A 72089-nucleotide genomic window follows, 5' to 3' on the forward strand; every position below is an offset into this window, starting at 1 on the left:
CACACACACACACACATATATATATATATATATATAACAATCTTCAGGGAAATTGTTTTTTTTTTTTTGTAAATACCCTAACCCTAATCTTAGTTTTCAAAACACTTCTGCTCTTTCTCTCTCCTCCTACCCTTTCTACCTCCTCCCCTCTCTGACAGTTTAATTAGAGGAATTATGGGTGATGGATATGTGAAAAAGTGTTCGTTAAAGAAGAAGATTTTATTATGGGCGGTGCACAGTGCGAAGAAAAACACATCAGTCTTAATTTGTTGTTCCTCTTATAGTGAATTCCAGATATTGGATCTAGATAGTGGCGAATTGTCAAAAATTCCTTTTACCCTTTCAGGGGATGCCGAAATCGGCACAATTGTATCGGTAAGTTTAGTAATTTACATCCTTAGCAAGCCCTGAAGTGGAAGTCTTAACCCAGATTACTCTTATTATTTTCCAATTTTAAAGGAGAAAACGACATAGTTGAAGTTCATGAGGGCATGTCTTATTTCGATTTGACCAACCCTCAGATGGGTTGGAAAAAAGGTCCTCTTTAAATGGAGAATAAGAATTTTCCAAATTGGATCGCTCTTTGCGGCAAGCTTTATGTTTTTAGAAGTTCAAATTGGTCTTGCTTCGGCGAGGTTTTTGATCCCAATAAGAATACATGGGATCCCTTGCCAAAACAAATTCCTTTTTCTGTTAGAAAATTTAATGTTTCTCTTACGCTGGTGTCTGATCCTTTGCACGCTCGTATCCTTGTTCACTTGGACCTGTTCCTCCCCTTTGTTTCTTCAATCTATGCCTACTACCCTACCGATGCTACCTGGGAATGCCTCGTTGAGAATTTCGACGGAGATTGGGTCAGTCCAATTTTTTTTGTTGACGGGGTTATCTACTTTTATGCACACAAATCCAGGCAATTGTTTCAGGCTTATGATTTAAACACCAAACAATGGTTAAATGTTGTCTTGTCCTCTAACTTTGAGGACTATTTAGAGTATGTTTTCGATGCCTTACACCATCTCGGCAATAATCTTCAAAATCTTGATTCTTCAATAGAAAAAGACCACATTGTTGTTATTTCTGTCCAATTCAAAATCCAGCGGCCAATAGATTCCCACAAGGTGCATCTCACTCCAGCCTCTACCATGTCCTCTACTTTTGAATCCTACTGCCAAATTTATGGTCATATTGCTATCTAAGTAAACAGATGTTTATTCTTTTCATTCAAATTCATCGTTACATATTTTCATATGAAATTTGTTAAATTTATTGATTATGTTGGATGTGATATCAAACTATCAATTTAACCTTTATGGGCTATGGCTCTATTTAGCAGAAATCACTGAAATAAAGCTGATAACATATTGACAAGGTACCACCTTTTAATTGCTGGGCTGCTGCAATTGACTTGTTCATTATTTAATTTTTGTTAAACTGGCTGCTAAGTGTTTAAAGGCTAAATAGTGGGATGATTACTATTAAAATGATGGTAATACTAAGACAATTATGATTAAACTGATTTGAGTAGGCCATAAAGCAATTTAAGTTGAGGTGATTGAAAATGACTTTCACTTAGGATAGCATGTGAATTTCAGGTCACTCTTGTTTAGGGTAAAATTACCCTAGCCCCGTGGCCCAATGGGCTGGCGACACGTGGCACCTCGCCATTGGTCAACAGGGCTCCAATCCCCTGTTGACACGTGTCCTTGGTACCCTCCATGGGGAACTTGTTCGCCCTACTATAAATAGTGGGGCAAACCCCATTAATGGGGCATTCATAAATACAAACACATTTACCGAGCAATATTAATTGCGAATTTCTCCCAATCAGCGAGAAGCATTTTACCTATTCCGTACTCTTTTCCTCCTGTACTATACTAACTTGATCGTCGGAGGCGAAGCTCCTACCAACCGGAGTCTTCGTGATCTTGCAGGTATAGGCATCCGACAGCTGAGTCTTGGAATCGTAACTCTCCCGCAGGACACATCAAAAAAACCCCGAAACATTGGCGCCGTCTGTGGGGAGGGTACTTCTAAGATGACTTCTGATACTGTACCAACGAATCTGGACAAAAGGCCCCTGGCCGAACCGGAGGTCCAGACGGACCACGAAAGTGGTGACGATTATGAAATCAACACCTACGTGGCCCCAGACGGGTCCTTTAGGACAAAACACACCCTTTCCAAAGAAGTGAAGGAACGAGGTGAGAGCCAAGCTGCTCCCAACAACCCAACCGTTACGCCGGTTGGGGAAGCCCAGGCAGCAGTAGGATCTGCTCCCGTCACGAGAAATGAACTCATGACTTTCATGAATAGTTTCAAAGGCAAAATAAAAAACCTCATCCAGTCATCTACCCCCCAAAAGGGTCAGCCGGCCAAGAAGCCTTCATCATCTGGGAAGAAGGCTCTGAAAGATCGCGTGCCCACTCCCCATCCTAAACCCAAGGCGGAGGAGGGGCCCTAGATCGACTTAAGTAGGCTCCGTTTTCCTCAAATAGAGCCCAGAAAAGCCATCCGGCACGTACAGCCGGATGGATCCAAGAAATCCTTCTCTGATGCCCGGACGTTTCTCCAAGAGAAGAGAAATCAGTTACTGTCTGCGTCGGCTTCAACGTCGACCTTTCCTGACAGCCTCTATAGTGTCTCCGTCAGACACTCGGAGACAGACCAAGCGGGTCAGACTCACGAACCTTCTGCGCGATCTGGCCCCAAAGTGATCCAGCCGGGACAATATGATCCTCCATATGTACCGGGTGGATCCCCCTTTTCCGCACCAGGCCTCTTCGGGGGTCATGTGCAGCAGCCGTTCTAACCCACGGATTGGCAGCTGCACCTGCTCAATTTGGGAGAGCAGCCAACGGCGTTCTCGCCAGAGATAACCCAGGCGGCACAGCCACCTAAGGTCAAGAATGTGTTGGTAGGTGCCTATGATGGCACTTCATACCCTGAGGACCACCTAATGGCATATTCCAACCTCATGTATCTGCAGGGGTTGGATGATGTCGCCTGGTGTCGATGCTTCCTGGCTACCTTGAAGGGCATTGCCCAACGGTGGTTCGGTAATCTACCAGCCGGATGCATAAACAACTTCAGAACTATGGCGTATTTATTCACGTCAAACTTCTCAATGAACATCCTTGCCAAAAAGACCAGCCTTGATCTGGGGGCAGTACAGCAGGGTGAGAAGGAAGGACTCCGGTCCTATGTCAGGCGGTTCAATCTGATGAGAATTCAAATTCAAGGGCTGTCTGACGAAGTCGCTTATACAGACATTTTCAAGGGTCTGAAGGATGGGTCGACCTTCAAGTTCGACCTCGTCCGGAAAAGGGTAGCCACCCTCCAAGAGGCATTAATGGAAGCAGAAGCCTATATATAGGCGACGAAGCTTTATGCTGTTTAGCAGCCGTCAGATTTCAAAAAATCTGACAAGGAAGATAACCGGCCACAGCAGCCGGCAAAAAAGAAAGACAAGAGAAAAGGAATCTGGGCGGCAGACCGGTCTGGTCAGATGGCCCAAAAGGCAAGAAGAAAATCTGAACCGTACGTCTTAAAGTATGAGTTCACAAAAGACTGCACCTCTATCCTCATGGAAATCAAAGACCGGTTATCCCTTCAAAAACCGGGTAATACCCAAGCGGCTTTTACCAAATACATTTTCATGCGCCATGTCTTGGGCACTACCCAAGCGGCACATCCGGTAACGCCCATACGGGTGAATTCGCTGAAGAGAGCATCTCCCTTCTGGGTGGTAAATTGTTCTAGCGGTCAAAACTCAGGCGGATTTAATATCCGGAGTTTTCATGATCTTGCAGGTATAGGCATCCGGCAGCTGAGTCTTGGAATCGTAACTCTCCCGCAGGACACATCAAAAAACCCCGAAACAACTCTAACCTCATTTAATCAATCATGAACAATTTTGAACACTTCTTTGACGTTTTTTCCTCCAAAATTTTGACTTATTCTTTAATGTGTCTAAAATGTTTCCCAAGCAATACTGATTTCCACCACATTGTGAGTACTGAGTAGTACTTAGGTAGAATTGTTTCAAAGTTTTATTTTCAAAATCTTTTTCAGTTTTAAGTTTGAAATGCTTGGCTTGACGTTGCTAGCTTGCTAGCCCCTCGCACACACTCACACAGCCACACGCATCAGCCTCGGCCATGCATTGTGCACTATGCACGCACATGCCTCGCCCAAGCACCACGCATGCGCCAGTGCCTAGCACTAGCTGTGCTTGGTGCGTGTGGTCCTGCGATGCGCCCAGCATTATGCTAGGGCTGCTACGACATCAGGCCATCCTAGGGCACGCATGGTGCGCCTAATGATGCTGCCTGGGCTGCGATGGTGCTCAGCCATCCTAGGCCACGCATGGTGCGCCTAGTGATGCGCATAGGCTTGCGATGGGCTGTTATGGCGCCCAGCCATCCTAGGCCACGCATGGTGCGCCTAGTGATGCTGCTGGCTTGCGATGGTGCCCAGGATCATGCTAGGGCTGCGATAGCGCCTAGGCATGATGTCAGGGCTGTGTTGGCGCGCCTTGTTCTAGCGATAGCCAGCCATGGTGCCTAGCCATCACGCTAGGGTTGTGACAGCGCCTAGGCATGATGCTAGGGCTGCTATGGCGCGCCTAGTGCCTATGATGAGCTAGCCTAGCCTAGCTGTGGCTACGCTCATACTTGTAGATTGTGATTTTGCGACGCTCGGTCTCGACGCCCTAGGCTCGATGTCCGACGTCTGTATTCGTAAAACTCTGTCGACTCATTAAATCCTTTCGGATTAATTCGTCGTCTCGGATCGGCGATTCGATTGGGTTCGATCCGAAGGGGTCAGTTAAGATTAAGCTGTAATATCAATTGTAATTTGATATTACTGATCGGAAGCGGCCTCCACCTAGGAATTCCGATCACTAGACCTTACTGAAGAATTAGCTCTGTAATAATTCTGAACCCTTTATCGGAAGAATACACTTGTTGGAAGGACACCATTCCTTTCAATCTCCCACTTATCCTTCCGGACAAGTGTGCATACAGTGTATAGCTTATTTCCTATGTCACTTAATGTTTCTTCGTGAACTATAAGGTAAGATTCTTTGTCATCCTTATTACGTTCAGAAGTGTTTCTCGATCTCCGAGTTCGGCTGTCAATAAGCAGATGATTTCTAAAATCCATCTGAGCACGGCCATGCATTTTCACAGTCTCGCTCTTTGAGCGGCCTTTTAAACAACAAAACATTTTCCCTATTGTTAGTAGGGGGACAATCCCAGTCTTGTATTGTAAGTTCTTCTTACTAGAGGACATAGTCTCCCGAGTGTTCCCGTTATGATCCCCAGTTACGGCAGACGTTTGGAAACATCAAAGAGTCTAGTACTCAAACAAGAAAACTTCACAGTACTCTCATAGGTCATAATGAGAAATGTACTTATGACAAAATTTAAATTTTCTTAAAGTACTCTCATAGGTCTTATCCAGTACCGTTCCAAACTGTACCTGTGCAAATGATTTATGACCGTCACGTCCTCGCAGCACAAGAAACGGTGCTGTAAATCATACTACACACTAATCTACGGCGGTCATCAATCGTCCATCTGTTAGATGACCTCGATTAGGGGACACATTTCGATTTAATATTCAATGTTCACTTAATAGGTGTTTCTTTATCCAAGACATGGTCTTGATACCCTGTTTTGAATATTTCCGTAAATCGAATGGACTCATTATTTAATTCTAAACCACAATTAAATAGTAATGGAGTGAATGATAATTTTGCACAAAAATTAATTACTCCATTAATGAATGGTTTTAATACAGTGTCTTACATTAAATCAACCCGTTTAATTAAAACACATGTACAGGGAATTTCAAAGCCAATCTCCAACATGCTTGATTCCCATTGCCTCAATGTGCTTGTTGTGTTTCACTTGAGGCAAAGGTTTAGTCAAAGGATCGGCTACATTATCATCCGTGCCGATCTTACAAATTCTGATTTCACCTTTGGATTTCAATTCCCTTATCATGTGAAATCTCCTTTGCACGTGTTTGACCTTTTGGTGTTCTCTCGGCTCCCTGGCCTGAGCGACAGCCCCATTATTATCACAATAGAGGTCTATCGGCCCCTTGATTGAGGGTACAACACCAAGTTCACTAATGAACTTGCGAATCCAAACAGCTTCCTTGGCTGCTTCTAGAGTGGCCAAGTACTCGGCTTCAGTTATAGAGTCTGCAGTGGTGCTCTTCTTGGCACTCTTCCAGCTGAACGCTCCTCCATTCAGACAGAATACAAAGCCAGACTGTGACTTGAAGTCGTCTCTGTCAGTCTGGAAGCTAGCGTCGGTGTAACCTTCAACAACCAGTTCTTTGTGGCCTCCATACACCAGGAATTTATCCTTGTTCCTTTTCAGGTACTTAAGGATGTTCTTGGCCGCAGTCCAATGCGCCTCTCCTGGGTTCAATTGGTATCGACTCGTTGCACTCAGGGCATACGGTACATCCGGCCTTGTACATATCATGGCATACATGATCGATCCGATTAGCGAAGCATATGGGATCTGATTCATTCTTTCTCGCTCAACAGGTGTCTGTGGACACTATTTCTTGCTGAGAGTTATGCCATGGGACATGGGTAAATGCCCTCTTTTGGCATTTTCCATGTTGAATTGAGCCAGTACCTTATCAATGTAAGTACTCTGGCTTAATCCAATCATCCTCTTAGATATATCCCTGTAGATCTAGATGCCCAATATGTACTGTGCCTCTCCTAAGTCCTTCATTAAAAAGCACTTTCCCAACCAGCCCTTTACGGACTCTAACAATTTTGTGTTGTTTCCAATGAGCAGTATGTCATCGACATACAGGACTAGGAATGCAATATCACTCCCACTGACCTTCTTGTATACACAAGACTCATCTGGATTTTTGATAAAACAAAACTTGCTAATGGCTTCATCAAATCGAAGATTCCAACTTATGATGGCTTGCTTTAGTCCATAAGTAGACTTCTTCAGCTTGCAAACCTTTCCAGCGTTGCCTGGATCGACAAAACCTTCTGGCTGTGTCATATACACAGTTTCTTCCGAAATCCCATTAAGGAAGGCGGTTTTGACATCCATTTTCCATATTTCATAATCGTAATATGCAACAATCGCTAGGATGATCCGGACGGATTTTAGCATTGCAACTAGTGAAAAAGTTTCGTCATAGTCAATCCCGTGGACTTGTCTATAACCTTTTTCCACCAGTCTAGCTTTGTATATCGACACATTTCCATCCTTGTTTGTCTTCACTTTGAAGATCCATTTGCAATCAATGGGTGTATAACCCTCGGGCAAATTCACCAAGTCCCAGACTTGATTTTCAGACATGGGGTTCATCTCGGATTTCATGGCCTCTTGACATTTTGCAGAGTCTGGGCTCGTCATAGCTTTCTTGTATGTCGTCGGCTCATCACCATCCATAACTAGGATGTCCTGATCATCGGTTAAGACGATACCGAGGTATCTGTCTAGTTGAGATCTTTGCTGTTGCGACCTACGTAGGGTAATCAGTTGAGCATTTACATTGTCTGTTTGATTCTGACCAATCTTCTTAGATGCTTCCAAAGTATCTAGATTGTCAGTTTTGTCAGGTTGACATTGTTGCTCGACCTCTCGAACTTCGTGAGTTCGATTTTCCTCCCACTTGTCATTTTGAAAAGGTGATCCTTCTCCAAAAAGACACCATCACGAGCAACAAATACTTTGTTCTCGGATTTATTGTAGAAGTAATACCCTTTGGTTTCTTTTGGATATCCCACAAAGAAACACTTATCCGATTTGGGGTGAAGTTTGTCCGAAATTAATCGTTTGACATATGCTTCGCATCCCCAAATTTTAAGAAAAGACAACCTAGGAGGTTTCTTAGTCCATAATTCATATGGAGTCTTTTCAACAGCTTTTGACGGAGCTCTATTCAGTGTTAGTGCTGCTGTTTGTAGCGCATGTCCCCAGAAAGAGATAGGGAGTTTACTAAGGCCCATCATTGATCGAACCATGTCTAACAAGGTTCGATTCCTCCGTTCGGACACTCCGTTTCATTGAGGAGTTCCGGGAGGTGTCAACTCTGAAAGAATGCCATTTTCTTTCAAGTGATTGTCGAATTCATGGCTCAAATATTCGCCACCTCGATCTGATCGAAGTGCTTTAATTTTCTTGCCAAGTTGATTTTCAACTTCTTTCTGAAATTCTTTGAATTTCTCAAAGGATTCAGATTTGTTCGACATTAAGTAGACATAGCCATATCTACTATAATTGTCGGTGAAAGTGATGAAACATCGGTAACCTTGCCTTGCCGGTGTGCTCATTGGTCCACATACATCCGTGTGTATTAGACCTAATAAGTCACTAGCCCTTTCTCCTAACTTGGAGAATGGTTGTTTTATCATCTTGCTTAATAAGCATCCTTCGCAATTTTCAAACGACTCTAAGTCGAATGAGTCAAGAACACCTTCTTAAAGAAGTTTCTTGATGCGTTTGATGTTAATATGGCCAAGACGACAATGCCACAAGTAGGTTTGATTCGACTCGATGGTCTTAGATAGTGGTATCAACTTTTGTCTAATCTTATGTAAAACATGCAATTTAATTGAACATAAATTTGTAAGACAAACTTAAAACAACTATTGTCAAAGTCTTACACTCAAGATTCCTAGGTGTCCAACACCGTGGATCATAATATGTTCAAAAGAATGATCATAATATGTTCAAAAGCATGATGAAAACTAGAAATAGTTTAATTACATGTCATAGAAAAAATAGTGCATGCAAGCACGACCAAAAAACCATCATCGTCGTCCTCCTGCTTTTGCACCAACACTTGATAAGCTTCTTCACTTGGTCCCTGAAAAGGAAAAATTAAGTGAGTCATACTTGGTATCCAATACCTATGATAAGCTTAATCCACAAGTGTTAAGGAAGATACCTGAGGCGGATGCTCCATTCCTCTCCTCCTCTTCCCGAAAGAGCTTGCATTCTCTCTTGAAGTGGCCTTGCCCGCCATAGTAGAAGCAATGCATCTTAGCCTTAACCTTGAGATCCCTCCTTCTTGATGGTCTTTTGGTTGCCCCAAATGAGTTGGCCCGGTGAAGAAGCTCCACCACATTCTTCAAGGAATGTGTCTCCTTTGAATCAGAAATATATGCCTTTAATGCATCATATCCTGAGTGGAGTGAAGTGAGCAAAATATGACCAGCCATTCCATCTTCTAGTGGAATTCCGAGGAGTTCCATGTGCTTGAAGAGCCTAGTCATTCTTGCCACATGGGGTCGGAGGGGCATACCCGGTCTCAACTTAGTGTTGTAGACCGTAGACCAAAGATGGTACCTCTCTTTCGCAAGACAACCTTGATCCGATGGCTTTACATTCATGTCCGTGAGTGACCTAGTCACTTCAAACAGGAGTCCATCATTGTTGTCGTTGAAACTCTTAGAGAATCTTACACCGACAACATCCCTTAGTCCTCCAAGGAACAAGTCCGGGAAAGAGAATGGAAGTTTTTCTTTCCATTCTTCCAAGATGGAGTTAGCCATGAGTTGTGACACTAATTTGCAGTCTTTCGACCATGCACAATAAGTTTCGTCACTCAAGAGGGTCTTGGAACAGAGAGTTGGGAGGGAAGTATCCAGAACATACTCCTTGGAACAACTCCGGAGAGTTCTCCTGAGTTCTTCTTCCCATTCATCAAGGTTTGTTAAGTTAAGCTTGATAGCTAACTTTTCGGAGAGTTCCGGGCACATTTGGTTGTTGTTTGAGTTACTTGCAGACATGATTTTTACAATTGAAAGAATTTGAAGTGAAAAACCATTCATACATCAATAAGTTGAAATTTTAAAGCGTTCATGCACATATTCAAACTTATTGAACATTTTATCCACGCATTTTAAAATTGTCCCTTATGGGCGAGAATAAAATGATTTCGAGATCCCAAAGATCAAGAAATGGTTAAGCGTGCTTTGGCTTGTCTTAACCATTAAATATTTTAAGGTAAGCAATCTAATTGCTAATAGCTCCAAGCTACTCTCGGTTTGACAAAATGTCGCATCTAATGCATTCTTGACATTTTATCTCTTTTGCCACGACATCTAAGGACTCCTTACTGATATCGTTGAGCTTAACCAAGACAACTTGTATACCTAGTATACCTTACGTTCCTAGGGAAGTAGTGATGCCTCATTTTGGCGTAATCCATCACATACGCGCATTAGTTCGGTAAGTGTTGTTCTTGGAACGGCAAATTTTAGCTCAATATTATTAAGGGACCTAGGGTTTCTATGTTGGTTGATTTAAGTGAACTTAACTAATCATCGCAACATAATAGAAATCCTAGACATGCATCTAGCAATCATATATATAATAACAATATATAAGGCATAAAATAGATGCATTTGGCAACTAGCATGACCCCTCGAAATCTTAAATTTCCATGGGTCTTCATCTTGGCTTATCTTCGTCGAAACGTCGTCTTGAGACATCTTGACCAAAATGAAATAAAAGAAGCTAGCTAGAACGACTAAGATTAATCTAATAGTACAAAAATACTTAACGGTTCGCATACCGTATTTAGATTTACAAAAATACATAACGGAACGCAGTCCGTATTTTCTATCCTAGTCGGGCCCCACTAGTTTCCATTTTCAAAGAACCTATTTTGAAAACAACCTTTCATTCACCCGTTCACTATTTGTGAACGGCCCATGCAATTTTACGAAATACATAATTAAACACGCAAAACTAGTAACTAACTTAGGTGGTTAATCCAATTAACGCGCCTAATTAAAACTAGACAAAATGGTTTAATCCATTATTTCTAAACGCAAAATGCCAACGCATTTAATTAAGCTCCCACTAAATTCCGCATCCGTACTTAATTAATTCGATTAATTAAGTCGGCATAACCCATAATTTGTCAAAATTTTGCAAAATCGAAAATCGAGGTTTTTAGCCTCGTTAAAACAATTAATTAAAATTATTAACACGGAAAAATTCGCAAAATCATAGCTCAAGCTTAAGCAAAACCACCCAACAAAACCCTTGGTGGGTGCGCACCATGGCTGCTAGGCAGCCCATGGCATGGCGCCATGGTGCGTGGGTGAGGACTGCTCTGCCTAGCAAGCAGTGCTGCTGGCCCAGCTGCCTGCTAGCATGCTGCGCATGCTTGCTAGCACGCTGGTGCCTGCGAGCATCTGGCCTGCTGGGCGAGCGCCTCTTGATGCTCGTGGTGCGCTTGGCTGGTGCTTGCTGCCCAGCAGCATCTCTCGCAAGCCAGCCCAAGCCACTACCCCACGCGCATCAGCCATGCCTCCCCGCCACACAACATGCACAGCCGCATCATGGCTCACCCTTGTGCGCACCACAGGCAGCCACATGTGGGTTGCTAGGCAGCCCGGCTAGCCTTGGTGGCACTTGGGTATGTTGCCTTGATTTGCGTGCTATGACTCGGGATTTTAATCCCGATTTACGTGTGACATGAATTAATTCCAAATTATATTTTAGAATTAATTGAAGGGAAAATAAAAATAAAATTAAGTCTAACTTAAATAAATTTATTTTATTGGTGCATAAGCCTAAATTTATCCAAAATTTCAATTTTGAACAAAAATTAGGTCAAACTTTATGCTTAAAATAAAATGAGCTATGTCCAAAATTAATCTTGCCAATATGCAAATTAATAATGGATTTGACAAAAGGGATCGAGTTGGAAAAATAAATTAACTATCCAATGATAAAAATTTTCCAACTTGCATACTTGTGTAAAATACCAAGATTACATCTTCCAATATGAAGATTAATCAAATTTTACTCACAAGTAATTGTACTTAATGGATTTTAATCAACCAAAACATGAAAAAATCCAAACTTTGTTCAACATGGAATTTAGGGTTAGGGTTCCAATCATTTACACCATTAAAGATTAGAACTTTAACATTATTTGGGAACTTAAAATACAAAATCACAACAAGTTTTCACACCTTACTGCAATTTATTTGCAAAATTTGTGAAAAACAAGTTTATGTGATAAATTGGTATATCAACTTAAGCACTAATAAACACTCCATTATTATGCTCAAGGATATTTTAAAACCAGTAGATTAGTGATGCAAATGTGCATTTAATCTAACCTTGTAATGCTTGCATTAATCAAGGCTTAAAAAGAATTAAAATTTTCGTTAAAAAGCGAAAAACCCCAGAAAAATTGGGTTTCTGGTTCGAATTTGGCTTCTGGACAATCCTTAAATGGTTGAAACAATTCCAAAATGTTGATTCCACCCAAAATTCACTATTTTTGAGCCAAAATCTGGGTACGACAGCAAAATCGAAAATAAAATCGAGTTTTAAAAATTAATTAAAACGAGCATCTAATCTAATTAGATGAACATGAACCAGAAAATTAAATTCTTTTAAAACACCTTAATTAAACAATAATTTCAAAAATTAAAAAGAAGCGTGGCTCCGATACCGCTGTAGGGTTTCGTAGTGACCCGACACTACGCGGAAGGAAACCCACCAAGACCCGCCCCTTAATTAAAGCAATTAAACAAGCATAATAAACTTAATCAAACAAGATTAAGAACAAGAATTATACCTTTGACGCGTGCTTCGCTCCCAAGGAGCTCTTACTTTAAAATCCCGAAAAGACGAGATCTCCGACGGATCGTACCCTCAACCCGACCAGAGCGTCCTAAGTCTGGAAGGTTAGTCAAGACCTGGAAAAAATAATTATGAGTTTTACGAATCAAAGGTTTACTCTTTTCTTAGAGTTGCCTTTTTAATTCCACTCAAGGTTGTCTCAATTCCCAATACCAAGCTTGGTATTTATAGGGAAATGATCCCTTGATTTTCATTCCCCAACCAGTGTGGGAGAATGTTTTATTTGCCAATTAATTTATTTCTAAAATAAATTAATAAATAAATGCAATCACAATTCGACAAGTGTCAAAGGGAGAGAGAGTATTAGGTGAGGACCATGGAGAGGTGGGGGGACCAATGCCTTGCTCCCCAAGGCTTTCAAAAAGCCTTGGTCCCCACTCTCCTCACAAACCGCCTCACCCAAGGCTGCTGGCCAGCTGCCAGCTAGCACGCCAACTTGCTATGCCAGCTAGCCCAGCAGCAGCGCTGATGCTTGCTGGTGCGTGCTGGCGCTGGTGCTGGCTGGTGCGTGCTGGCACTAGTGCCAGTATCCCACGCATCATCGCTGCTCGCATGGCCCAGCATGCGTGCTGCTAGCAAGCCACGCATGCTGGCCTTTCGCTTCGCACCATACTCGTACATCATGCGCGCCACGCACCATCCTCTCTCGCACGCAATGCCTAGCATGCGTGCTGCTAGCAAGCCACACATGCTTGGCTTGATGTTGCTAGCTTGCTAGCCCCTCGCACAGCCACACGCATCAGCCTCGGCCATGCACTGTGCACCATGCACGCACATGCCTCGCCCAAGCACCACGCACCACGCATGCGCCAGTGCCTAGCACTAGCTGTGCTTAGTGCGTGTGGTCCTGCCATACGCCCAGCATTATGCTAGGGCTGCTACGGCATCAGGCCATCCTAGGGCACGCATGGTGCGCCTAGTGATGCTGCCTGGGCTGCGATGGTTCCCAGCCATCCTAGGCCACGCATGGTGCGCCTAGTGATGCGCATAGGCTTGTGATGGGCTGCTATGGCGCCCAGCCATCCTAGGCCACGCATGGTGCGCCTAGTGATGTTGCTGGCTTGCGATGGCGCCCAACATCATGCTAGGGCTGCGATAGCGCCTAGGCATGATGCCAGGGCTGAGTTGGCGCGCCTGGTGCTAGCGATAGCCAGCCATGGTGCCTAGCCATCACGCTAGGGCTGCGACAGCGCCTAGGCATGATGCTAGGGCTGCTATGGCACGCCTAGTGCCTATGATGAGCTAGACTAGCCTAGCTATGGCTACGCTCATACTTGTTGATTGTGATTATGCGATGCTCGGTCTCGACGTCTTAGGCTCGATGTCTGACGTCTGTATTTGTAAAACTATGTCGACTCATTAAATCCTTTCGGATTAATTCGTCGTCTCGGATCGGTGATTCGATTGGGTTCGACCCGAAGGGTTCAGTTAAGATTAAGCTGTAATATCAATTGTAATTTGATATTACTGATCGGAAGCGGCCTCCACCTAGGCATTCCGATCACTTGACCTTACTGAAGAATTAGCTCTGTAATAATTCTGAACCCTCTATCGGAAGAATACATTTGTTGGAAGGACACCATTCCTTTCATAACCCCCCCTCCCCTCCTCCTCCTCTGCTATTTAACCAAGCATTTTAATTTGTTTCTTTTTCTTCATTCCTCTTTTTTCATCTCATTTTTCATTAAACTGTTTTCTGCTTTTGGAAGTTGCTTATTATTATTTAATATCTAAATCTTCTTTTGAAACACAACTGTAGTCAAAACTCTTTAAGCTATGTGAAAAATAGTTTACTCATATGTTGATATACACATGCATGTGGAAGCTTACATACATGAGTTATATGGGCAAGGTGCTGCATGTGTGTTGTCGTTGTGTACCTAACTCGAAGCTATATGGACATGATACCTTGCATTTTTATTTTTTACCCCATTTTCTTTTATTTCAGCATATTTATGCCTTTACATTGAACTATTCGAATTTCGTTTAATTGTTTCTTCTTCAAGTACTTTTCATTTCTTCCCCTTTAGTAGACCACATTGTTTGATACGTAGAGTCAATATTTTACAGCTTGAGTGCAGCAATGGAGGAGAGGCTTGAAGATTTTTTGCAGGTTGAAAACTGGAGTTGTATCAATGTATGTTAGCAATTGTTATGCTTTCTTAATAAATCTACACCTAAATAAATTATTTTTGTTATTAGTGTTGGATATTTCTTTGTCGGATGTAATCTTATTAAATTATCGACACTGTAATTTTTATTCTCTACATTGTTTCATAGTGAGTTAGTGATGTCGATTGTGTCTCCACTTGTCCATTTTACACTGATTTATGCATACATTGAGGACAATGTATGGTTTAGCTTGGGGGAGAGTTCATTTTTCAACATGTATATATTAGTTTTTTTTAGTGTTTGGTTAGTTTTTCTTTCTTATTAGTGTCTTTGATATGCCATTATACACTTATGCTTCTATGATAATGATCATACATTTGTGCTTTGTGAAAAGTTAATTTTCGAAAACCCATTTACCAATTTGCTTGGAATTGAGTAGGTTTGTGGCTAGGATGGTTTCCCCACTCTACTTATGTGAATAGTTTGTGTACCTGGTGAGATTTTTGAGCCATATTTGACTTATTTCATTCTAACTCAGTCGTACTTTTTCATGTGTGATTAGTTGTCCTTCATGTAATTGAATTCTTGGCTTTGCTCTTTGACTATTTGAGACTTGAATGATGCATGTTGCGGAAAAGTGATTGAAATTTCCCTTGTAGAGAATAGAGCCTCAACATTCTAGGTCCGCATAAATTTTATTTTTATTTTTTGCATTCACTCGTAGGTTGAGCCACTTTGAGCCATGTTTTCCCTTTTCTTGATACCCTACATTTAATGCCATAAAGTTGTTTTTGTAGGTTTCTTCTGGAGGAGCATTACACTTGTTTAAGCCCTATGAGTGATTTGTGAAAAAAAAGAGAAAAAATAAGAAGTTGAGTGTTATTGAAAAGAAAAAAAAAAGAACAGAAAAGAAAGAAAAGGAAGAGGAAAAAAAAAGTTTTAAAATTCCATATATCCATACCTCAAAACAAAGAGGAGTTCTAAAAGTCTTCCTAAATCGTAAAATGCTATAAATCCCTTCTTTTTGCAAGTTTATAGAGAGAGAGGAAAAAAAATGTGTGATTGAAAAAAAAGGGTTATGCTTATATTGTATGAAGTTGGAGGAAATAAGGTTGGTTTGAACCCGATATTTGAATGTGTAGTGGGATTAGGATTTGTTATACTTTTGAGCACCACATTCCCAAATAACGTCGTCCAACCCTCTATTAACCAAGCTTACCCTTTTTGGATTTCATGATTTTCGCAACTGCATCAATCTTTAAAAGTGGAGAAAGTCACATTGCAATTCTAAAGAGGACAATTCATGTGAAGTTGACATGCATTTTATGCCTAGGTTGAGTTATCTCATATTTCACCTCGTAAATACATGAGCGTTTATTGGCTTTTATTTTTTCACAACTAAAGTGAGAGCTATTCATGTTTGTGTGAGTTGGTTTGGGGAGATGTGTGGTAAGATGTTTGTCGATTCCAAGTATGATAGGTTTATGGTGGTTTTATGCACATTGATTCTAATTTTTGCTTTCATATTAATTTCAAATTATGGCACATTATGATGATTTGAGAAGTTGGCTTGCTCTTCCTTTGTGATTCATGGTCGAATGCTTGAGGACAAGCATTAGTTTAGCTTGGGGAAGTTTGATAAGCCGTGTTTTTTGTATAATTGTTAGCCTCTTTTTAGTTGTTCTTATTAGTCTAACTTAGTATTTTAGTTTATTTTGGTTTGATTTGGTTTAGTTTCGATGATTCAATGCTTTTATGGGTAGTTTCGTTGTTTTTGATGTATTTCAGGATTAACGAAGCTAATTTAGAGATTTTATGAAGTCATGAGACTAAACCAAGGCCCATGGACCTTCACAAAGCTCGTTGGTTGAAGAACGAGTCACTTAGGCCTTTTTGGAGTCAAGCACGGCCATGTTTAAGAGAGGCACGCCCATGCCCAGCTTAGGCACGTCCGTGCCTAAGCCTCAGAAACTGAGGGAATTTCTTTGGAAGTGAGACACGTTCGTGTCTCTGCTGCTGCCTTCAAATCTGCACATGAGGCACGTCTGTGCCCAATATAGGCACGTCCGTGCCTAAAGTCCAAAATATGAGAAGAACCTTACTCGAAGTGAGGCACGTCCGTGCCTCTTAGGAGGGTTATGCGCTGAATTTTCTTATCTTTTTGTTGGGAGTATAAATACCCCAAACTTTATTATATTTGGGGGGCATTCCTTATTAGACCTAGTTTCCTCTAAAACTTTTACGTTGCTTTTGTAATTCAAGATTCAAGTTCTACTTTTGCATCTCCATTTATTTCAAGATTTGGTATTTTCCTTTCATCCCTTATTTCTTAATTATGTTTTCTTTGATTATTTTTTCTATTGCTTATTTAAATATGTGTGAGTAGTTTTTTATATTCCAAGATCTAGGGTAGCCCAATTGTGATTGATGCATGAATTGATTCTTTAAATTCTCTAATGACAATTGCGATTATTTATGCTAAATTGATTGTGATTATGCCAACACTAGATTAGGGATAATTAGTATTGTTATTATTCCATAGTTTTAATCACAACGAGAGTTGGGTTTTAAAGGATTTGAGTAGATCAATTTAGGGTTTGAGATTCATCACGAGAGTAGTTGAATTGATAATTGGGAAGCGAAGTAAAGTGTTTAATGTCTCTAATTTGCATGATTCCATGAGAATAGGCTTGATTGTGGTTAGAGAAGCCATTGATACTCGAGAGAGGTCCTTGGTATTGATTAGGGTTTGCTTTTCCCCATGTTAATTGGATTTGTATGCTAAGGGTAGATAGATAATTGCATCGATCGTAATTGTGGTGATACTTGATCTTGGATGTTTTAGTTCATTGATTTAATTATCACATTCTTTAGATTTATTGAGTTCTTTATATATTAGTTCTTAGAATATTTCACCATTGATTGTTACTTGCTTAGTGATTATTTGAGTCTACTTAATTAGGTGAACCTTAGTCTCTTGGTATTGGATCCTTACTTGCCCGTCTACATAGTAGTGGTCTTGTTAGGTTAATTTTGGTTAGGTACGCGACACACCTATCATTTATCGAATAGTAGTTGTTTCGGGGTTTTTTGATGTGTCCTGCGGGAGAGTTATGATTCCAAGACTGTGCTGCCGGATGCCTGTACCTGCAAGATCACGAAGAATCCGGTTGGTAGGAGCTTCGCCTCCGACGATCAAGTTAATATACGTACAGCAGGAAAAGAGTACGGAATAGGTAAAATGCTTCTCGCTGATTGGGAGAATTCCACAATTAATATTGCTCGGTAAATGTGTTTGTATTTATGAATGCCCCATTAATGGGGTTTGCCCCATTATTTATAGTAGGGCAAACAAGTTCCCCATTGAGGGTACCAAGGACACGTGTCAACAGAGGATTGGAGCCCTGTTGACCAATGTCGAGGTGCCACGTGTCGCCAGCCCATTGGGCCACGGGGCTAGGGTAATTTTACCCTAAACATTTGCCCCTCACAGGTGCTGACGTGGCTGTGCACGTGGACCTGTGAAATTTTTTTTTTTTTTTTTGAATCTCTTGGATTCTGGCTTTTCAAGTGAAAAGGCGGGAGAAGCAGAAGGTGAAGAGTCGAGACTCTTCGCCTTCTGAGGAGGGGCCTATAAATAGACAAGTCCACTCCCCGAATCCTCATTTACAAACTTTGCGAATTTTATGATTTTCGAGAGCAGCCGGCATTTGAGAGTATTTGCGAGATAAATACCGAGTGGTCATCCGGCCTTTCACCGTCTGAGGGGTTTGATAATCAAACGAAATTTGGATCTGCACTTCAGACAACACAGCCAGCTCAAGAGACGCCTGTGTCTTTGCAAGCATCCCCACAAAAATCTCCACGATCAAGCGGTTTTCTCCTTCTCTCTTTTAGGTACCGCCTCTATTCTTTCAAGCTATTCCATGTATTTTTGCTTGAATTTTTTGTTTACTTTCTCGCTTATTTTTCCCATAGTTAGATGGACCCTTTATACCCCCATCCGGTACATAATAATGAGGCCAGCCGGTCTATTAGTACGGCTGAGTCTAGAACTAGAAACATCGGCTGTAGCCCCTGGGATTTGCCTTGTTTATCTCCCAATCCGACCGTCTCCGTGTCCGTGCAGGACACAATGGCCAGAACCAAGAAGACAGTTGTGGACCCCGACTACAGAGGCGGTGACTCTGATGAGTTGCCGCCTAATGAGAGAACCCCTATCGAGACAGCCGTGGGATCTCCTTGAGGTACTCCCAGCACACTGTAGATCTTGACCAGGGAGGCGGTGAGGAAGCCGCCTTCGTAGATCGAAGAAACTCCTCTCAGGAGGCCTCCTCCTCTACCTCCGGATCTGCTCTCGGTCCTGCAGAGAGCAGCTCTAGCTATCTAACACCATCTGTTGATAGCGAGGAATAGGAGAGACCCTCCTGCGAGCCAAAGGTGATCCTTTCATGATCACCGTCTCCACAAAGGACAGGCCCATAATGCAGGATAATCTGGCTGACTTCGTCTTCAAACGACCCCTAGGCACAGGATATAACATGGTGGTCCTGCCTGCGGGGGGGACGGTTGCTTGGGAGGATGACAAGCGCAATGCAGACGGCTGGTTTGGCTGCTACGAGGCAGCATTCTTGGCGGGGCTCCGCTTCCCCCTTCACGACACAATAAAGGCCATACTAAGAGGGTTTGGCCTGGGAATCTGGCAACTCACCCCAAACTCTTGGGTGAATATTCTTAGGTATATCGCCGCCTGCGAAATGCAGGATTTGAACCCCGAATAGGAGGTGTTTGCCCACATGCACTATCTGAGTAGGAGCCCAGGCGGCTGGAGGGCCTGGTACACCCTGACCACCTACCCACAATATCTCATGACGCTTGACAAGCCGTCAAAGTGGTCAGATTGGAAGAGTCGCTTCTACTTGGTCAAGGCTCCCACAAATGAGGAAAACAGGGAGTTCCGGACGTACAACCGAAAACCTGAACTTCTGGGGCAGAAATGCCGGTTTCCCCCAGTACCGAAAAGGGACAAGGAGGCAATCCTGGATTCCCAATTTTTCGAACTTGTCCCTTCCACCCTCTCAAGCGGGGAGGTAATAAGGGTACCCAGGAACTGGGTGCCCAAACATGAGTTTTTAAGGGACGAGGCCTTTTTGTTCGCCTGCGGGCTCAGCAACATGTTTGAAAGACGTAGGTTTAAACCACACCCGGCGTGTTTTTTTCCTTTGATTACAATGACTGCTTGCTTTTGTGTTGATCTTGACCGGACATATTTGATTTGTGTTTTGCAGAGGAAGCAAAGAACATGTTGCCCACCGCAAAAACGCCTGCTAGAAAGGCTTCAGACATCCGGAAGGAGAATCTGGAGAAAAAACTTGCCGCTCAGGCGGCTAAGAAGGTTAGACCGCCTGACTCTTTCTTGACTGGTTTGTTGTGCTTCTGTTTTGGTTATTTCTTCACCTGACCGTTTGTGACTTCGTTTCAGGATGGGAGCAAAACTCCTCGCTTCCTGCAAAAACAGATTCGGCCAAGGCCGACTGTAGAGGAGCCTGCACTTAAGGTGCAGAAAACCACTTCAACCGCCCGGGCTACTACCGGCGGTAAAACAATAAAGACCCCAGGCGGGTCTAATGCTGAAACGGCCTCGAAATAGGTCACACCAATAAGGACCACCACTGATCCATCTTCTGCCGGAGGCCAGAGAGGCTTCCAACAACAAGGTACAAATCCCTTCAGCCTCGCGCTGCTTGACCTGCCTATGCGGGTTAAGTCTTATTCTCAGTCTCAGCCGGGAGATTCTCCAATCAGCTGGCAATCTGTAGGCGGAGCATATGCAGCTTTCTCACCGTCTAATTCTCGGATAATTCCCCCCGCGGCCGGATGCAGCTCAGTATGCCCGGGCCATGCTGAAAGCCGTCCCCCGGGACGAGAAGGAGGCGATTCCTGGAATGAATCAACACCTTCAACGCCGACCATGTAATGGTCGAGCTAGCTGATGTAAGCTGAAAGTACCCACACGGCATTTTATTTGTAGTATGCACATCCGGTTTTTCTACTGACGCCGATTGTATTGTTGCAGGCACTGCTGCGCGTGGAGGGGCTCAAAAAGGCCTACATCCGCAAACAAGAGGAGGTAAAGAGAGCCAAACGTTCTGCGGATGATGCACATAACGTTGCTGAATATTCAATGATTGTGCATGACTTAGAAACTAAATCTATAATCATGCGACAGGCGGACCAGGTCAAGACCCTCCAAAAAGCCCTCACTGAGTCCAAGACCAAATTGGACAATCTTAAGGTGGAGCTGGACAACACTGAGAAGGAGCTCAAGGAGCATGAGGAGCCCCTCAAATGCCTGGATCAGGCGGAGAAGACCAGCTCCCGCCTGCAAAAAGAAAATGACCGCCTGGTCAAAAGGCGGCTGCTGCACAAGGAAACTTCCAGGCCACCCTTGAAGCTGAACAGAGCCGGCTCATTGAGGAGAATGAGCAAGACTGCGAGAACAGGATGAAGAGGGCGTTCTCCATTATCCATTCGGGTACAGACTACAACGTCTGGGAGCTCGCCTATAAATACGTAGATCTTGCCATTCTGGCTGAGGAGGAGTACAAGCCGGGGCCTGAACCCTATGATTAGTGGGTTGAGGCGGAATTCAAGCGGATGCAGGAGGAAGAGGCTGGCCACGAGGAGGCAGTCGAGGATGAAGTTGTTCCTGGCTCCGTTCCCACCACCGACCCAGCTCATCCGGAAGGGAATCAGGCTCAAGCTGACTGGGTGACCGTGCAGATAGAATAGCAACGACCTCCAAGCCTGCGTGCCGTGCATTACCTTGAAATAGCCCCGGACGAGTCGTCTTACTCTACTATTGTTTTTTATTTTGAATATTGATAACATTTCCTTACCGGCTGTGCCGGTTTTATTTGAATGATTTTATTGAATGATTTCTCCCTGCTTGCACTTTAAATTTGCTTAGAAAATTTTCCAAGTATTATTGCCGTGTGTAACAGAGACGGAGAGTAGCTGGGTATATTGCCCCCCGGATAGTTGTCTGGTAGAGCTGAGCTTAGCCAGGCGGCTATCCGTATGCCCCCGGATAGGGACCGATGAAATTTACGAACACAACTCGGCTGGGATCGCGTCTTTAAATACTGCGCATGTTTTATTCTGCTAGGTTGTCGGTTGTGTTTTTTACGTAGATGCTAAACACTAGGATTTAGTTAGTATTATGTTTTCCCTGCGTCTGTCTCTTCAGAAGAGCCAGGCGGCGGTTTAGATGTGCTAGTGGTACCGGCTGCCTTTTTTGAGGCTAGCTTATATCGGTACCGCTTTTCAGAGAAAAAGCCGGCTTTACTTTTGGGAGTGCTTAGCCAGCTATTCTTTGATGCGATGGATCATTCAGGCGGAAATAATCGGCTTAGTTTCCAGATATTAAATCTGCCTGAGTTTTGACCGCTAGAACAATTTACCACCCAGAAGGGAGATGCTCTCTTCAGCGAATTCACCCGTATGGGCGTCACCGGATGTGTCGCTTGGGTAGTGCCCAAGACATGGCGCATGAAAATTTATTTGGTAAAAGACGCTTGGGTACTACCCAAGACATGGCATATGAAAAGTTAAATGATGAAAGCCGCTTGTGTTAAGCACAAGACATGGCAGAGATATACAAAAACGTAATGAAGCAAGCTATTCTCATTGATCATACGGTAATTACAAGAGGTTTACAATTCTTAGAAGTAGTTTTTTTTTTTAAGTTATCTACATTCCAAGTTCGGGGCAACTTCCTACCGTTTGGGGTCTCCAGGCAGTATGTGCCATTTCTAACTTCTTCAAAGATCCGGTAGGGGCCCTCCCAATTTAGGGTTAGCTTGCCCTGCTCATTCGCCCTACCGATTGCCTCCATTTTGCGGAGTACAAAGTCCCCTACTTTCAAGGGCCGCTTGTGTACCCGCCTGTTATAGACTCTAGTCATTCTCACACGGTAGACCTCTTGTCGTAAGGCGGCGTTGCCCCTTCGCTCTAGGAGAGCATCCAGGGCCAAACGCATGGCCTCCCAATTGGCCTCCTCATCATATAACATGACACGGAGAGTTTGCCCATAGTGCTCAATAGGGAGAACAGCCTCCGAGCCGTATGTCATTAGAAACGGGGTTTCACCGATTGCCCCCTTCTCAGTTATTCTGATGGCCCAAAGAACATGAGGCAGCTCATCTACCCATAGACCACCGGCTCTTTCGAATTTCTTCTTAACACCGTCTGAGATGATTTTATTGAATGCCTCAACTTGTCCGTTTTCCTGGGGTCTGCCTACAAACGCAAAGCAATGGGCAATGCTCTGATCCCCCAACCAGCTCTTAAGTACAGGCGTCTCAAATTGAGAACCATTGTCAAAGACCATTGACATGGGGACCCCAAACCGGGTAATGATGTTTCTCCATATAAAGGAAATCACATCCTTAGTCTTTATGCCTTTGACCGCCTCTGCTTCAACCCATTTGGTGAAGTAGTCTACGACTACCAAGATGTAGCGTCGACCGCCTGAAGCAGGCGTGTAGGGTCCTAAGATGTCCATCCCCCATTTTGCAAACGGGACCGGACTGCGTATAGCTGTGAGATCCGTTGCCGGACGATGAATCAACCGGCCGAATTTTGGCACTTGTCGCACCTCTTTACCATGTCCATGGCATCCGCCTCAAGGGTAGGCCAAAATATCCTTGTCGCCTGGTTCTTTTAGCAAGGGCTCTGCCGCCTATATGCGAGGCACAAAAGCCCGCATGCACATCTTCCAGGACTTCTTTTCCCCTTCTTGGGGTTACACACTTCAGAAACGGCTGTAAGTGTCCCTTCCGGAGAAGTTCCCCTTGGTGCATAACAAAACTCAGAGCTCGCTTCTTGAGCGCAACTGCTTCTGAAGGGACATCCGGCAAAGAGCCGTCTGTCAAGTACGCCCGGATGGGATCCATCCAGATGGCGCTTCGGTCCAAAATTCCAATGGGATCATGCTCTATGCTTCTTTTATCCATGACTTCCCAAAAGACTATCCTCGGCGCATCACAGGAGGCGGATGATGCCAATTTGGAGAGAGCATCCGCCTAATTATTTTCAGACCGTGGCACTTGACTCAAGTGAAATTCATCAAGTGACGCAGCCTCTTCCCTGACCGCCTGCAAATATTTGATCATAGCCGGATGGGTGGCCTCGTAGTCACCATGGTATTGGCTGACAATCAGTTAAGAATCTGAGCAGGCGTCAACTTTCCTTGCCCCGGCTGCTTTGCACATACGCATGCCAGCTAGCAAGGCTTCATATTCTGCTTCGTTATTTGAAGCCTGGAACTTGAACCGTAGTGCGTATTCAAACTTATCCCCTTCCGGGGACTGGCAAATAACGCCTGCACCACAAACGGTTGCTGTAGAACTACTGTCTACAAATAGCTTCCAGACCTGATCAAGATTTTCCGGTTGCACCGCCCTAGTCATCTCAACAATGAAGTCAGTAAACGCCTGACCTTTCACTGCCCGTCTGGGTTCGAAAGTTATTTCCAGGCTTTGCATTTCAACATCCCATTTGATCATTCTACCGGATGACTCTATGGTAGTCATTGGGCGCTTGAGTGGCTGATCAGTGTATACAGTTACCGGATGAGCCAGGAAATAGGGCTTCAACCGCTTGACTGCTTTGTAGAGGGCCAACCCAAAATTTTCAATCATAGGGTACCGGAGCTCAGCATTTCTAAGGACATGACTGATGAAATACACCGTGAGCTTATTGCCGTCTCTCTCAGCAAGGAGAACAGCGCTTAGAGAGTGATCTGAGACGGCTAGATACATATAGAGAGCCTCCTGGGGCAGAGGACTCACTAGCCTTGGTAAAGAGTGAAGATGCTGCTTGAGCTTCTAAAATGCCGCCTCAGCCTCTTCTCCCCATTCAAACCTTGACCTCTTCCTAATTGCTTGGAAGAAATAGAGGAATTTGTCGCCAGACCGGCTGAGGAACCTCCCCAATGCCACCAGGCAACCGATGAGTTTTTGGACTTCTCGTATAGTGCGGGGTGATTGCATGTCGATTACCGCCTGTACTTTTTCCGGATTAGCCTCAATCCCTCTTTGATCAATTAGAAATCCGAGGAACTTCCCAGACTCAACACCAAAGACACACTTCTTAGGGTTAAGCATGACCTTGTGCCGCCTGAGTGTGGTGAATGTTTCTCGGAGATCAGTCAGGTGATCTATCTAAAGCTTGGATTTGACTATCATGTCATCGATATATGCCTCTACATTCCTGCCTATCTGATGGAGGAAAACTGTGTTTATCATTCGCTGAAATGTAGCAGGCACATTCTTCAACCCAAACGGCATCACAGTGTAACAAAATAACCCTGATCTGTGACGAATGCCATCTTTTCTTGATCTTTTTTCCAAAGGGGTATCTGATGGAAGCCTGAGTAGGCGTCCATGAAGCTCATCAAAGCATGACCGGCTGTAGAATCGACCAACGCTTCAAAAGCAACCGTCCCAACCTTGACGGTTCTGTCGGGCCGGCTGTCGTCCAGGACGACATCAACGCTTTCCCCTGCCAGTTGGGGTCGAAAGTCATCCGACCTTTCTCCGGCAAGTGATTGCTATTGCTTTTCTTTTTTTACGGGTTACCAGTTGGTCCGCCTTTCACTTCTTACCGGCTGCCCCTGGAGCCGGGACTGCTAGATCGCAGTTATCCACATCTATGGGCTCACCTTGACCGGCTGTACCCATAGTTGGCTTGACGTCAGAGAGATAGCACTCCCTAGCCGTCTTCTGGTCCCCGTTTAAGGAACCGACTGTGCCATCATCCTTCTCGAATTTGACTAATATGAGAGACGGGATGATGACAGCCTTAGATTCATTGAGGGTCGGACGGCCAAATATCATGTTGTAGGCGGTCAGTTCCTCCACAACTAAGAACTTGACAACCATATGGCGTCCTTGCCCCTTCTCACCCAACCGGATAGGAAGATCAATGCTCCCTACCGGATGCACCACTCCTCCCCTAAAACCAACTAAGGGGTGAGACGCCTGCTGCATGCTGGTGGGCTTGTACTTGAGCTTTGTCAAGCACTGATAGCTGATCAGGTCAGACGAGCTCCCGGTATCTATTAAAATCCGGCCAACCTTTTGGTTGGAAACCTTGCATTCGATGACGATGGGGTCATCGTGAGGCCGTCTGACCTTGCCCCGGTCCTTTTCAAAAATAAGGACCTTAGGAAAGGTGTCTTTCAACGCCTGACCCTCATCCACTGAGTTTACCAGCTTCCTAATGTTATCTTTCGTTCCCCGGATGGTTGGGCCTCCACCGGCAAAATCGCCTGTTATGGTGAAGACAGTCTCTTCATCCATTTCAGAGTTAGCAGGGCCGATACTTGTCGTCTGCCCCTTGTTTGTTTTGGGGTTGCCCTTGGGTTTTGGCAGGTAAGACTTTAGAGCTCCCTCGTCAGCCAGACGGTCTAACAGCCGCCTGAGGCTGTAGCAGCCATTAGTGTCATGGCCAACATTCTCGTAGTATTGGCAGTACTTGCTCTTATCCCGAGTACTGGCAGGACTTTTCATGGCGGCCGGTTTCTGGAGGGACAACCGGTCTTTGATTTCCATGAGGATAGAGTGCAGTCTTTTGTGAACTCATACTTTGGGACGTACGGTTCAGATTTTTTTCTTGCCTTCTGGGCCGGCTGACCAGACCGGTCTGCCGCCCAGATTCCTTTTCTCTTGTCTTCCTTTTTTGCCGGCTGCTGTGGCCGGTTATCTTTCTTGTCAGATTTTTTGCAATCTGACGGCTACTTAACAGCACAAAGCTCCGTCGCCTGTATACAGGCTTCTGCTTCCATTAATGCCTCTTGGAGGGTGGCTACCCTTTTCCGGACGAGTTCGAACTTGAAGGTCGACCCGTCCTTCAGACCCTTGAAGAAGTCTGTGTAAGCAATTTCGTCAGACAGCCCTTGAATCTGAATTCTCATCAGATTGAACCGCCTGACATAGGATCGGAGTCCTTCCTTCTCACCCTGCTGTACTGCCCCGAGATCAAGGCTGGTCTTTTTGGCAGGGATGTTCATTGAGAAGTTTTACATGAATAAATACGCCAGAGTTCTGAAGTTGTTTATGCATCCGGCTGGTAGATTATCGAACCACCGTTGGGCAATGCCCTTCAGGGTAGCCGGGAAGCATCGACACCAGGCGACATCATCCAACCCCTGCAGATACATGAGGTTGAAATATGCCATTAGGTGGTCCTCCGGGTTGGAAGTGCCATCATAGGCACCTACCAACACATTCTTGACCTTAGGCGGCTGTGCTGCCTGGGTTATCTCTGGCGAGAACGCCGTTAGCTGCTCTCCCAAATTGAGCAGGCGCAGCTGCCAATCCATGGGTTGGAACGGCTGCTGCACATGACCCCCGAAGAGGCCTGGTGTGGAAAAGGGGGATCCACCCGGTACATATGGAGGACCATATTGTCCCGGCTGGATCACTTTGGGGCCAGATCGCGCAGAAGGTTCGCGAGTCTGACCCGCTTGGTCTGTCTCCGAGTGTCTGACGGAGACACTACGGAGGCTGTCAGGAAAGGTCGACGTTGAAGCCGACGCAGACAGTAATTGATTTCTCTTCTCTTAGAGAAACGTCCGGGCATTAGAGAAGGATTTCTTAGATCCATCCGGCTATATGCCGGATGGCTTTTCTGGGCTCTATTTGAGGAAAACGAAGCCTGTTTAAGTCAATCTGGGGCCCCTCCCCCGCCTTGTGTTTAGGATGGGGAGTGGGCACGCGATCTTTCAGAGCCTTCTTCCCAGATGATGAAGGCTTCTTGGCCGGCTGACCCTTTTGGGGGGTAGCTGACCGGATGAGGTTTTTTATTTCGCCTTTGAAACTATTCATGAAAGTCATGAGTTCGTTTCTCGTGACGGGAGCAGATCCTGCTGCTGCCTGGGCTTCCCCAACCGGCGTAACGGTTGGGTTGTTGGGAGCAGCTTGGCTCTCACCTCGTTCCTTCACTTCTTTGGAACGGGTGTGTTTTGTCCTAAAGGACCCGTCTGGGGCCACGTAGGTGTTGATTTCATAATCGTCACCACTTTCGTGGTCCGTCTGGACCTCCGGTTCGACCAGGGGCCGTTTGTCCAAATTCGTTGGTACAGTATCAGAAGTCATCTTAGAAGTACTCTCCCCACAGACGACGCCAATGTTTCGGGGTTTTTTGATGTGTCCTGCGGGAGAGTTACGATTCCAAGACTCAGCTGCCGGATGCCTGTACCTGCAAGATCACGAAGACTCCGATTGGTAGGAGCTTCGCCTCCGATGATCAAGTTAGTATACGTACAGGAGGAAAAGAGTACGGAATAGGTAAAATGCTTCTCACTGATTGAGAGAATTCCGCAATTAATATTGCTCGGTAAATGTGTTTGTATTTATGAATGCCCCGTTAATGGGGTTTGCCCCACTATTTATAGTAGGAAAAACAAGTTCCCCATGGAGGGTACCAAGGACACGTGTCAACAGGGAATTGGAGCCCTGTTGACCAATGGCGAGGTGCCACGTGTCGCCAGCCCATTGGGCTACAAGGCTAGGGTAATTTTACCCTAAACAGTTGTTGAATAAGATATATGAAGTTGTGGGATGTCCCCTAGCAAATGTGGAGTTGAATGTGGCAATGAAGTATCCAATAATGCCTGGGTCATATGTGAGCATTCCATTAGATAGTGACAATGCTTTAAAAACAATGTGGGAAGTTGTGTCTCAAACACAATCCACCATAATGAAATTGTTCATCGATCAATTTCCGAATCAAACTGAAATGGAAACTCATCACTTGGAAACCTATCATGAAATTGATTTTTCGACGAGTGGATTTCCAAACTTGCCATTGACAAATGAAACCGTGGCGGTGGGTTCATTCACTAGAATGCTTGCCGATGAACACTATGCTAGTGAGCACATGTTAACTTCTCCGACTCAAACACGACTTGTAGATGCTTCAATTGGTGATCCATCCATGGTTGTCTTTGATTCTTTGGACCAAAATTATGTTGATTTATTTGGTGATGGCAACATTACAATGAATACTGATGTTGATGAAGATGAAGATACTCAAGATGATCTTGACAAGGATATAAGAGAAAGTGCTCCATCACAAGATTTCAACAATGTGTTAGAATTAGATCTGATTTGGCAAGATTCTTAGAGGCGGACTTGGTCCAACAACAACTCTTTTGATGGCGAGTTGTCCATTGCCAAAAAATTTGATTTCTTTGAGCAATTGAAAGATGAACTAAAGCTTATTCCATCGCTAAGAATCATTCATTTAAAGTGTTTGAGAGCGAGCCAACAAATATGTTGTACTGTAGAAGAAAGATTCAATGTATAATTGCATGGAGGATGCGTGCAATAAGGGATCCTAGTCTTGCTACTTTTAGAATTGTTCGATATAATGGCCCCCATGCAAGCAACTGTGTTGGTGACATCAATTCGATAGATCATCATCTCCTTACCTCTGATTATTTGTGCAATGTCATAAGAGATAGATCTTATTCATGTCGATCCTTCTTTAAAAATCTGTTCTATTGTGCAAGTGGTGAAGGATAGGTTTCATTATACCATCACCTACAAGAGAGCGTGGTTAACAAAACAAAAGGCGATTGCTAGCATTTTTTGTGATTAGGAGAAATATTATGAAGATATGCCTATTTTCATGCAAGCATTGTAAGAGTCTAATCCAGGAACCGTGGTGGAATGGTGTACCATCCCCTCTAACAAAGATCCTATAGTTCATATTTTTTGTAGAGTGTTTTGGGCATTTAAGCCTTCTATCGATGGTTTTAAACAATGTCGTCCCATTATCACTATAGATCGTACTCATTTATATGGGAAGTACAAAGGTACATTACTCATAGCCATGGGCACAGATGTCAATTTCCAATTGTTCCCTCTTACATTTGTTATTGTTACGTTGAAAAAGAAAATAATGATAGTTACGGGTGGTTTATGAAGTGTATTCAGCATGCAGTCACTTAAAGCGAAGGGTTGTGTGTCATATCCGATAAACATAAAGGTATATTGGTTGCAATGAATGAAGCTAGTGGTGGTTGGGAGGAGTCGTTCTCCCACCATAGATATTGTATTCATCGCTATCTTGCCTCTAATGTCAACACTAAGTTCAAGAACGCTATGTGAATAACCTTTTTGGAAAAGCTGCAGAAAAAAAGAAGTTTGACTATTGCTTAAACAAAATTAGTGAATTAAACGTAGAAGCTCACCGATACTTGATGGATATATCAATTCATCAGTGGTCAATCCACCATGATGGTGGCTATAGATATGGTGTGAAAACCACTAATATGTCAGAAGCTTTCAATGGAGTCATGAAAGGTGTTCGTTGCTTGCCAATAACTGCCCTTGTTCAGATAACCTTTATTTAGTGAACTCTTACTTTGTTACCCGAAAAGGTTGGGGTAAAAGAAGATTTGAAGAAGGTCATGATTAAAATGAGAAGGCTTTTCAACCACAATGTATATATCATTCCCCTAGGCTTCCTCCTCCACCTGGCCTCCTCCTACCCTTACTACTCCATCTACTAGCATTCCTCCTCCACCTTCTCTTCCTCCTCCTAGCGCTACTACTCCATATACTACTCCTAGCACTACCACTCTGCCTTCTACTACTACTACTATTCGTCCTCCTAGCACTGCTACTTCATCTCCTAGTCCTAATACAACTATATCTTCATTCACCACTCCAAGTATTGCAACAGTTGCATCTCCTCCCTTGATCAGGCGCGTGTACAAGAGACGAAAGGATTGCCCTTCTTCCCACTATCCCACAACAAAAATCTGAGGAGGATGAGTCAACACCTGAATCATCACACCATGAGAAAAAACGACGCAACTTGAGACACAAATCTTAGGTTTTGAGAATGTGTAGTTTATTAGTTCTTTGTAAAACATTTGCATATCATGGATGATGTGTAATGTACATATGAATTAAATGATGTTTTTAGATTGTGTTTGTGAAATTTATGGGATTGTTTTGGTGAATATGGTGTTGTTTTCAGGTATCACAGGTTTTACAACCTAGTTAATTATTTTGGTGAAAAATTGGTGATACGATATTGTTTTTACAAGTGTATCAGGTATGAATCTAATCCAGGCTGGAAAAACTGAATATACAAAATCGCTAATAGAATTAGCAGTTTCATATAATAACAGCTAATTCAATTAGCGGTTTCACCACCACACTCATACTCAATGAATCCCCGAACGGTGAAAAAAAAATAGAATCACCAAACAGTTTAAAACCAAAAGTAAGTCACCAAATATGACCTAAACTCGGTAGAAGATGAAATGGTTTAGAAGCAAAAATAAGGAGATAATATTTATTAGGATAATTTGTAAATTACCACCCAAAAATGTACCTATTTTTGAAATAACCACCCGTTTAATTTTTATTTTTATTTTACCACCCCTTAAATTAAATAACTGCTCAGATTACCACCCATTTCAAAATTCCGATGGGTTTTCCGTCTGTGGGCCCCACCTAACGGCTATTTTGACTGGTCCCCCCCCCCCCCCGATTTTTTCTCTCTCCATCTTCCTACCTTCTTCAACCTTCAATCCTTCCAAATTCCTTTTTTTTCCCTTTCTTCTTCTTCCTTTTCCACCTCCATTTCCGGCCAAACCTCCGCCCACCACACCTCCACCTCCAGCAGGCCTCAAACCCCTATCTCCACCACCAGAATTTTTCCGTTCCGAAGCCCACCATCGAAAACCTATTCCTTCCCCCACCCCAAAACCCACCCATCCCCCTCCCCTTACCCACAAATCACCCCTTCCCCTCCACCACCAAACTTCCGACAGCCCACCCCCTCCGACCACCCCTCCCTTTCTCTTTCCTCCTTCCTTTCTCCACCATAAATTATGGCAAACCCCACCCAACCCATCGAAACCCCACCTTCCCCGTCAAAACCCAACCGAAACCCTAATAATTGAAGTAGGAACCCTAATTTCAGAAAACCCCCAATTCATGCTTCAATTGAATTGGGGGTTTTCTTAAATTAGGGTTCCTATTTTAATTGAATTGGGGGTTTTCTGAAATTAATTTGCTATGGATCTGATGCTTAGTGCTCGTTTTCTATCAAGCATTTCAAGGGTTCACAAATGGCTACTAAGCCGGAAACAATTCGATTCCTATTTCTACATTTTCCTCTCAATCTTCTGGTGAAGTTCATGCATCTGTTGATTCTGAAGTTGATCCAAACTCTTAATTGCTTGAGAAGTTCAAACTTTATGAAACTCGAGCGGTACTGAATTTATTACTTCTGATTATTTCAATTCACTGAAGCCCTGAATTTTGTTGCCAAGGTCTATGGTGTTGTTGGTTGTATAAAATATATGGAGTCTTATTATTTGATTTTGGTCACCAAGCGCCGACAAATTGGATGTATATGTGGGCATGTTGTTTATGCTATTGATGAAAGTCAAATGATCACAATCCCTTATGCATCTGTTCAGACTGATGTTGCGTATTCTAAGACAGAGTTGATCAGCTACATCTTTGAAACTTTGTTAGGTTTTTAATTCTGAATGTTTGAATAAATAAATTTAGAGTTTTACTTTTATAAATTTGAGGGAGGTTGATGATTTGACAAAGAATTTTTGAAGAAATTGAATGGATGAAGAGTATAGTACAATTCAATAGAATAGTGAGAGAGGGAAATCGAGATAATAGAAGAAAATAAAAGGAAGAAAATAAAAAAAGTGGGGGCCACTGTCGGAAACTTCACCAGAATTTTGAAATGGATGGTAAGGTGAGCAGTATTTAATTTAAGGGGTGGTAAAATAAAAATAAAAATTTAACGGGTGGTTATTTCAAAAACAGGTACATTTTTTAGTGGTAATTTACAAATTATCCTATTTATTAACTATTACTAAAACAAAACATTACTAACATCATCAACCCTCAAACTGTTCTACATGTCATGCTCACATTAAAAAATTTCCCTCAAATTCTATGTGTTATGTCATTGAATATTAATGATAATTTTATTTTTATTTTTAATGTACACTTTTGACTTCAATGCTTAAGTAAGTGTTTGTACAAAATTCAATTATTAACCAAGTTTCACTCCTAAATTATAGTTTTGCATACCTAATTTGTTTGATGGTTGATCGTGGTTTTAATTTTTTTTTTTTTTTTTTTTTTTTTGCTTTCTTTAAATGTAAATTATTATTATTATATCTAATTCTAATCTTCATTTACAATGTGATGCAATAGAACACAAATTACATGAAAGATTCATTCTAACCGTGCATTACACAAGGATAATCTAGTTTCTCTTATTTTGGGAATTGCAAACATTATACGGTTAATTGGAAAGTTAAATTACATTTGAAAATTTAAGAAACCATATTTAAATTTTGAATGAAAATTTGAAGGGTCCACTAAATAAAGGTGTTTTTTTAACCAATAAGAGAAGAGTATCTTACCATTTGTACACTAAGGGTACATGTATCATCTCTCCCAAACAGAGAGTGTATTTGGGAAGCCCAAACACTACACTTTTTTAGGCTCTCCACCATTGTGTGTGTTGCCAAAAAGATAAAATTATTGGAGATGCTTTGATGGAGCATCTTTTCAAATTACAAAAGCATCTAGCTTTGACGGTGCGGTAATAATGTCCAACGGCTACATTATCCAAGGAAGAAACCCCTTCGATTTCCAGTAGCCCTGAAGGCATCAAGTATCTCCTCTAAAACAAGCTAATCACCAGCTGGGTGGTATATTGTCCAAGGAAGAAACCTCCACTTTAAATAACTTTAGAAAGGATACCAAAAAAATGTATTGATTTTTTTTTTTTTTCCTTTGATGGTTGCAATAGTACACAACACGGCAGAATACAGCCTGACCGTGTTGCACGCTGCACCTGTTGTTTCTGCATTTGGCTGCTGATAGTGTACTTTGGCGGTAAAGCATGGACGCTCAAGAACCACACTTTTCATTGCTGCCCTCTGCTTGATTCGTTTCACCTCAAACCAGAGTATGAAAGGTGTGGACCGAGAAAATAAGACAAGCTGACAACTAAGGTGAAATCTGTATAGCCTTTGCGTAGTATATCAGTATATCACAGCACATCAGATGGTTGTGTTTCCCAATAAATTGAAATTCAGCATATCTTTACAATTTCCAGTAGCCCTAATTTACAAAGAACATCAAGAGATCAAATATAAAGAAAACTATAACCTGTGGGGAATGATTTAATCCAAGGGCCAAATTGTTGCATAGATACTTTCTCAAAGACGTCTATGTATTCCGAGGACTAGCAGATGAAGAGGATTCCATAGCACTGACTGGATTAGGATTTGCATCACCAATTCTTTTATTCTCCACACTGCTATCTAATTTTCCCTTTTGCTGCTGCTCCTGATCCTTCACCAGGACAGGTTGAAACTGCAAATATGAGCAAAAATCTTTAAGATATCCATGATAAAGAACACTTCATCTATTAATGCCTAACCAGACTTATTATCATTTCTATAAAACATGGAGAGTGATACAAGGAACTCCCCCCTCTTAAAAAATAGAGAAAAAAAACAGGTAGAGAAAAACTCAAGAAGAAACACAATGTGATCACATAACATTCTGTAAGCACACAGTGTGACCAAACATCAGTTCAGATAAGGACCTGGTATACAGAGTAGATAACATTTCTTCTGATCTGCGCCATCATTTCTAGAAAAAGGTTGTAGCCCTCAAGTTTGTATTCTATGAGTGGATCTCTTTGTGCATATCCACGCAGGCCTACAGCTTGCTGAACAAATTTGATAGCCTGCAAATGTTCCTTCCAAAGGCGATCAATGTTGCTCAAGATAAGAAATCGCTCTGCTTCCTTCATCAGGCCTGGTGCCTGTTTCTCCACCATGTCCTGAAGCAAATTGAAACATTATCTACATGACTACATCTGTACAAAAGATACGTGGAAATGCTGAAAGATTCATATTACAATGTTGTATCCACATTCCTCTACAGGTATAAAAGGTGACTGAAAAATATTCCGGAACAACAAAAATTTCCACCCTAATCTTTCTATTTAGCTCAATGGAAGCATTGTACAAGCCCCGTCAAACGGTCAGAAGAGCCATGCAGCCAAAGCCATCAAGACACACAGTTTCCATGGAAAAATAGACGGAAACTATGAAACAAGGTGAGGCATCATGGTTAAATTGATCATGGTAGTTTTATAAATCTGAAGTCATGAAATTGACCATTCTTCAACTGAAGGCCTTCAACACTCCCCATAGAATGCTTTTATGGACTCAGCCAAAAGTCAAACAAACTAATGCTGCAAAATCACACCTCCCTCTAGACTAATTGGAAGGGTGTTTTCTGGCCATCAGAGAAGCCCATCATGACATTATCAAGAATCCAAGACATAAGTGCATATCCCAGTAATCCCTATTTTTGTTTGGAGAGAGGTAGATGGGAATGAATAAATTTCCTGACCAAATGCACACATGATGAAATGTTTAGCAAATATTTATAACAGCCAACAGGAAGGACAAAGTGAACAGAAAATCAATCGATACAGAGAGAGAGAACATGGGGAAGAAACCAACATACTAAGAGTACTCTAATGGGTGCATAACGATTACACAAAGGGAAAAGAGTAGGGAATATTTTAGTGGCAAGAAAGCAACCTTTTTCTGCAAATATGCCTCACTACCACAACGACGAAGGTAATCTTGCAAATCTTCATAAGTTGAACAGTTGTTTGAGAGCAACTGTGGGGTTAAGTCATTCAGCAGATAGCAATACCTAGAAAAACAAGTAAAAATCAAATAGATAAAAACCACTTACAGATGCCAAGATTGTCACAGAGCTTGGTACAACCAGCTGCTTTTCTTGCTAAAGAAGCAATAAATAGAAGCAGCAAAAATTGAAAAGTAACACACCATAGGTAGCCCTAAGAAACTAATCCAAATTTTAATTTGTCAATATGTAGATATGACAAATCACTGAGGATTGCAACTATCATATCAGAAACTTTTGTTAACATGCGCAATCATTCCTTGAAAGATCAAGTGTGATGCTAATTTATGAAAAGTCAATCTAAACTGTCTAGGCAACGATCCGCAATTTTGATGTTTTCATATTCGGGTTAGCTGTACTGCCTGAATTGTGAAACAAAAAAACAATCAAAGGGACACATCTGTGGTGATTGGAAGCACATCTGTGAAGCTGAAAGCCAGTGACACACACACAGTCACTCACACACACACACAGTCACACACACACACACACACAGCCACACACACACACACACACACACACACATTTTTGCATTATTGTTACACAGATCAATTGCAAAAATGAAGTCAACATAGTTTATCTCACTGTTGAATTTTAGCGATGAGCTTTTCAAGATCCCAACTTTCCTTCGGGGACTCAGAACCAATATTTGCCTGTACATAAACAGAGGGCAATCAAACATTAGAAGAGAAAAAAAAAAAAAAAAAGGAAAGGAGATGGAGAAATCATTCATTCTGTACAAAATTCAACAGAGATCACCTCTAGTATATCATCCATCGTTAATTCAGCGTACTCAATAAGAAGAGATTCAAGATTGTCTGACTCCAGGGCTCGCCTTCTCTCCGCATAAACTCGGTCTCTTTGGCTGTTCAAGACTTCATCATACTCAAATAACTGCTTCCTTATATCAAAAAAATAATTTTCCACTTTCCTTTGAGCTTCATCTAGTGCTCTAGTCAGCATCTTAGACTCAATGGGCAAGTCTTCAACTCTGAAAGCTCTCATTAGACCCTAGTGGTAACAATGAAGAGTGTTAGATACTCCATACATGATAAAGAGTTTTCAAAGAAAAAGCAGGGACACAAGACAGGAGATACTTGAATGCGGTCACCACCAAATATTCGAAAGATGTTATCTTCAAGGCTAAGGAAAAAGCGGGAACTTCCTGGATCCCCCTGCCTGCCACTTCTACCACGTAACTAATGACGTAAAGACAATTGATTCAGCTAACATTCCACTTTTTTGCAGCATAGAAAACCAAGCAAAGAAAAATAAAGATAGAATTTTCTCATAAATTGATTTTGATGTCACCTGATTGTCAATACGACGTGATTCATGGCGTTCAGTTCCAATGACATGAAGACCACCAGCTAATACCACCTGTCACAGAAAATTACATAAGGAAATGCAATATACATCAATGGCTTGTAGTTCAAACAAAGATTGCATACCTTGTTTTTCTCTTCATTCGTATAAGTCTTATACTCTTCTGCGATTTCCAAAAACGCATGCCGGAGCTTTGCAATGACTTCATCCTGAGCAGGACCCTGACATTTACCCACAATCATAATCAAGTACAATAATATTCTAAGCATGTCAACTTCATCGATCATTGAATTTCCTGGATGAATCACTTTGTCTAGCATGGAGTAGTTTAGTGCTTTAAAGTTGATCATTTCATCTTCTTCCCATTTATTGGGAGGAACACTTTCAGGGATTTTAACAAGTTATCCAACCAATACCCTAATCACTTTCCTAGCTCTCTTCAACTTGGAGCTCGAGGTGTTATCGAGTGAACATTTAATATGACAACAAGCGGTTACAGATACAGAGTTCTGTAACCTAGTAGAGGTCCAGTGGATAGCTTCATTGCATAGAATTTGCTTTTATTAACTGTAACTCAATGGGAGGTGTTGGATATATAGGTGTATCATGTTTCTTTGAAATGTCCCATATATCTCTAAAGCAGATGAGAAATATATTTTGCCAGGAGGCTTATGAGGGGATGATCCCATCTTTGTTATAATATACCCTTGTGACTGCATCCTTCAGCCGCTTGGCTAATCTGGAAACTTAAACAGAATTGTTGGATCCCATCAGGAGAGGCTCAATGCCACAATCGCAACAGCTTGTAGCATCTCATTTGGTATTTGCATGAGATTGATCTTTTGCAAACCCAATTATTGATTATATATATACTTCATATATAGGATTGACTAGAATAAACTGCCACATGGCCTGCATATCCATCCCAAACTTCCCTCCCCCCCATATTTTTCAGCAGTATAAACAATGACTGTCTTACACTCTTACAGCTCTTACCTTTTTCGGCCGTTATATGCACTGTATTCCTTTTTTGGATGTTTCACAATAGATGCACTGTTTCTTCGCTTTTTAAAATTTTTTTGGTGAAATGACACAAATGCTCTTACTTAACCCACTCAAAATACATCAACTAGGCCCACTTGATCAGACCTATATATGATGAAACATGCAGGTATAATGAAATGAAAATTAACCAGGGGCGTAACGGGTGCACAGGATAACGACTGAAGAGGGAAGGGGGGGGGGGGGGTGTTAAAGTATACATCAACAATTTCAAACTCCTTACCTTTTCACATGAATAAGAGAGACGCTCCTCTGCTTCAAGCTCACTTAATGATTTCCGCCCCCAAGTTTTGACAGCCAACTGTACTGCTTCGTCAACCAATTTGGCATATTTTTGTGATAGTTTGCATGGAAACAAAGTTTCTTTAACCTAAATGAAAAGACAAGTCCATACCATGGGTTATAGAAGCAAGATATAATGAACTCTACCAACATCAATAGTATTACGAAATTAAGAGCACACCTTCCATGTTTTCATAGGAGGTGGGTTCTTCATGGAAACAAATCCTCCATCACCTGGCCTAACTACCCTGAAGGTGCAAAATATTAATGGAAGAATGGCTAACAATAATACAAAAATGATAAGTGCAAAGTATTACAAACCAAGTGATCTTATCTCAACAGGATGAACTTAAATGTTAATGGAGCGAATTTTGAACTTTTTATAACTTTTACTAATACTAGTAGGTAGTTAATATACTAATGGTCAAAGTTGTGTATTGGAAAACATGAAACTATAAAAAGTCAGTGGTAGAACTAAAATAAATCCTGAGGAAGTAGATTGTTGCAAAGTTAAAATTTAAAGTCTATGGCTTTGACCCCGGATAGGCAATATATTTAATCACAGCATGGTAGTTACATCTTAGAAACCTTCTTCATAGTATGACACCATCAATTACAGACACTGCTTGAAGGTTGAACAATTTGAGAGACTTCACAGCAGTACCTTGGCATAAGCATCTCACGAATTTTCAGCCTTGCCATAAATTCAGCATTACCCCCAAGAATGATGTCTGTTCCACGACCAGCCATATTTGTAGCAATAGTAACAGCTCCTACGCGACCACTTTGGGCCACAATCTCCGCCTCTCTTTCAACATTCTCAGGTTTAGCATTCAGAACCTCCACATAAAACAACAATCAATTAATGTCACCATCTATCTATCAGTTGTTTTTTTTTTATTACAAGGTCATTACAATAGTAAAAATATTCTTAATTTCATCCATTTTGATTTACCTTACCTCGTGAGGGATTCCAGATTGTTGTAATTGCTCAGACAGTGACTCACTCTGCTCAACACTTGTTGTTCCTACAAGCACAGGCCGGCCCGTCTTATGCATTCTTGAAATTTCCACTACAACTGCCCGCCATTTGCCTGCAGTTGCTCTAAAAACAACATCGGATTCATCCTACAAAAACAAAATTTCAAATTAGTTAGCACAAGAAGAATTTGTTGGAGAGAAAGACCTATGTTCATCTTGATGACTCTGATCTTATTACTGATGAAAGTTATGAAACTAGGACTCCTAGAATGGACTCCTAGAATGTCTCTTCTTATGCAATAATTTAAACTTTGAAGTTCAACTATTTCGAAAAAAGGCTTTATATTGCAGAATCAAACGAAAATCTGTTACCCACATGGTGTTGCTTGCTCTCGAGAAAGTTGAGCAAACTTCATAACAAAAAATAATAATAAAAGAATCCTGAACAAACTAATTAGTGTAGTACTTTGCACCAATAATTACTTGCAACTTAAGTTTTTCCTTAGCCAATGTCAGGAAGTTAGCTACGACATTACCCTAGTCCAAAAAAATAGAGGACAAACCTTTTAGTGTTTTTGGGTGATTGTTTTAAATTTTCTGAGATGCAGCAAATATTCCAATACTAGGTGGCTCTCACGGTAGAAAGTGATGGAAACAACCCTCAACTCATGGAAATTATCATGCTCTCACTGTAAAAAATTAATCAAGCTAGCTAAAACATGATTTGCAAACTCTTGAAATTATAATGATAAAGTGGACCTTTTCAATTTGTCAATTCATTGCAAGGTCGAAAAGCATGTCACAGCATCTGCAACCTGTCACTTTCGAGACATTAACAGTCACAGTGACTGCGAATTTTTTTCTTTGAATTGACAAGGACTGAACAGATTTAACAACCTGTCAAATTAATGTCAGGCCCATCTGCCACTGATTTTAGTATGACATGGTATAGGAGATGAAATCTGCTCAAAAGTATCCAGCAAATCGACAGGCAGGGCACAATTTTATGATTATAGATATGTAATCGTACTATCCATCTCTCTCCCCTTAGAGGAAGCAAAGTGCTATACAATAGAGTCAACCCCTGAAAAGAGCTACCTTACAGACGAGAATCCCTAAGAATGGATGAATTAGGATATTCAAGTATTTAACAACTAAAGAGAGACATATTGTGATTTACCAGGTCACGGCAAGATGAGGTCCTATTTACAAAGTTCAAGGTCTTAGTAAAGAAGAAGCAATTCATCTTCTTGGGCTTCAGTGAGAGCATAAGACTAAAGGGTGTTAAAGTTGAACTTAGTTGTACTAAACCCAAACATGATATTTTAGCATATGTAATGCTACATTTTTTTATCACCATTTGGAGGTTTATATAGTCAAATGAAGAGAATATTACAAAGTATATAGTGTTCAGTTAGAACATCAAGATTATCAACTAGATGTCATGAACTTCATATGCTAGAAAAGTAGCATGTAATTTGTACAAACAGGCTAATAAAATAAAGCCAATAAAGTCACACTTTACAATTTTTTGCCCATTGCTCTCCTCTCTCATACAAGAAAGGATTGGTTAAGGAATGAGATAATTAGGAAGAAAGTAGGGGTTAAATCTATGGAGAACAAGACGAAGGAGATCGCCTGAGGTGGTTTCGCAATCTAAGACGGAGATTGAGTGACGCTCCTGTAAAGAGGCTTGAAGAGTGACAAAGTTAAGGAGTCGTGATGGGTAGGGGTGGCAGACCAAAGAAAGCTTGGTGGGTGGTTGAGGAAATATGGTGTTGGAAAGGGTGGAATGGATGGAGAAAATCTAAATTTATATACTTTTCTTTTTTCTTTTACCTAAACTCATTGTATTTTCCAAACTCTATTTATTATCCGTTTTTTCCAACTTTTTCTAAGTTCATACTCGCTTGTTCTTCCTCTCTTTTAACTCCCCTTACTCCTCTTTAATAAAACTCTCAGATAGTGTTATATCCTCGTTTGGGTTTTCACTTTACACCAACCTAGTTTTTTCACTATGTGTTTCTAGTTTTGTCATCCACTTTCATTTTATCACTCTCACTTCTTTGTTTTATTATTGTGGACAATTGTGTTAGCCGACTCCAAATCATTTTGGAGTTAAAGTTTTCTTGTTGTTGACTTGTTGCTGCTCTCCTCTCTCAGACATCACTGTAAATGTATAACAAAAAAAAAAAAAAAAAAAAAAAATGAAGGAAGAGGAGATTGAAGAGACCTTTCGTAGCATGGGTTTGTTTGTGGGAACAATTGTAACTTTAAGCTTGTATATACTCTCAAATTCTGAACTCTCAGTAGCTGCTGTGCCGGTCATCCCACAGAGTTTGGGGAACTGCACAGGGGAAAAGATCACAGTAAGATATCTTAGACTTGAACATCATGCAGCAATAATGAAAAGCTCAAGAATGAGAAGCAGGGACCTGAAGAAAAAAGTTCTGGTAGCTAATTGAAGCCAATGTTATTGTTTCATTTTGTATAGGAAGGCCTTCTTTTGCTTCAACAGCCTGGTGAAGCCCATCACTCCAACGCCTCCCCTAACAAAAAATCATAAATATATTAAATACTGAAGCTACTTCAACTATCAGCAAAAGGTAACATCAAGATCATTTTGCAAAAGTACAAGGCCACCACATAGAATTTCCCCAAGTATATTTTAATGTCCTTTGAGGTCATTTTGCATGTACTTTTGCTAAACATCAAGGCAAACCAGCCAAGCACAACCGACAACCAATTATCCATGTATTATATCATTATTGTCCTCCCCCCCCCCCCCGAACCAACTCCTAAAATATCATTTCAGAAGCAACTGTGATTAGGGCCCTTGGGGGAGGGGGCAAAAGAAAGAATATGGATAAACCGAACCATAAATCAATTTGCAAAGTCAATTACTCCAAAATCAAAATGTTAAGCTAACCTGCATTACACGACCAGTAAACTCATCCACTATAAGGATCTCCTTGCCACGAATTATGTAGTTCACGTCTTTTAAAAAGAGCTCTTTCGCCTTGATTGCATTCAGAATGTATAGTGCCCATTGCTCTCGAGGATCGTATAAATCCTTTACATCTAGAATCTCTTCAGCATCTTGATACCCTTGTTCCATGAGTAGAACTGTTTTTTGCTTCTCATCAACCTTAAATGTTGCCATGAAAAAAATAAATCAAGCACAATGACTAGCATAACAGTTAAAAGTATCCTACATTATAAACACTATCCCCTGTATTTCTTGAAGATTGCAATTTTCTCCAGTAAACAGAAGACAGAGCAATAAATAGCGCCACTGTGTCTAATTTCCTACCGTATAGTGTATGTCTCGTTCGAAGGCAGAAGCTATTTTGGCAGCTTTGTAGTACCGCTCACTAGGCTTCTCAGCAGGTCCAGATATGATCAAAGGAGTTCTTGCCTCATCAATAAGTATAGAATCAACCTCATCAATTACGCAGAAATTGAAACCCCTCAGTACGAGCTCATCAACACTCTGCAGCATCCAAGAGTACATTTAGGCATTCAGCAAGATCATACCTACGAGAGAGTTGTTTTGCAAGTATGAAATGGCCAAAATGAAGGCAATAACTTGTTAAATTGTTAATCGTAGAAGCTACTTTCCGTGGCAAGATTGTCTCTCAAAAAATCAAATCCAAGCTCACTATTAGTGACATAGGTGATGTCACATAAGTAATTTTCCCTCCTCACTTCACTTGTCATGTTCTCTGTAACAAATACACAAAAAATTCATCAATTGTGAAATAATTGCTGAATAAGTTAATAACATGCAGATATTTGGGCGAAACATGCAAATTGTAACAAGAAAAAGAGCAAATTAATCAGGACACATAGCTCATTAGGCTTATGACAGACACAGACTGTTGTAAGTTGGATTGTCTATTCGCATTTTGCAATGAACTAATGAACCCCAACTGATGTCAAAGCGGACAAACTTCATCAGTCACATTACAAACTCCGACTAAAAAATTCAAAGGCCCTAAACATACATTAAGCATATATAAATAGATACGAACAATAAATCAATTTGACACAAAGGGAGTAGCACATACGCTGAACAAGGCCAACCTTGAGACCAAGAAATCGAGCAACTTGACCAACCCATTCACAATCACGGCGAGCTAAATAATCATTAACAGTAACAACATGAACCCCTTTACCCATCAAAGCATTGAGATAGGCTGGTAATATGGCAACTAATGTCTTCCCTTCTCCAGTTCGCATTTCTGCTATTTCTCCTTTATGCAGCACCATGCCTCCTGCATATCGATTTTTTCCACATTATTGTATCGTAAATTCAAGCACCTCTAAAAATAAAACGATAATCCTAGCACGTGTTGGTCATAATACCAATAAGTTGGACATCAAACGGACGAAGGCCTAAAACCCTCTTGGAAGCCTCCCTAACAACAGCAAAAGCTTCCTATATAAACAGAGAAAAAGGAGTAATTAAACAAGCAAGATTGAACTAGTGAGGCTTAGCTCGAGTGGTTAAAGCTTCCCTCCCGGCCAGTTCCCGGTGATCTAGGGATCGATTCTCATCACAGATTGAATAAGAAAGTACTGTAAATAAACGAGGAATAAAGTTGCATAAATTTACAGGAAGAAGAGAATCAAGAGATTCGCCGGAAAGAGCACGCTGCCGAAGAGCAGAGGTGCGGTCTTTAAGCTGAGAATCTGATAAACTGGAAATCTGGGGTTCTAACTGATTGATAAGCGAGACGGTGGCGGCGTACTGCTGTCTGGTGGATTCAGCAGGATCGCCACCCTTAAGGTTGAACAACATGTTTCCCAAGTTCAGAAGTCCGCCTTGTGCCGACGCCGACGCTCTAACCTGAAACTGGGGCAATTCCCCATTTTTTCTTGCTCTTCCTCTTTCATGATCAATTCGACGACGAGTACTAATCCAAACGTAGCTGAATTGGTTGTGATTGAATGGAGAAGAACAGCATGAAGAAGCATACAAAGATGACAATTGTAACGCACTTCTTGCGCAGGATTCCATCTTTAATCACTTCGATTATCGCTGCAACTGTATTTTTAATGCTTTAGCGTCGTCGCCGGAAGCTCAATTGCTAGAAATGGAGACCAGAATGTTCACTGGCCAAATGTGGCAAGAGAGACGAAGTGGATAAGAGTTTTAGTATTTCAGATTTTTTTTGTTAACATATTTTGGAACCTCTTTAAAATACAAAGAATGTTTATTTGTAATTTTACCACTCAAAAATAACCACTTTTTAAATTAATAACCATTTTAATTTTTATGTTAAAAAAAAATACTATCTAAAAAAGATAAAAATGAAATTAGATTTCACTACCATATAACCCTATTTATCAAAAAAAAAAATCCCGTTAAGTTCCATATTTTTAAAATAATCATCGATTTTTGTGCCAAAATTTGCTCTATTAAGGTTTTAGGGATTATATTGACTTGTACATTGTTACTGTTGAATTGTATACTATGGAGTACTCCCTCCGTCCCATAATACTTGGGACGTTGGGGTGGACACGTAGTTTAAGAAAACTACAAATGGGTCCATTTAAAACATTTGTTTATTATATAAAAGATTCTCTTTTGTATTTTAATATTGTAAGAAAACAAAATGTGGGGGTAGTGAGGAGAGAGAAAATGCAGGATTTAATTGGGTTTTGGGGTTTGTGGTCCCAAAGAGAGTATAGGAAAATATTTTTTTTATTAGTAGTCCCATTCCATATTTAGAGGGAGGCCATTGGATGACCAATGACCTGGTCATGAGAAGAGATAAAGAACTTTTGGTATTAAAAAATTGGAAGAAAGAAAATAATGGAGGAGAGATGGTGATGACCTGGTCATTGGACCAAGACAAAGCTTTGGTCATGAGTATAATAGTTGACAGGTGGCAAAATACTATAGGAAGAAAATGGGAAAAAGAGAGAAATTGTGATTTACTATCATGAGTCTTTGGGCAAAGTTATTTTGGGCAACCATTGGGAGTCTTTGGTCATTGTTGGTCATGTGACTTGGTCATGGATGAGTGGAAAGAGAGAGAAATTATATAATAGTTCGTGACCAAGATTTTTTGGTCATCCATTGAGTATACTCTTAGTAATGTATCAAGTATTGCGGGACGGACGAAAATGGTAACTGTGTCAAGTATTATGGGACGGAGGGAGTACTATCTAATAAATTATTTTTGCTATATTTTATTTATATTAATTGATCTAAGTATATATGTTTTTGGTTATATGCGTTTTGAATTTGTTTTGTGAGTTGATTCAATATGTTTTGTTAAATGCATTTGACTTTTATTTGATTCGTCAATTAGATTTGTTAAATGCATTTGACTTTCATTTGATTCATCAATAGCTTTGTTTAAATGTGTTTAAGCTTAATTTAAATGCTTTATGGGTATATGTGTTTTTGAAATTTTTTTGTGGGCTCAATTATATTGTTGTTAATAACTTAGAGTAAAGTTTTCAAAAAAAAAAATTAGAGTAACTATTGTTTAGGGTAAAACTACCCTGTCCACGTAGACCAATCGTGTGCTGACACGTGTCAGACTCAGAGGGGTCCTAAGAGAACCAATCCTCTGGTGACACGTGACACTCCAATCCATGAAAGGGGAACTGATCCTCTTACACTATAAATAGAGGAAAATCCTCATTGATTGCACATTCATTCATATACACACAAAACTCGAGCACTATTAATTGTAGAATTATCTCGGAATCCGAGAGAAAAACCTTTACATTCCGCACTTTTATACATCCGGATACGTTCTAACTTGATCGTCGGAGGCGGAACTCCACCCAACCGGAGTTTTCCGTGGTTTTGCAGGTACAGACGGTCAACGCACATTCTTGGAATTATAACTCTCCCGAGGGACTCCAAAACCCCGAAACATTTGGCGCCATCTGTGGGGAGAGTACTTCTGAGATGGCATTAGAGTCTGTATAGCCTACTGAAGGCAAACGGCCTATGGCCGAAGCTGAGGTCCACACGGACCAAGATAGTAGTGACGACCTTGAAGTCGACACCTATGTGGCCACAGACAGGTCATTTAGAACAAGACGCACCCGTTCCAAGGAAACAAGGGAACGGGACGAAGACAAAGCTGGTCCAAGCAACCCAACCGTAAAGCCGGTTGGGACACCCTAGGCGGTAGAGGTTGCTGCCCCCATTACAAGAGACAAACTCATGAAATTCATGACGAGTTTCAAAGGGGAAATCAAGGACCTTATAAACAAGTCTACTGGCACTAACAAGGGTCAGTCGGCCAAGAAGTCTTCTCCCTCTAGGAAGAAGCAAGTGAAGGATCGAGTGCCTACTCCTCACCCTAAGCTAAAGGGGATGGATAGGCCCATGCTCGATATCAATCAAAATTCCGTTTCCCTGAAGCAGGGAAAAGGAAGGCCATCTGGTAGATCCAGTTGAATGGATCAAAAAAGACTTACTCGGATGCCTGGATGTTAATCAGGTAGAAGAGAAGTCAACAATTGTCTGAGTCGGCTTCCACGTCGACTTACCCAAATAGTTTCCGGAACACTTCAATGAGGTATTCGGAAACAAAACGAGAGAGTCAGTCACGCGGCATGTCCGCACGCACTGGCCATCATATTATCCAGCCGGCTCCGTATGTGCCCAAACAGCCATACATGTCGTATGGATCACCCTACAATCCTACATGCAGCCGGCCCTTTTTGGGGGTCAGGCGGCACAAAATGTCCAGCCCATGGACTGGCAGCTCCGGCTGCTAAACCTTGGGGAATAGTCGTTGGCGTTCTCCAGGGAGATAACCGAGGCGGCTCATCCGGCCAAGGTTAAGAATATGTTGGTTGGTACCTATGACGGTACCACCAACCCGGAAGACCACCTAATGGCTTATACCAACCTCATGTACTTATAGGGGTTAGATGATGCCGCCTGTTGTCGATGCTTCCCAACGACGTTGAAGGGCATAGCCCAACGATGGTTTGGCAATCGGCCAGCCGGTTGCATCAACAACTTCAAGACGCTTGCATACTTGTTCGCGTCCAACTTCTCTATGAACATCCCAACCAAAAAGACAAGTCTTGATTTGGGGGCTATTCAGCTGGGAGATAGAATAGGGCTAAGGTCCTATGTCAGGTGGTTCAATCTGATGAGAATTTAGATACAGGGGTTGTTTGACAAAGTAGCCTACACAGACTTCTTCAAGGGTCTGAAAGATAGGTCGACTTACAAATTTGACTTAGTCAGAAAGACGGTGGCTACCCTCCAAGAAGCTCTGATGAAAGCCGAAGCCTATATATAGGCGACGGAGCTTTGTGCCATCAAGCAGCCGTCGAACCCTAAAAAGTCCGACAAAAAAGAGAGCCGGTTAGCTCAGCCGGCCAAAACAGAAGTGAGCAACAAAAGAAAAGAAGTCTGGGTGGAGGACAATTCTAGTCAGCCGTCCCAGAAGAAAAAGAAAGAGTTGAAGCCGTACGTCCCCAAGTATGAGTTCAACAAGGACTGCTCCTCCATCCTCATGGAGATTAAAAACCGGTTAACCATTGAGAAACCGGCTGCAATGAAAATTCCCATCAAAATCCGGGACAAGAGCAAGTACTGTCATTTCCATGAGGATATAGGCCATGACACCAATGGCTGCTATAGCCTCAGGCGATTACTGGACCGTTTAGCTGGTGTGGGGGCTTTGAAGGCCTATATTCTGAAGTGCAAGGGTAACCCCAAAATAAACAGTGGACAGCCGTCCAAGAAGCCTGACAACCTTGCTATAAGCTCTGACACTGATGAAGAAAAAATCTTTACTATAGCAGGCAATTTCGCGGGAAGGGGTCCTTCCATCTGGGGCACTAAAGACAACATCAGAAAGCTAGAGGTCAACTCAGTGGATGAGGTCAAGGCGTCGAAAGACACCTTCCCTGAGGTCATCATCTCTGAGAAGGACCGGGGCAAGGTCAGGCGACCTCATGATGTGTTGGGTTTCATAGCGTCCAACGCTACGCGGAAGAGAAACCCGCCCAAGACCCGCCCCAATAATTAAAGCAATAAAGCATGCATAAACATAATTAAACAATTATTAAGAAAAAGGGATAAAGAAGTAATACCCTTGAAGCGTGCTTCGCTCGCAAACCGAGCTCTTACTTCGAAGCTATTAAGCCTCACAAGCGTGACGGCCTCCAACGGCTAGTACCCACGACCCGACCCGAACGATCTTCGCCTCGAGGGTTAGTCGAGACTTGACCAAGTATAAAACTAGAGTTTTACGAACTTAAAGGTTTTCTCAATAATAAGAGATGCCTTTTTTAGTTCCACTCAAGTTGTTTCCCAAATGCCCAATCTTGGGGTATTTATAGGGAATGACTACTTGTATCCCCATTTCATGATCAATGTGGGATAGTTGCAGTTTTCATTAATTTATTTAATTCCAAAATAAATTATAAAACAATGCAATTACAAATCAACAAGTGGCATGAGGAGAGGAGAGGTTAGGTGAGGACCATGACCATGGGGGGGACCATTGCCTTGCTCCCCAAGGCATGGCTCTAAGCCTTGGTCCCACTCTCCTCAAACCGGCTTCAAGAAAAGGAGTGAGCTGGCAGCCCACCTTGCTCCCCAGCTAGCACTGCCAGCCCGTGCGCAGCTAGCATGGCAAGCACGCACCAGCCAGCACAGCTAGCACATGCGTGCTGCTAGCGAGCCACGCATGCTGCTGGCTGTTGGGCGCTGGGCGATGCCTGGCATGGTGCTGTTGTGCGAGGCTTCTAGCATGCTGCTCGCTGCTTGCTGCTTGTTGCTGCCATGCAAAGGCACGCACGCAAGCAAGCAAGCAAGCACAGCGTGCTGCTGCTGCGATGGCCTACACGCACACACACACACGAACAGGCCTAACCATGTGATAGTGATGTGCTATGCATAGGTTGTGCGAGTGCTTGCGATAGCACCTAGGCACGCAAGCACGCATGCTGCGGTGGGGCTACCATGCGAGGCACACACACACTCAAGCACCTAGTGCTAGCGATGGTGCTTCCTTGTGCACCTAGCACGCATGGTGCGCCTAGCACATACATGGTGCGCCTAGCACACACATGGTGCGCCTAGGCTTGCGCCTAGCCATGCAAAGTGCATGCTAGCTCGAGCTAGCTTAGCGTCCACATGGCTAGGCCATTGTGTTGCTACGGCTACGCTCGAACTTGTTGCTTGTTGATTTTGCGACGCTCGGTCTCGACGCCCTAGGCTCGATATCCGACGTCTATGTTCGTAATACTCTAGTGACTCATCAAATCCTTCGAATTGATTCGTCGGTTCGGATCGGCAGTTCATTTGGGTTCGACCCGAAGGGTTCAGTCTAGACAAAGTTGTAATATTAATTATTCACTAATATTATAGATTGGAAGCGGCCTCCACCCAGGCATTCCGATCACTTGATTACACTGAAGAATTAGCTTCCTGATAATTCTGAACCCTCTATCAGAATAATACACTTGTTAGAAGGACACTATTCTTTTCATGATGACCCCATAGTCATCAAGTGTAAGGTTGCCAACCAATGAGTGGGTCGGATCCTCATTGATACCGGGAGCTCGTTTGACCTTATCGACTATCGGTGCTTAGCGAAACTCAAGTACAAGACTAGCAGCATGCACAAAGTCTCTCACCCCTTAGTTGGTTTTGGTGGAGGAGTAGTGCATCCGGTGGGGAGGATTGACCTTCCCATCCGGCTAGGAGAAAAGGGGAAGGGACAACACATGGTCGTCAGGTTCTTGGTGGTTGAGGAATTGACCGCCTACAGTCTAACTTTGGGTCGTTGAACCCTCAACAAGTCCAAGGCAGTCATCATTCCATCCCTCATGCTGATCAAATTTGAGAGGATGATGGGTCACTGGGTTCCCTGAATGGGGATCAGAAGACGGCAAGGGAGTGCTACCTCTCAGACATCAAGCCTACTGTGGTCGCAGCCGGCCAAGGCGAGGAACCTATTGACCTTGATGACTTCAAGGAAGCCGCGCCTGCTCCCAAAGCAGCCGACAAAAAGAGAAAGGCGGACCACTTGGTGGCTATTAAAAAGAGAAGCAATAGCAATCACTGATCGGGGAACGGTCAGATGATCTCCATCCCCAGCCGGCTGGTGAAAATATTGACATTGTTCTTGACGACAGCCGTCCGGAACGAATTGTCAAGGTGGGGACGGTTGCTTTTTCCAGGTTGGGTGTAGATTTGCACCAACTGCTGTAAGAATTTAAAGACATTTTTGCTTTTGAAGTAGAAGAGATGTCAAGCGTAAGCCCGGATCTTGCTGTCCACAAACTTGCCGTGGATCCAAAAAAGAAGCCAGTTAGGCAAAAGAAGAGAAATCACGGCGAGGAAAGATCTCAGGCGGCTGCCGCCGAGGTCAAGAAGCTGATGGATGCCGGGTTCATTCGGTAATGCTTCTACCCGGATTGGGTAGCAAACGTTGTCCTCGTTAAGAAGCCGAATGGTACCTGACGGATGTGTGTTGATTACACATATCTAAACAAGGCATGTCCGAAGGATAACTATCCACTTCCAAAGATCTACAATCTGGTCGACTCTACAACCGGTCATGCCTTGTGAAATCAATCAAGTTACAAGTACAAGCCTAACTGTAGCCTCGCATTAGCCTAGCCATGTGAGTGCCAGGCTAGGCAAGACCCCTCGCAATGCTAGCCGCAAGCCTAGCATGCTAGGCGTGCTAGGACAATGTGTGCTAGCAAGCCATCGCTCTTCGCAAAGCAAAGCCTAGCACTGCTCCCAAGCATCGCAGCCTTGCGTGCTTGCTAGCATGCTAGGTGCCTAGCCATCGCAGCCACGCACCATCGCATACCAGCATGCTAGGCGTGCTATACTATGCATGATGCTAGGCAGTGGCACGCACCAGACCCAGCCATCTCTAGCCGCAAGCATGGCATACGCTAGCAGTGTGCTATGCTATGCATGCTTGCTAGCCAAGCTGGGTCAGGCATCGCTGCACAACATGCGTGTTGGGCATCTCATGGCAGCAGCCCAGCCCTGTGCCTCACACATCGCAAGTACCATGCACCAGCCAGCAGCGTGATAGGCTATGCGTGTGGTGCGTGTGCTTTGCATAGCAGCGCCCAGCAAGCTGCTCACAATGCCTCGCATAGCAGCATCGCCCAACATGTGTGGCTCGCTAGCAGCATGCATGCTTTGGCTGGCTGCGCATGCGGGCTGGCTGTGTGTGTGGGGTGCTAGCTGGCTGGCCAGGCTGCTCAGCCTTGGTGCTAAGCGCCAGCTGGCAGCCTTAGCAGCCAAGGCAGGCTGTCAGCTAGCCACTTGGGTGGGAGAGGCGGTTTGCTAGTGGGGACCAAGGGGTGCGGGCTTTGCCTTGGGGAGCACGGCTATGGTCCTCCCCCTTGGAAATGGTCCTCACCTAATCTCTCATCCTCCTTGTGCCACTTGTAACTTATTGATTGAATTGCAATTTTATTTTTGTTTTAATTAAAATAAAATGCGAAAATTGCAAATCTCCCACATTGATAGAGAGTGGGAATTCAAGGTTCATTTCCCTATAAATACCAAGGTTTTAGGATTTGGGAAGAACACTTGAGTGGAACTAAAAAGGCATCTCCTTAGAAAAGTGAGAAAACCTTAAGTTCGTAAAACTCTAGTTTTTATTGGTCGGGTCTCGACTAACCTTTAGGACTTGGATCGTTCGGGTCGGGTTCGTGGGTACAAGCCGTCGGAGACCTTCACATTTGCGGGGTTCAAGTAAGAGCTCGGGATTCGAGCAAAGCACGCGCCAAGGGTAAGAATGTATTTTCTTTCTCTCTCTTAATTGTTGTTAATTAGTGATTGCATGCTTAGTCGCTTTAATTAGTGTGCGGGTCTTGGGTAGGTTTCCCTTCCGCGTAGAGTCGGACTCTACGAAACCCAACAACGGTATCGGAGCCGTGCTCACTTTAATTATTGTGACTAATAATAAATTAAGGTGATTTAAAATGGATTTAAATTTCTGGTTGTGCTTTCTAATTGGATTAGAAGTTGTTTTAATTAATTTTAGTCTCGTATTGTTTTAATTTTGGCTGACGAACCTAGATTTTGACTCAAAAATAGGGTGGAATCGATGTTCTAAATCGTTTCTGGCCTTATAAGGACTGTTCAGAAGCCAAAATCCACTCAGAAATATGTTTTTCGAGGGTTTTTTTTCGTTTTTGACGAAATTTTTTAAATCTTTTAACCTTGATTAATTATTGCATGTTGAAGGTAGATTAAATGTATGGTTGCATCCCTAATCTACTGCAATTATAAACCTCATTAAGCATGTTTATGAAGTCATAATTGGCGCTTAATTTGGTGTGTTCACTTTTCACATAAACTTGAATTTTTCACATTATTGCAAATAAATTGCTTTAATTGTGAATGTTTATGGTGAACTTGCAATTTTGAAGCCTCTAAAATTTGAAAGATCCAATCTTCAATTGTTTATTTGGTTGGAACTTTGATTGCTAAATTCCATGTTGAACTAATTTTTAGATTTAATCATTTTTGTGTTCATCAAAGTCCTCAAAGTTCAAAATTTGTGATTGAGTTTTGATTGATCTTCATATTGGAAGATGTAATTTTTCTATTTTACACAAGTTATTGTTGGGAAATTTTTCATTGGATGAAAGGGTTTATTTTTCCAACTCCCTATTTTGTCAAAACTCATTATTAATTTGCATTTTGGTTAAATTAATTATGGGTGTAGCCCTTCAATTTTAAAGCATCAAGAAAGACCTAAATTGTTTCAAAGGTAATTTTTGATGATTTAGGCTTGTGCACCATTAAAATTGAATTTAATTAAGTTGGACTTGTTTTATTTCTATTTTGTCCTAAATTGATTCTAAAATAAATTTAGAGTTGATTTTATGTCACACGTACAACGGGATTAAAATCGTGAGAAAAGGCACGCAAATCGAGGCAACAACACCCAAGCGCCACCAAGGCTAGCCGAGCTGCCCACGCAGCCCACATGTGGCCGCCTTAGGTGCGCACAAGGGTGTTATGCCTTGAGGTGCTGCTGCTGTGTGGCGAGGCTTGTTGCGCGCTGATGCTGGATGCGTGGCCAAGGCTGCTGGAGGATGCTTGGACATGCTGCTGGGCAGCAAGGCAGTAAGCCCCAACCAGCTAGCCACTCGCTACCAGCGCCAGCGAGCATGCTAGCATGCTGCTGGTGCTAGCTAGCGTGGCATGCTACGCTGGGCGAGCATTCTAGCACCTAGCATAATCAGGCGCAACACCAAGGGCTGCATAACAGCCATGGTGCGCAGCCCACGAGTTTTAGAGGTGGGCCATTTTTTGCTTAAACTTGGGCTATCGCTTTTGCAAAATTTTTCCGTTTTAATTATTTAATTAGTTAAATCGTAACGAGGCTAGTCCTCGGTTTTTCCGGCTCTTGCAAAATTTTAATTGTGACAAAATTTGGGTCAACCGGCTTAATTAATTAGATTAATTAAGTTGGATGCGGAATTTAGTGGGAGCTTCGTTAATTGCATGAAATAATTGCGTCTTAATCACATAAATTGTTAAACAACTTTGACTAGTTTTAATTAGGTGCGTTAATTGGATTAACCACCTAAGTTAGTTACTAGTTCGCGTGCGTTATGCATTGTTACTTGTTTTTCGTTGTAAAATGCATGGGCCATTCACATATAGTGAATGGATGAATGGAAGATATATTGTTTCACAGGTTTCGTGAAAATGGCAACTAGTGGGGCCCGATTAGGATAGTAAATACGGACTACGATCCGTTATGTATTTTTGTAAATCTAAATACGGTCTGTGTACCATTGCGTATTTTTGTACCTTAATATTTAGATTAATCCTAGTCGTAGTAGCTAGTAATTTCATTTTGGCGAAGATGTCTCAAGACGGCGTTTCTATGAAGACGAGCCAAGATGAAGGCTCTTGAAGATTTGAAGATTTCAAGGGGTCATGCTAGTTGCCAAATGCATCTTATTTTGTGTTTTCTATATATAATTATTCTTATATATATGTGAATGATATGTTAGGTGCATGTTTAAGATTTCAAATGTTGCGATGATTAATTGAGTTCACTTAAATCAACCAACATAGAAACCCTAGGTCCCTAAAATATTGAGCTAAAATATGCCATTCCAAAAACAACACTTACCGAACTAATGCGCGTATGTGATGGGCTACGCCAAAGCGAGGCATCACTACTTCCTTAGGAACATAAGGTATACTAGGTATACAAGTTGTCTTGGTTAAGCTCAACGATATCGGTAAGGAGCCCTTAAATGTCGTGGCAATGGAGATAAAATGTCAAGGAAGCATTAGATGCAACGTTTTATCGAACTAAGAGTAGCTTGGAGATATTAGAAATTGGATTACTTACCCTAAAATATTAAGTGTAAAGACAAGCCAAAGCATGCTTAATCACTTTTTGATTTTTGGGATCTTGGAATCATTTTAATCTCGCCTAAAAGGGACTAATGTTAATGCATGGATAAAATGCTCAAAAAGATTGCATGAATGCTTTAAATTTCAAACTTATTGGTTTATGAATGGTTTTTCATTTCAAATTCTTTTAATTGTAGAAACATGTCTGCAAGTAACTCAAACAACCAGTTTTCATTACGCTCAATTCTCGACAAGGAGAAGTTTAGTGGGCCAAATTTTCTTGATTGGCAAAGGAATTTCCGTATTGTTCTCATGCAAGAGCAAAAGGAATACGTCCTTGATAAGGAAATGCCCGACACTCCCAATGAGGAGGTCACCCAGGTTGCCCTTAACCGATGTCAAAGTGCCAATCGGGATGTCAAATGCATCATGTTGTCCACTATATCTCCGGACCTTCAAAAGACATTCTTTGAAAAGGAGACGACTTTTGAGATCATTTCTGAACTTCAAAATATGTTTCAAGAGCAGGCTCGAACTAAAAGGTTCGAAACCCACAGGCAGATCCTTGAGAGCAAGCTCAAGAAAGGAGAGCCAGCCAGCCCACATGTTCTTAAAATGATTGGATTGTTTGAGAACATGGAAAGGCTCGATGCTGGGTATTCGACCGAGATGGCAATTGACATCATTCTCCACTCGCTGCACAAAGGCTATAATCAGTTTAAGATGAACTATAATATGCACAGCATGGAGAAAACTCTCACTGAGCTTCATGGTATGTTGAAGCAGGCCGAGCAAAAGCCTGACATGCTCATGGTGAGAAAGGGCAAGCCTTTTAAGCGTTCGGGCAAGAAGAGAAGCTTCAAAGGGAAAAAGAAGAATAACTTTCCGCCTAAGTCAAGTGCTGCTAAGAGTGGCAAGGACAAGAAGGTAGCCTCTTCTAAATCCGATTCCGAAAGTTTCTATTGCAAGAAGAAGGGACATTGGAAGCGGGATTGCCTCAAATTCAAGGAAGATAAGAAGAAAGACACCGTTGCTTCTTCATCAGGTATTTTTGTTATAGACTTAAACTTTGCTAGCAAAACATCATGGGTATTAGATACCGGATGTGGCTCACACCTTTGTTCCAATGCTCAAGGACTAAGGATAAATAGGAGGCTAGAGAAGGGAGAGGTCGAGCTTCGGGTCGGCAATGGAGCAAGGATGTCTGCCATATCCGTTGGAACTCTCAGTTTGTCTTTGCCCTCAGGGCTTGTTTTAGAACTTGACAATTGTTATCATGTTCCTAGAGTTACCAAAAACATTATTTCAATTTCAGCGTTGGACGCCAAAGGTTTTTAATTTCGAATTAAGAACAATAGTTGTTCATTTTATTTCGATAATGTTTTATATGGTAAGGCATATTCAGAAAATGGCCTTTATGTGCTTTCTCTAGACAAACAAGTTTATAACACTAATGATACCGCCAAAAGGGATAAGACCATCGAGTTAAATAAAACCTACTTGTGGCACTGTCGTCTTGGCCACATTAACGTCAAACGCATCAAGAAACTTCTTCAAGAAGGTGTTCTTGACTCATTCGACTTGGAGTCGTTTGAAAATTGCGAAGGATGTCTATTAGGCAAGATGATAAAGCAGCCATTTTCCAAGTTGGGAGAAAGGGAAAGTGACTTATTGAGTCTAATACATATGGACGTATATGGACCAATGAGTACACCCACAAGGCAAGGTTATCGATATTTCATTACCTACACCGACGACTATAGTAGATATGGTTATGTCTACCTTATGTCGAATAAATCAAAATCTTTTGAGAAATTCAAAGAATTTCAGAGTGAAGTTGAAAATCAACTTGGCAAGAAAATAAAAGCACTTCAATCGGATCGAGGTGGCGAGTATTTGAGCCATGAATTCAACAATCACTTGAAAGAAAATGGTATTCTTTCAGAGTTGACACCTCCCGGAACTCCATAATGGAACGGAGTATCTGAACGGAGGAATCAAACCTTGTTAGACATGGTTCGATCAATGATGGGTCTTAGTGAACTTCCTATCTCTTTCTGGGGACACGCACTTCTAACTGCGCCACTAACACTGAACCGTGCTCCGTCAAAAGCTGTCGAAAAGACTCCATATGAATTATGGACGAAGAAACCTCCGAGGTTGTCTTTTCTTAAGATTTGGGGTTGCGAAGAATATGTCAAGAGATTAATTTCTGACAAACTTTACCCAAAATCAGACAAGTGTTTCTTTGTGGGCTACCCAAAAGAAACCAAGGGGTATTACTTCTACAATAAATCCGAGAACAAAGTGTCTGTTGCTCGTTATGGTGTCTTTTTGAAGAAGGAGCACCTTTCCAAAATGACAAGTGGGAGGAAAATCGAACTCGATGAAGTTCGAGAGGTAGAGCAACAAAGTCAACATGACAAAACTGACAATCAAAGGGCTTTAGAAGCAGCTGTTGACATTGGTCAGAGTCAAACCGACAATGTAAATGCTCAACCTATTACCCTGCGTAGGTCGCAACGACCAAGATCTCAACCAGACATATACCTTAGTATTGTCTTTACTGAAGATCAAGACATACTAGTTATGGATGGAGATGAACCAGCGACATACAAACAAGCTATGACGAGCCCCGGCCCGACTCTGCTAAATGGCAAGAGGCCATGAAATTCGAGATGGACTCCACGTCTGAAAATCAAGTCTGGGACTTGGTTAATTTTCCCGAAGGTTATACACCTATCGGTTGCGGACCTGGCAGGCGTCTTTTTGGCAGCAACCAATGTTAAAGCTTTTTCTACATAATAATAACCGGTTGGTTAGACAAACTCAAATAATTTAATTAAACAACAGAAGCGGCATTAAGGTGCCGGTTAAGTGGTCAACGTACTTCTCTCAAACATAATACTAAGGCCACAGGTGGAGAGGAACATCTCGTCCTTAAGCCAATCCGGATGAGGTACCCAATTCCTGAGTACAATTATTTATGTGCCATCATCCAGAGGCATGGTAGTCGTATTACAAAATTCCGGCTTTAGTATTTGTGCCCAACCCTCCTCAGGGACATGCGGCAGGCCACATTCTTCCCCAAGAGATCCGACTTTTTATTATACCGACGGAGTAAATGATTTTGACGTCTGCTTGGAGAGGAAACCAAGTAGAATTTGCTCTTCCAATTGGTCCACTTTGATGGCTTGTAGACAAATACCCACTAGGGATAGATGGGAAATAATCGTGCCGCCTGCAGAGGCAACAGTTGTCTAGGAGGATAATCTTGACCACGCCAACAATTATTTCGGCTGCTACGAGGCGACATTCAAAGTTGGTCTCCGCTTCCCCCTCCATGAAGGAATACAGGCCATATTGAGGGGCTACGACATAGGCGTTTGGCAGTTCACCCCTAATTCGTGGGTAAACGTGCTTAATTATATCGTCGTCTGTGAGTTTCAGATTATAAAGCCTGGCTGGGAGGCATTTGCGCACATGCACTATTTAAGCCGTGCCCAGGCGGCTGGAGGCCGTGGTATACTTTGACCACGTACCTGGAGTATTTGATGCCCTTTTACTGTAAAGCTCGACTCTAGGGTTACCCTATTCCTGGCGGACATATGCGTCTTAAGAGGGTTGGAACGAGCCGGCCATGAGGACGCCTCATCCTCCTCACTGTCGGCCTCCGCCTACAGCGAGCTCGACTCCTCAGAGCTAGATCGTTGAATGGCCTCCTCGCCGTCTCCCTGATTTGACTCTTCTAATATACCGTCAGTCGGAGTGCTTGGTGCACTCGGGGAATGGTCATGTACCTCGTCAGCTGGCACCTCAAGAGGTTCGTCTTCCCTATAATCTGGATCGAGTGTCGTCTTCTTAATCCGGGCCATTGTGTCTTGCACAAACACACAGACGGTCGGATTCGGAGAAAAGCAGGGGTGGACCAAACACCTAGAGACGGCACCCCCCAGTCCTAGACTCGGCCGTATCAGGTGACCGACTGACTACTGTCCTAGGTTGTGCCATGTGTGTTGTGGGTGAATCCATTATTCAAAGCAATATACATAAACAGTACAAAGGAACAAAGAGATGAGAAGGGGAGAGACGATTACCTTGATGAAGATTGCTGGAACAAAGAGGTCTCAAGCGTTGACCGGTTATGTTAAACAGAGATAGCAGATGGAAATTTTTGTTCAAAGAATCTCAGATGGTTATCAAAGTCTCACTCTAGAATTCCTTTCTCTTTCTCTCTAGACTTTATGAAATGGGTTAAAGATGAGGGAGGGGGAAGGGGTAAAATGCTTTTATAGAGGGGTAAAACCAGGGGTACTCCCGTAATTTCCCTAGAAGGTGAACAGTTAAAAACCGTTCACTAATAAAAAGTGTGACAAATGTCACAGGCGCCACGTGGCATGCCGCGTGACCCCTGTGAAGGGCAAATGTTTTGGGTAAGAATACCCAAGCCACGTGGCCCAATCAGAATGGGACACGTGTTATCCTTGAAGAGGTCCAACAAGGGCCACTCACCAGCTGACACGTGACACTTCTAATCAGGAGGGAAAAAGACGGCCTTTAGGGCTCAATTCATGAGAAAGCTGCAAAACGGCGTATCCCACCAAATCTAGGTCAGAATGACCTAGACAAGGGCACACTTACCCATGACCCTATAAATAGGCAGATTTTCCCCATTTTGGGGGCACGTTCATTTATTACACACAATTAATTCTCTCAAAAACAGAGAAATCACCAGATTTCGGAATCCGAGAAGATCTACTTTTACTTTCCGCACTTTTACAACACTCCAAACACTTTCTAAATTGATCGTCGGAGGCGGAAATCTGAACACCCGGATCCGTTGTTTTGCAGGCACAGCCGACGGGAAATCAGTCTTGGTGACGTAACTCTCCCGAGGTACACAAAAAACCCCAAATCAAGTATCATAAAAGAACAAAAGTTAGTTGGAAAGCGGAGTGCCAAGGTGGACGTTACAAAATCAGTGCACAAAGTCTTTAATGCCCCTTGTTATACATTAAGAAGTAGAGTATAGACCTCCATTTAGATTTCCTCGGTTATTTCGTCATTGTTATAGGTTACTTAGGCCTTGTTTGGTTCACCTTATTTTTACTGATCTGATCTGGTCTGGTCTGATCTGATCTGATTGTCTGATTTGACCAAACTTTAACCTTAAGTGTACGATAATCTATAAGGAAAAAATGTATCAAGTGGGATCTTGTTAGATTCGTAATAATGTGTAGTTTATTAATATGTAATTTTCACAATTTTTTTTCATTACGAAATTAAGAATATTTAGCGATAAAAAACCGCACATAAAACGATGTTCTGATCTGAACTTATTTTTTCAGATCTGATCTGATCTGAACTTATTTTTTCTGAAATAAGTATAAATAAGTTGAACTAAACAAGACCTTAATCAGTATTATAGGGTTAATTATCAGCTTTAGGTAAGGAGGTATTACTTGCGAAGAAAAACGGTGGTGGTAGTTGCGCATACAAAGGGCAGCCTTTTAACATTTGTCCCAGAAAACGCCATGAGCAGCAAACAGACAGTAGCAGAAGCAGTAGCAGGGGAAGAAGTAGCAGAAGCAGTAGAAGTAGAAGTAGAAGTAGAAGAGGAGGATGTTAAAGTAAAATTAGGGTGTTATGATGGATTTGTGAAGTTGGTGGAAGACCCATCTGAGGAAATCATGCTTTTATGGGGTCTTCAACAACCCATCTTTTCCAAACCCAACGCTTTTGTTCATCAATCCTCTCTTTCTCTCCGTCTCGACGCTTTTGGCCATTCTATCAACATCCTTCAGTCTCCCTCTTCTCTGGTACTTCTCTCTTTTTACCTTCTTAATTTGCATTGTTTTTCTGCTTCTATGTCTCACTAATTTATGTGGGGGTTTCTTGTTTTAGAGTTGTTTTTTATTTAGTATTTTTGATGAATTGCTATAGAATTAGCTTTAATTCTCTATATCTTGACCTACATACATTAAACTATTTTGGGTAATGATTAATGAAAAGTTATTTGACCCTTTTGATTAAAAACAATTGTCCCTTCATTTGAATGAAAATTGAGCAACTGGGTTATCACAGTTCAATCTTATGAAATTTGAGAAACAATGAAATGGCTGACACAATTTGAATATTGTGATCCTAGTATAATAAGTTGGACTTTAATGTTTTATGCTCTCTTAAACTGGTTTTGAAAAATGAAAGATACATAACTATAAAGGCATGTTTCATGTAGGAATCATGAATAAGCTGCAACATCCAATTGAACTTTAATATTGTATAAACTGCATTTTATTCTTGATTGTCTAGTGTTTGGAGGTTGGTATTCTATTAAAATTTTGGTTCTTGTATCTAAAATAAACGACAATTATTATGTCTTTCATATATAGACTAATAGAGGGTAGTTTTCGTGTTGACAAAAGTCATCTGTGATACTACTCGAAAGTATTGTACGATTTACATAAATTTTCACGAACGCAGTCATACGCAGATATAATTCCCTGTCAGTTTATCATGAAGTGTTACTGGTTTTTTAAAATGACAAAACATTCTCATCTGAAGGTAAAGCCACATTGTCCACTTACCTCATACCTAAGGATTCAGCAAGTTTTCACCAGTATGTAATTAAAATTATATGGCATGCTTGTGCCCTCTTCATCACTCAGGCGGACACGTGTTGAGATTCAATATGAATTGAAACTTTTTGAAGGAGATTACCTTTTTTTTTTTGGGTTTACAGATATGGGAGTATTATTTCAATGCTTAGGGAGTACACATTTGTTTTCTTTGTATACATTTCATGTTTTCTTGACCATTGAAAATGCATCTCCCATTGGCAAGAAATTGGGTTAAAAACAAAGCAGAAAGAGCCATGTAAAATAATGCTTTTTTTTTTTTTTTTTTTTTTTTTTGGAATTTGGATCATGATGAATTAAATAAATTGTATCGGGTTCTCCTGTAATCTCTACCTTTGTAAAGCAAGTATTTCAAATCAGAAGGGTCTAATGGAGAGTCAAAGACTATCTGCTACCTCTATGTAGTCTCAGGTATTATGTGCAATGTATTATTCTTCATTTTTTCAAGTACTTTCTTAAGTATTGTTTAGTGCAAATGGTTGAGTATTATGTGCCCATATTGAAAGAAAAACTAAAAAGTCTACTTTAAAACCCAAGTAGGCTACCCCTCATAACCAATTTTAAAAAAGAACCTTAATTTGAGCTTTGTTAGGGAGCTCCTCTCCGTTGTCTATCCTCCATCTGCTATAACAAATTGATACTCGAGCTCAATTGGGTGGTTTGCACCATATGTTAGACACCTATAGCTGCCTCCTTTTTTTAGGGTCTGGGTGCGTTGTTAGCCTATTTTTATTAAAGAGAGTATTTTATGCTCACACTTAAGGAGAAATTGTTAATTGTAACTATGAGTATTATTTTTCCCACATTGAAAGATAGTTCAAAGAAATTTTGGTTTCTAATTCTACTTCTATTGCTAATTGGTTTTAAGATGAAAACTCACTTTGAGCTTTGTTAGTGGGCTTCTCTCCCTTGTCTTCCCCCATATGTTATAACAACCTTAAAAAAAAAAAAAAAAAAAAAAAAAAAAAAAAAAAAAAAAAAAAAAAAAAAAAAAAACAGTTTGTACCCATGTCCCTATAACTAGTGGAGCTGAAAAAAAAAAATCTATAGGGTGGGCCTCTTAAAAAAAATCAACAACAAACTGATAGCTCAATTAGTTTAAGAATGATAAAATTAAAAAAAAAAAAAAAATGTGACAAAGAATTCCACATATGATAGACCTCATAATCATTTTGTAACTTTTCTACTCCATCCTGAAGTAGTTGACCCAAAGAGCCCACCTAGACCCACCGGTGGTTATGACAATCTTTTGTATATATGTTGCTATAACCATTTTTACCATTTTAGGTATAACCTATATTGCAGTGATATGTGTCATTATAACCTTGTACTTACTAAAGTATCTAAATACTCCAAAGACTCTTGATCTATTTCTCCAACATTCTTATAGCTACTATCAAAGTATTGACATGACATACTTTCAAGTTTGGGGAGAGTATTGTGAAAGACCCTGAATTGAAGTGGACTTTATATGCAGGAGCGTATCACTCTTTGTTATTTTTTGTACTATAACACATTAGCACTTGCACTACTTTTCTACCTTTAATTAGATATAGGGATGTTAATGAGCCGAGCCGAACCCGAATATTGGTAGGCTCGGCTCGAGCTCATGAGTTCGGGTTCGAGGCTCTGACTCAAGCTTGTGGCTCATCGAGCCTTGAAAATCGAGCTCGGCTCGAGCTTGTGGCTCCGCTCGAGCTCGTTATTAGCTAAGTTCGAAATCAAGCTCGTTATAAGCTCGATTTTGAAATCAGGCTTATTTAGGCCCATAAATACATAATCTATGTCACATAATTTACCCAACTACCCAAGTATAATAGTGGGTTGCTGTTATTGTTCTTATTAGCTTTATTTAAATGTAAAAAAACATAAAAATATTTATTTTAAGAAAATAATTCGAGCCGCTTGTGAGCTTTTCAAGCCGAGCTTAGCATGGCTCGTGTATCGTATCGTTTAGTCTCGAGCCGAATCCGAACTCGAGCCAAGCCGAGCTTTGACCGAGCTGAGCTCGAACAGTTCACGAGCAGGCTCGGCTCATTAACAACACTAATTAGATATATACTTCCAATGTTCTTTTTTAGTTGACCTGTTATGATTTTTGACTGTGTTCCCAAATTCTACTGTGACTAACTTTTGTAATATATAATTAAGAAAAAAAACATAGTCATGTGGATCTTGTTAGATTCGCCTTAATGTTTATGTTCAGAATATTTATTTTTATAATTTTTACTTATTGATAATTAAAGATATAAACAATTGAATTTATGCGTTATCAAACGTGATAAAAGAAACGTGTCAATTAAAAAATAATAAAGGGAAATACTTTCTATTCTCCTCATGATGTATTGTTCACTTCAAAGGCTTTGAATTTTCTGTGATTTCCTAGCTGTCTTTCTTTGATCAGCTGAACCATGATTATGAGTTTTATTTAATTGAGCTGATATAATTGCAGATGACACCCGGAGTGACTGGATCAGTAATGTGGGACAGTGGTATTGTTTTAGGGAAATTTTTGGAACATGCGGTGGACTTAGAGAAGCTGCTTCTTCAGGGGAAAAAAGTTGTTGAGTTGGGCTCTGGCTGTGGATTAGTCGGGTATAAAACAGCTTACCATATAGTTTCTATTTTATCTTCAAACTATTGATTTATTAGATACAAGTCTCCTGTTCTTTATCTAGAGAGAAAAAAGGTGGGAAAAAAAATACTGATTTGCTCTTGTATGCTAAAAGTTATTCATTATTAACCAGGTGTATAATTCTTATATAAAGAGGCTTTAAACCTGTACCCAAGGGATAATGAGGTAAATAAACAGCTTTCTGGTTCACTAGCTTGTATGGTCCAGCAGTATTCAATACTAAGAGTAATTGTGTGTTTAAGATGTCGAATCATAAAAAAGAATATATTTAGGACTTTTGAGTTTCTGACTTAAATCTGTAATTGATCATGAATTATTCTATATTCTTTGGACTGGCTTTAGACTTATAATAAGTGTACTTCAAGCTGCATTGCAGCTCTTTCTGGTGCACAGGTTACGTTAACGGATCTTCCCGATCGGCTGAGGCTGTTGAAAAAGAATGTTGACACCAATTTAAATTCTAGTGACATATTGGGCTCGGGAATGGTCAGCGAACTCATCTGGGGAGAAGATCCTGATCCTGATATACTTGATCCATTGCCAAATTATGGTAAGCTTTTGCCACAATCTTTTTGCTATAACTTTTTTATAGGGTTGCTTGTCTTATTTTACGTGTCTTAGAATCATGCACTAGTTGCATTTTCTTCTGTTTACAACAAATCAAAAGTTTATACTCCATTAAATTTATCTGAGTTTGGCTGATTGGCTTTTTCTATATACATGCATTAAAGTTAAAGGAAATAGAATGAACTTTGCTTCCCTTCAATTCTTGTTTTATAATAAAATGAATATTTGCTTTCTTTTTTCCATTAAGAAGATAAATAAGGGACAGGACAAAAAGTAATAAGTATGACATAGCTAAATCTCTCTTGGTTGTCTATTACACAATTATGAGTAAGATGAATATTAGCTTTCTTTTTTCATAAAGAGGACTAATGTGCCAAAGCTGTTGAGACTAGTAATACTTCTCGCTTCAAACATGAATAACTTAATTAGTATGTTTTTTATGCAATTCTGACTTACCAAGCAAGCTAGCTGACTTGAAATGCTTATGGCAGTGTTTTTCAACTTTCCAAAATTTAATATTTTATAAAAGGCGACATAAACATTAATACAGCAAAAGATGGGCCTTCATCTGGATCAGATGGTGATATGATTGCTCTTTTCCCTGGATCACTACTAGATATCCTAACTTCTTTGTCTAAAGGTTTTTCTACTCTATTTGACTAATATGCCAAAGCTATTCAAACTAGCCTTGAAATGCTACCTTTTAAATTGATATAGTAAGCACAACCATAGGAGATAAACCTTGATTTGATATCTGTATCTCATTACTGTATTGGTCTTGTTGTAGATTGACCATAATAAAATCTTTTTGTGGATGCTCTCTAAAGTCTAAACCAGCAGACTCAGAGCTCTAATGTTGCTTGTCGTTTCTTGCTTCAAGGGAGATGAGCAATAAGGTATTCAAGCGGAGCTTAATTAATTTCTGCTTCCTTTTGTCTGATAATTTTGTACTTTCCATGTCCCATAGCAATTTGGTTCTAGATCTTCTGTCACTAGATTTGAAAAGTTTCCTCATTCTGGTATCGACTGATTCTTGTTCTGTTAACTTTATTCTATGATTGAGCCTGGATTTTTATTTTCCCCTTACCTTCAACGTGCTGTCTCAAGCTGCACCTCTGATTCCATTGTCATAAATCTGGAACATCTATATATCTTTATGAGGTATTATTCTTCTCATTTCATTGATCTTTCCTCTGTTGATGTTATAAGTTATCTTAGTGCTAGGTTCAGATGTGATTTACAGCGAAGAGGCTGTTGGAGATCTGTTATCTACCCTAAAACAAGTTTGTGACAAGCACACGACAGTTATCTTATCTGGGGAACTTCGCAATGGTACAAATCTTCTTCACTTGTGTATATTTATCTGTATGTCTGCAGCAGATTAACAATTTTTCTTTCTACAGATGCGATTCTTGAACTTTTCCTGGAATCTGCCATAAAAGATTTTTGGATAGGTCAAGTGGATCAATCGGAGTTTCATCCTGAGTATAGCAGTCACCGAGTTGTTATCTACATTCTGGTAAAGAAGGATAATGAAGATTGTATCAATGATAATTGATAATTTATGCTGGTATTTTAAGTTGTGGTAAAGAAGGATAATGAAGATTGTATCAATGATAATTGATAATTTATGCTGTTATTTTAAGTTGTAACAACCATTTCTAGCTTCATAATTATCGTCATTTGGAAAAAAAATTCCTTTTTTTTTTTTTATGATCACGTCTTATCATGAAGTTGCTTAGTTAAAGAAGCTATTGTACTCACGTCTTATCATGAAGTTGCTTAGTTAAAGAAGCTATTGTACTATTGAAGCATCCCTAAACAGGTTGTTGAGCATGGGAGAGGTGATTGATCGTGTACAGTTGGAATTTTTACGAACTTATATCCAACACCCTAAAAGACTTCCATGGAAAGGAGTAAATAAATCATCCCAGGATCATGGACCAATCATGGTGAATAGCAACCCAACATTTGGGGAAATTCCATGGAAAGTATACAAAGAAAAATTGGAAAGTATTCTTCTGAAGCATCCAGTATCTTATTTGATTTAAGTTCTCCTCTTCGTCTTTGGGTTCAATGGATAAATCATCCCAAGATCAGTTTCTTTGGTTCATATACCATTTAGAGGAAGTCATGTTGGATTTTATATCCAAAGGGTTTCTGAGTTACCTTGAAATAATACTCCGTGGCGACTCTTTCAAAGTTATAACCTCAAATGCAAAAATTTTCATAAAGAAAAATTTTCAAACAACAAAAAGTACTAGTAAAAGACTTAAGAGCAACCATCGCGGAACATGTTTGCACAATTTACAGGTGTTAAAATATGAACCAATTGATCCAACCCAAAATTGACTCAAAAAAAACCGAACTTACATTTTGACTCGTATACTCGCATAGACACAATAATTTAGTGTGACTCAAGTTTAAAATAGATTTGACTCGTCCGACCTGATCTTATCGAACTTGAACCGGACACCCAAATCGATTCCTCTACCTAAAAAGAAGCTGGTTGGTAGGAAGCCACAACTGGTGTAGCTTGGACTTTTATTTGAAGAACTTGCCAAAGAAATGTGGTTTCCCATTGTGCAAAGCTCCACATGGCATAAAACATTTGACCTGTGCATAGAGCTGTCAATTCGGTAAACGGGTCATGTTTGGGTCGGGTTAGTGTGGGTCAGGTCAACTCGGGTCGGGTCAATTCGGGTTAATGTCGTAACCTATGCGGGTCGAGTTCAGGTTGGGTCATGGTTGAGTCGAGTCATACATCTTATCGGGTTTGGGTGGGGTTTAGGTCTGGTTAATAACAGGTCGGGTAAATAATAGGTCGGGTTTAATTTGGGTTTTAAAGAGTTAAAACGAGTTAGGGTCATTCTCGGGTTCGAGTCGGGTTCGACTGAAGTCAATAATTTGCAGGTTATAATCAGGTCGGGTCATTATCGGGTTCGTAGCGGGTTCGATTCAAGTCAATAATTTGCAGGTTATAAACGGGTGGGGTTATTGATATGATGCACCCGAACCCGAGCCCGAACATGAACCCAATAATTTGCAGGTTATAGCCCAACTCGGGTCATGTTCGGGTCCGGGTCTCAAATATTGGGTTAATCTGGGTCTCGGGTTGACTTCAGATCGGGTTCGGGTACATAGAGTAGTTTTAGACTTATGAATTTATTGTTTCGGGGTTTTTTGATGTGTCTTGCGGGAGAGTTACAACACCAGAACTGGTAGCCGACCGCCTGTACCTGCAAAAGCACGGAGACTCCGGTTGGTTGGAGCTCCGCCTTCGACAATCAAGTTAGAGTACGTCTGAGTGAGTAAGAATGCGAAAAGTAAATAGTCTCTCGGATTCCGGGAGATTCTGCAATTAATATTGCTCGGTATTTGTATCCGTATTTATGATTGTGCATAAATGTGCAATAAATAAGGACTTTCCTCTATATATAGTAGAAGGAGATTAGTTCCCCTATTAGGGTTACGGTGCCACGTGTCAGCAGGAGAATGGATCCCACTGGGCATCTCTGAGGCTGACACGTGTCAGCCATCCATTTGGCCATGTGGCATAGAGTAATTTTACCCCAAACATTTGCCCCTCACAGGTGTGATGTGGCTTGCCACGTGGCACCTGTGACACGTGTCACGCTATGGGGAGGTGACGGTTCGTCTCCTTCCCTCCATTTTTTTTTGAATTCAAATTTGAAATGAGGAGGCGACGGTTCGCCTTCTGAGTTTCTTTATAAATAGAAAACCCCTCCTCTCATTCCACACTTTTGCAAATTTTGAGAGAATTTTTTGAGAGAAAAAGAGAGAGCTTTGATTCCAGTTGTTGTTGCTTATACAATCGTCTGTCTTTTCCCTACTCATCCGGTTGTCGTCTGAGATAGCCGGTCAGCACCGTTTGAGGGGTTTGTGAGCAATCACTATTACTTCCAAATGCACACACGGATTTACCGTTTGTGCACTAGCCAGTTCAGGTTTCAAAATACTTGCTCTTCTTAGAGGATACATACAGTCAAACGGCTGTACCTCTAGCAAGCCATCCATTGAATTCTGACTGCTTTACCAGCCAGTGAACACTTCTTAACCTTTCAGCTTACTTTTGAGGTACCGTCTCTACCCCCTTCAGCTCTTTCATGAATTTTTGTTTGTCTCTTTTTCTTTTTCCTTTCTTTGGCTTTAAAAGTAAATAGACTCACCAACCACACACCCGGCACACCACGATTTAGAGGTCAACCGGTCCCCTGGTACGGCTGAGTCTAAGACTGGGGGAGCCGCCTCTGGGTATTGGGATTCCCCTTGTTCATCTCCCAATCCGACCGTCTCTGTCTCGATGCAGGACACAATGGCTCGTACTAGAAAAATGGCTGTAGATCCGGAGTATAAAGGAGAAAGCTCCGAAGAGTTGCCGCCTGAAACAAACCAGGCTGAGATGACAAGGGAATCCCCAAGAGGTACCCCAAGCATCCCTAGTGATGGAATCCTGGGGTCCGATAATGAAGGCGGCGAAGATGCCGCCTCTATCTCTGGAGCTGAGGAGGAAAAATCCTTTGGTGATGAGAGCAGCGGAGAAACCGCCTCTACAGCGGTTGTAGATAGCGAGGAGGAGGAGAGACCCACTTGGAATAATAAGGGTGATCCCCTCCTCATCCAAGTCTCAGCTAAGGATCGGGCTAGCATGGAGAGGAACTTAGGGAATTTTGTACTCATGCGGCCTCTAGGAGAGGGGTACGGAATTCGAGTACCGCCTGAGATGGGAACAATTTCCTGGGAAGACAACCAGCGCAATGCGAACGGGTTTTTTGGTTGCTATGAGGCGGCCTTTCTAGCCGGCCTCCGCTTCCCTCTTCATGACACCATAAAGGCCATCTTAAGAGGATAGGCCTGGGCGTGTGACAGTTAACCCCCAACTCTTGGGTTAGCATTTTGGGCTACATCGCCACCTGCAAGATGTAGGGCCTAAACCCCGGCTGGGAGGCCTTCGCCCATATGCACTATTTAAGCCGGAGCCCAGGCGGGTGGAGAGCTTGGTATACTCTGACCACTTATCCCCAGTATTTGATGACGTTGGATAAATTGTCTAAGTGGTCAGACTGGAAGAACCGCTTCTATCTAGTTTCCGCTCCCACCAAGGAGGAGAACCGTGAGCTCAGGACTTACAACCGGAAGCTTGAGCTGCTTGGGCAAAAATGTAAGATGCCCCGAGTCTCGGATGAGGACTATAAGAGGATCATAGAGGCGGGGTTCTTTGAACTCACCACAACCGCCCTCTCAACCGGTGAACTGATAAGTGTACCCAAGAATTGGGTACCCAAACACTAGTTCTTGCGAGATGAGGCATTTTCATCCGCCTGTGGGTTAAGCACCCAGTTTAAAAAACGTAGGTCGCAGGAGCACCTGGCCTTGTTATACCGCCTTAGCTATTTTATACTTGGAATATTTATTGTCCTTGTCTGATCAGATGGTTTCCTTTCCGCAGTAACTGCCTTAACAATGTTGCCTCCACAAAAGACTCCCGTCCCTTAGTCCTTTGTATTTTTTGAAGTATATACCGGCTGACCATTATACTTGCTTTTTGACTCAGGAGGGGAGCAAGGTGCCTCGCTCTCTGACCAAGTTGATCCGGCCCCGGCAGGAAGATGAGGGAGCCATCTCCAACAAGTCTCGGAAGGCCTCCTCTCAGGCGATCACCGGCCGTCTGACAGTTGGGGGTAACACCGTAAAAAACAGTGGCCTGGGGTTTGATCTCACGTACCGCCAGTGTTCGGATACATATAATCAAGAGATCCTGGCGGCTGCTGAAGAAGAGGCGTTGGGGGAAGCGTTGGAGGAGGAGGAGCCGGTAGTGGCGCTTGTGCCGCTTGGGGGTAAGGCATCAAAAAAGGATGCAGCTGAAGCCGAGTCCAGCAAGAAGAGTGCTGACCAGGCGGCAACTGCTAATACTGAACTGCCCCCTTCTTAAGCTTTATGTATTCTTTCCACGGCCCGCGTGCCGTTTTCTTTGTATTTACCCGGCCAGGGGGCCGGGGCTTTGAATATTTTGCTGGTCTTTAATGACCGGCTTATTTTTAATGAATTTTTGTTTTGCTTCAAATTTGTCTAAGTATTCCATATCTAATATCCAATTGTTCACTAGACCGACTATTTTACATGGCCGAACGTTGCAGACAGGTACAGAGAGTTAGTACGCCGCCTATGCCCCTGGACGACTGGTTGTCCTTGTTGGCCGAACAACAAGTTGTCCTTCCCCACGGATGGACTCTGTTTCCAGGATAGATGATCAGTCGGCCATTTATCCAATCAGTATTCGAACTATTTTGTCTGGATCCTTTTTAGGCAGGCGGTCCTGTCATTTGCAAATTTAACCAAGTAGGAAAGTGGCCTGACCAAGTAAATAGAGTATTACCTAGTCGCCAAGGAACTGAGTAGTAGAGATAACAAGCGGCGGGTACCGGTTGTTTCCCTTTATTGCCAATATTTGTTGGCTTTTAACTCATAATTTGTTAATCTAGCAAGAGTAATGGTTGAGAGCCCCTGTTTGTTAAAAACAGGCGGACGACTCATACCTTTTAGGCCTAACTAAGTTGAGTGACTATTAAGTTAACATAGGAGTTACTTAGTCTTCGTCACAATCTAGATTGAGTAGTAGAGGTACTAGGCGGCGGATGCCGGCTGATCCCCTTGATTTGCCAATGTTTGTGGGCTATTAACTCAATAGGTTACCTAGTAGGAATAGGGGTTTGAGTGCCCCTGTTAGCCAAAAAACAGGTGGTCTACTCAAACCTTTTAGGTTCCATACCAAATTTGAGGGAGTGACTATGAGTTAACGTTGGAGTTACTCAGTCGCCGTCACTTTTGCTTGAGAAGTAGAGGTACCAGGCTGCGTAGGCCGGCTAGACCCCTTGATTCGCCAATGTTTGTTGGCTATTAACTCAATAGGTACCCCCTGCATTTATCCCAAGTAATACAGGCGGTCATCTGACTCAGATGTCAACTGCTACCACTGGTTTGGTTAGTGATAGAGTTATCCTTGTCTCAAAAACGGCTACGTGGTTTCCCTTGGGGACAGTCGTATAGGTGCCGTGTAATTAGTTTATAGAACAATGTTCCACCCAAAAGGGAGCTGCTCTCTGCGACGAATTTCATCCGGAGGGATGCCGTCGGACGCCTGCTATGATGTTGGGACAGGTCGTATTAGTTTTGTAGATTTGATCAGTTGGCTTGGCGCCTGGTCTGATCATTCGGCCTGTGGCCTTGGTAAGTTCTTGGTGAACGTAGGTGCTAAGTAAAAGGAGGGTTGCCGCCTGTTAGGCACAGGGTCGGCCAGGCCCTAATCTGTTTAGCTAAGTATTAGGGGGGTGGCTATGTGTTTGGAACCAGTCGGCCATCTTCTTATGGAGAGTAGCCGACTATATGCCCAGACGACATGCCCCTATTGTGAGTGAAACTCAATGGAGAGTAGCCGACTGTAAAGGTACAGACGGCATGCCCCTCTGAAGATAGAGTGAAAAACTCAATGGAGAGTAGCCGACTGTAAAGGTACAGACGGCATGCCCCTCTGAAGATAGAGTGAAACTCAATGGAGAGTAGCCGACTGTAAAGGTACAGACGGCATGCCCCTCGTAGTACAAAATTGAATAGTAA

The 72089-nt window shown here is 41.9% G+C and overlaps 2 protein-coding genes across 2 annotated transcripts; one reads left to right on the forward strand and one right to left on the reverse strand.

Moving 5' to 3' along the window:
• Positions 1–33862: 33862 nt before the first annotated feature.
• Positions 33863–44429, reverse strand: LOC110706136 (protein translocase subunit SecA, chloroplastic-like). Its single transcript, XM_021884042.1, has 20 exons — positions 43866–44429; positions 43616–43688; positions 43318–43524; positions 42869–42972; positions 42561–42740; positions 42177–42395; positions 41683–41796; positions 41481–41594; positions 39227–39394; positions 38931–39106; positions 38448–38514; positions 38208–38354; positions 37048–37143; positions 36908–36976; positions 36694–36795; positions 36356–36607; positions 36182–36249; positions 35485–35602; positions 34473–34712; positions 33863–34237 (listed from the first exon to the last, which is right to left on the reverse strand). Exons 1-20 carry the CDS (start codon positions 44268–44270, stop codon positions 34091–34093), a joined length of 3066 nt encoding a protein of 1021 aa, XP_021739734.1. The 5' UTR covers positions 44271–44429; the 3' UTR covers positions 33863–34090.
• Positions 44430–60050: 15621 nt separating this feature from the next.
• LOC110706137 (protein N-lysine methyltransferase METTL21A-like) lies at positions 60051–66112 on the forward strand. The gene is made up of 5 exons (XM_021884044.1): positions 60051–60433; positions 63705–63847; positions 64253–64437; positions 65673–65786; positions 65858–66112. Exons 1-5 carry the CDS (start codon positions 60149–60151, stop codon positions 66010–66012), a joined length of 882 nt encoding a protein of 293 aa, XP_021739736.1. The 5' UTR covers positions 60051–60148; the 3' UTR covers positions 66013–66112.
• The last annotated feature ends 5977 nt before the right edge of the window (positions 66113–72089 follow it).

Source organism: Chenopodium quinoa, unplaced genomic scaffold (assembly GCF_001683475.1).
Source record: "Chenopodium quinoa cultivar QQ74 unplaced genomic scaffold, ASM168347v1, whole genome shotgun sequence".
Classification (NCBI taxonomy): domain Eukaryota; kingdom Viridiplantae; phylum Streptophyta; class Magnoliopsida; order Caryophyllales; family Amaranthaceae; genus Chenopodium; species Chenopodium quinoa.

Excerpts from the sequence above, each read along its gene's own strand:
- LOC110706136 (XM_021884042.1), bottom strand. The coding sequence starts at position 44,270 with ATGGAATCCTGCGCAAGAAGTGCGTTACAATTGTCATCTTTGTATGCT. Across the intron at positions 43,689-43,865 it reads CTCTTGATTCTCTTCTTCCT|GAAGCTTTTGCTGTTGTTAG; the intron begins GTAAATTTATGC and ends CTGTTTATATAG. Across the intron at positions 36,977-37,047 it reads CGAATGAAGAGAAAAACAAG|GTGGTATTAGCTGGTGGTCT; the intron begins GTATGCAATCTT and ends TTTCTGTGACAG.
- LOC110706137 (XM_021884044.1), top strand. The coding sequence starts at position 60,149 with ATGAGCAGCAAACAGACAGTAGCAGAAGCAGTAGCAGGGGAAGAAGTA. Across the intron at positions 60,434-63,704 it reads TTCAGTCTCCCTCTTCTCTG|ATGACACCCGGAGTGACTGG; the intron begins GTACTTCTCTCT and ends ATATAATTGCAG. Across the intron at positions 63,848-64,252 it reads TCTGGCTGTGGATTAGTCGG|CTGCATTGCAGCTCTTTCTG; the intron begins GTATAAAACAGC and ends GTGTACTTCAAG.